Genomic DNA, 72089 nt, shown 5'->3' with positions numbered 1-72089 from the left:
CATCATGCGACACCCCAACTTTGCGGGCGGGGGGGGGGGGGGGGGGTCAAGGAAGATGCTACGGAGATTGTAACACTACCGTCCGCTACTGCTATACCATAACCTTAAAGTTGGAAGCAGGTCGTGAAATAAAACTATCTTGTTAAAGCAATTGTGGTATAAAGTAACAGAGCAGTGTTACCCTCTGAGAGGAATTTTGTTATGTTGACCGTGTTGTACCTAACGAAGGTGGCTTATCGGAAATGAAAGTCAGAATTACGTAAATATTTGAACAGTAAATAACAAAATTTTGCCTATCTGCACTGTTTAACGGATAAAGAATACGGTCGCCAGCCTAACTAGGCAAGGTAAGACTGAAACTAACAGTTAGAGCAGCACAAACTATTTGCAAAATTATAACAGATACCAAAACACACTATTACTTTCAGGGCTTTTACAAACTGAATAGTCTTTATAACGTTATTATTGCTATTCACTGCAGAATCATTAATTGGATATAGGTTAAGACTCTCTCAGTTAAATACTTTACTATTTAAAATGAATGTTAATTGGAATCCACGAACAGGTTGCTTCTCGCTATCATTTGAATAAAGAAATTATGGTTTTCATAATTAATGGTTTTTCCGTTACATGTTACCGAGCATTAACACAATAGACAAACGGTGAATCTTGTTATACTATTCCTATGCACTTCTAATACACAAGAGAGACAAACACTCAGCAAACATGAGTATATAACGTTTCACAACTCCAGTTTTCCACTTTTACTACAGTGAGAGACAAAATTAACATATATTTAAGATACTGACTCACCTTCTGCGATTCACAACAGGCAGTAATGTGATCATTTACTAAGCAAAACTTTATAAGCCTCTGTCTTAAAAACCTTTAATTTTTCTAGGAAAATTATTTTCAGCAAGCATCATTAACTTTAACTCACTCTCTTGCCACATTAACTTTAACTTTGTTTCTACTATGTTCAAGAGGCATTAATTAGCAAAACACTTGTCTTTGATGTTCTTTCAGTAGGGACACTCGGAAATCACTTTAGTTCAAACGGATAGGAACCTGGGAGGTGTTATGATAAGGAGAAAAATCAAGGTAGGTACATAAATTCAGTTGTAAATTACCCTATATTTGAGCACACTAACACATCCATTAAGCTGATCCTTCACTGTACATTGCTATAGTGCTCCATTACAGTGATTGCGCAATGTGGTGGCGATTGCATGTCGGTAGGTGGAATAGCAGGTAGAATTGATGGACTCTGTCATTTCTTGGTGGCGTTGATAGATACGAATTCCAGAATAGTTCCAGCTATTTATCCATCCATCCGAGGCATTGGAAAGTAGCAGAAAAAAATCCTCTCTCGGGACCAGCACAATATGCAACTATTACATGGCAGTTCACAGTTTGGTAGCTCGTCCCCGACTCGTAGCTCGTCCCCGACTGACTCTCAGTTCCACCTTTTCTACTTAGGCCAACCACAATTTTGCACGCGCTACACAGTTCGGTTCCCGAGGGGAACCACAACACCTTTTACATACAAACTAAAAACCCTAAGTGAGGATCAGTAGTTTACATAACAGCAAACAAACACATTAAATAAAACAGAACATTTGTACATATTGACTTTTATATCAAAAACTAGTCACACAAAATTACAATTATATACAGTAAGTTTTGTTCCCTCCAAATGGGACAAAGAATTTAAATGACAGATACACTACTTTGCATAGAACCAAACCATGACATCAAAGTTTGTACAAAGAAAGGAGTATACAATTCAGTGTTATCTATTCAAACAAACACATTTACAGAAGCTCAATGATGTAGCATTAAATAAAACAAAAGCAAGCTAAATCAGTAAAGCACGAGAGTTATGGTGTTACAAGATAAGCGGGAAAAGTTTGTCAGTAAGATGGTTTTCGGGTGAGGGTGCTATGCGCGGTCACAACTTTCTACCAGAAGGCGAGGACTGTATGCGGACCACTCTGAAAGAGATATTCTAAAGCCTGTCCTCGAAACCAGATGCGTCTATGGTGCTTGGCAAGTGGGTCGTGAAATCGCTGGGACAACAACAAGAAGTCTCTGGTTACCGTCGTTGGCTGGGCACGGAGGTAAAAGCCCACGATTCGACGGATGAGGAGCCAAACGTTTCGTTTTAGGGGGAACGTAAGACGGTGCTCGTCAGTGTCTTCGAGCTGAGAGTCAGAACAGAGTGGGGAGGTAACCAATCCTATGCGATGAAGTCGACCACTAGTCGGGAATTTGCCATAGACTAAAACATACCAGGGTGCAGACACAGACGACGGGAAAACAGGGTGCATCCACAAACCCCCAAACGGTTCGCCAGATAATGTCAAGGTGCTGTAGCACCATAGGGTCATAGGGTCGCAAGGGTTGGACAGCAAAAACAAACGATAATAGTCTTTTGTACGGGGGGGGGGCGACGGGTGACTGGAAGATCGGCCGTAATGTAGCTGAGTTCTATGAAACAATTGGCGACGTGGTACAATAATGGAGATATAGGTGCCACATTAATCGGTGGATCGAGAGAAGCTGGTCGGAGGATGTCTAAGAGACTGCGTGTTAAGGACGGGACCGGCCCCCGCCAGTGACGCAACATATAGTGGACAAAGAGTGCAGAAGATCGTGCCCGCACGTTACCGAGCCGAGGTCACCTTTTGCAGGAGGCAGTGTTAGAATGTTGTAGCGGTCTTTGACTTTGTCGCTCCAATGAATCGTCCTATAGCAGATCTCTCACCGCTAGGACAGACTTTCAAACACTGATCTAAATGGTTCAGGACTGGGATGTGCCAAGACTGTTTGTAAACACAGTTATACGCACACTCAATGTACGACTGCATACTGATGTACGGAAACTAGCGTATTGTCACGTTATTAACGATTTACTTCCAAATATCGTATATCTTCACCCTCAGAAAACTAATTATACAAGAGGAAGTCCAATCACAGCAAAAATATCTAAAATGCAAAAAAAAATCCAAAGAGTCAGTTTTTGTAACACAGTCTGTAGCATTGATGTAATATCCAGTCTCTCCACTGTCAAAATAAAGCGGTTAGTTGTTCAGCAAACAGTCAGACTTCATTCATAGTATTCTTTCGTTTTCGTGATGAAACCTGTTGCGGTTCTCTTCTTCCCTGCTGCTTCGCTCCCGTTTCTTCTGCACTGATTTGTTGACTAACCTTCTCTCTTAAAAATCTTGTTTCTTGAATTCTTCTTACTTTCTGTCTTCCCCTCTCGCACCTTCTTTGCTTCACTGAATTTTTGATTTAGATCTCATCTCGAAAATTTAGTGTTTTACTGCAACAATGCTGATACAATAGTCTTCTCGAAACTCCTACGTTCCGCTAGTTTCCACATACTCATGCAGTGTCCTGCTTCAAATCACACTAACTCTCTTCTTCTCTTTATATCTCCTGACTCCCAAGACAACGAAAGCTACCTCTCCTTTCGCTAAATGACCACTATTTCTACTGATTAGCACCACTTTCCTGGCCAGCCGTCGTTAAGACGAAGTACCAGCACAGATTAATTATACACACATCAAAAAACGTTTTGCATCACCCCAGTTCCCAGAACTCCTGAAGGTAGACGTTGACTGTGGATATTGTCACACAGACAAATTCGCTTTGACTGTTCAGAGATATCACTAAACACGCCCAAAGACGTTAACAACCATGCATGAGCAGCGCCTGTCAGACGGAGGGGGTGCGACAGCCGATCAGTTCCAGTCATTCCACCAGCAAGGAAGTACACGGCTAGTGTGTCTGCAGTCCAACCATGCCTAGACGGTCAATACCTCGATACGATCGTGTCCGAATTGTTACCTTGTGCCAGGAAGGGCTCTCAAGAAAGTAAGTGTCCAGGCGTCTCGGAGTGAACCAAAGCGATGTTGTTCGGACATGGATGAGATGCAGAGAGACAGGAACTGTCGACGACATGCCGCACTCAGGTCGCCCAAGGGCTACTACTGCAGCGGATGACCACTACCTACGGATAATGGCTCGGAGCAACCCTGACAGCAATGCCACCATGTTGAATAATGCTTTTCGTGCAGCCACAGGGCGTCGTGTTACGACTCAAACTGTGCGCAACAGGCTGCATGATGTGCAGGTACACTCCCGACGTCCATGGCCAGGTCCATCTTTGCAACCGGCCGCTTTGCCCGAGCGGTTCTAGGCGCTTCAGTCCGGAACCCCGCTGCTGCTACGGTCGTAGATTCGAACCCTGCCTAGGGCATAGATGTGTGTGATGTCTTTAGGTTAGTTAGGTTTAATTAGTTCTAAGTCTAGAGGACTGATGACCTCAGACCCATAGTGCTTAGAGCTATTTCAACCATTTTTGCCATATTTGCAACCACGACACTATGCAGCGCGGTAAAGATGGACCCAAGAACATGCCGAATGGATCCCTCAGGATTGGCATCACATTCTCTTCACCGATGAGTGTCGAATATGCCGTCAACCAGAAAATCGTCGGAGACATGTTTGGAAGCAACCCGGTCAGGCTGAAAGCCTGAGACACACTGTCCAGCGAGTGCAGGAAGGTGGAGGTTCCCTCCTGTTCTGGGGTGGCACTATGTGGGAGCGACGTACTCCCCTGGTGGTCATGGAAGGCGCCGTAACGACTGTACGATACGTGAATGCCATCCTACGACCGATAGTACAACCAGACTTTTATTCAATAAATACGTCGCGAAAGATTTCGTAGCCATGATAGTGCAACCATATTGGCAAAGCATTCGTCTTCATGGACGAAAATTCGCGTCCCCATCGTGCACATCTTGTGAATGACTTCCTTCAGGATAACGACATCACTCGACTAGAGTGACCAGTATGTTCTCCAGACATGAACCCTATCGAACATGCCTGGGATAGATTGAAAAGGGCTTTTTATGGACGACGTGACCCGCCGACCACTCTGAAGAAACTAATCCAAATCGCCGTTGAAGAGTGGGACAATCTGGACCAACAGTGCCTTGATGAACTTGTGGACAGTATGCCACGACGAATACAGGCATGCATCAATGCAAGAGGACGTGCTACTGGGTATTATAGGTACCTGTGTGTACAGAAATCTGAACCACCACCTCTGAAGGTGTCGCTGTATGGTGGTACAACATGCAATGTGTGGTTTTCATGAGCATTAAAAAGGGTATGAATGACGTTTATGTTGCTCTCTATTCAAATTTCTGTCAGGTTCTGGAACTCTTGGAACCGATATACGCCATACACAATAGCCAAAGCCTCTTTCTCTGATTCTGAATAGTTACACTAAGCTTTGGACAACACTTCTGATCCGAAAGCAATAGGTCTGTCTTTATCACCAACTCTGTGCGAAAGCACTGCACCGATTCCGTAAGAAAAAGTGTTAACTTGCAACACAACTGGTTGTCAGGATCAAGGTGAACCAAGCATCGATTGCTGAGCAAAGTTTTCGAAAACCTTCTTGGCACTCATATGTCCTCACAAAGGGGACATTCTTTCGACGCAAGCGGGTAATGGAGTCGCGATTTGTGCAGCATTCGGTATGAACCGGATATAACAGTTTATTTTCTCTAAGAGTGAATGCAATTCTGTGACATTGCCAGGAACTGGCAGGTCACATATTGCTAACAAATGTGACTGAAGATGATGTACACCTCGACTATTAATAACATGACCAAGATAATGCAACTCAGGTTTAAAAAAATCACACTTGACCAGTCTACGCTTTAGTCCAGCATCAGATAAAATACGAAACAAAGTAGGCAAATTTTCAGTGTGTGCTTCAGGGGTACGACCTGCTACCACAATATCGTCCAAATAGTTTGAACAGTTTTTTACTTGAGCAGTCAGTTGTTCCAAATACCGCTGGAAAATGGCGGGTGCGGAAGCACTGCCAAATCGACCAACGCAAATATTTAAACAAGCCCAAATGATTGTTCACAACACACACGGTTTGAGAGTCTTCATCGAGTGGTATTTGAAGAGATGCGTCACGCAAATCAGTTTTTGAAAAGAAGTAACAAGCGCCAAATTTGTCAATGAGATCCTCTGGACGTAGCAGTGGGTAAGTATCAATCACAGTTTGTGGGTTTAATGTAGACTGATAGCCAACACAGAGGCGAATGCGTTCTGAAGATTTGGGGAGCAAAATCTCTGGACTTCCCCATCGGCTAGTTTGTATGAGGGCAATAGGTCAGCAGCCGCATTGTCCCGTAATGCAATGGGAACAGTTCTGGCCTGGCAAAATTTCGGCTGACCATTGTCGTTCATAGTAATATGTGCAACAAAGTTGTTAGTCTTTCCTAATGTTTCAGAAAAGAGTCAGGGAATTCGTTCGGCAAGCTAGTTACACTGTCATTGGCATTGAATGCAGGCTGGCAACAAATTGTCCTCAATTTGAAAACCAAATAAATCAAACGAATCAAGGCCAAATATGCTCTCAGAATCGCGTGATTGCAGCACTCTGAAAGTCACAGTTTGTATATGCAAACCATACATTTTCCGAGAATAGGAATGTCTTGTCCTTTATAAGCCGTCAGATGCGTGCTAGTTTTAGACAGGCGTGAGGAGTCTGACAGTTCATATGTGTTACGATTCAGCAATTTAACAGAGGAACGCGTGTCCAACTGAAATTTCACACGTTTTCCACTACGATGCAAAGGAAAAAAAGTTTGTTGGACTGGCGTAGCACTGAAGAAACTGTTTGCTTGCTAGTTTTGCTAATGCCTGCATCAGGCTTTGGATACATTGCATTGATTACATGGGCCTTGTGTCTAGATTTTTGTGAGTGAGCAGAATTCCGGTTTGTACATCTCGCCACAAGCGTAACACTGTGCTTGTCTGAGAGGGCATTCTTGGCGTTTGTGCCACGAAAAGCATCAAGGGCATGACTTAATTCTATTCACCGATGTTGCTGCCCGCGTAGAGCATTGTTTACGTGGCTTGGCGCTTGTGCTGTTGCTTCCGACTGAACTGGTCGTGAGCAAGGAATAACTCAACCAGAAAAATTAGTGGCTGCTCAAATTTATCGGCTGCTATGACACCTGAATATACTGATCTATAATTTGCACTACGTGATGAAATGACAGATCTGATTGTTTTGAAATCTGTTCTCTAAGTTTGACATTAGTTACAGTGTACACGATTTCATCACCCAACATAACATCTGCGTATAAAGCACCACAAGCACTTTGGAATTTAAATTTCCTCGTCATACCCTCCAAATGTGTGACCCATTCGCGATAAATTTGTTCTGACCTTTTCTTGCAACAAACTAATCGGTACCTAGCTGCCACCACATTCACTTGTTGCTCATAATAGTTAGAGAATCCACTACCTAAACACAGTAAAGTTCACTCGGAGTGGCGTTAGGGAACAATTTCTGAATAAGGTGAAAGACTGCACTTTCCATCATTGACAAAAAGTAGTGTAGGTTCACAGTACCTGATTCATTGTGAGCAATGATGTGGGCTTCATACTGTTGCAACCACTCGAGCGATTCATCTGCCTTTTCGTTAAACTGGTGGAAAGGTGGTATGGCACTCGGAGCTACCGTTATTGCATGTTGGTCTATCGGTAGCACTGTGTTTGTTGCTTGGCTGGCCAGTAACTGCTGCACCATGTTCAGAACGGTTTCAATCTGCTGAGTCGGAAACTGAAACATCTGTGTTATCTGTATTGCATCTATCGCTTGCAGCTGAGGCGCCCGAGCAGGGCGTGGGAGAGGTGGGTTGCTGATTATGAAACAGGAAAATGCAATAAACAGACAATGCAACCAATAAAAATTAGCACACAAGCAAAGGAAATTTCTGCAACGCCTACCGAAAAATAATGAATAGGGAAAAAAAACAGTAAGAGACACTCTTAAAACATGTAAACACTCCCGTGCAGTGAAAAGACAAGATAGAATTAAGGCCCCAGCAAAACACAAAGCCCCATGACAAAACAAAACAGAGAGAATTTGTGGCAGCTGTTGGCTCTTGGTTAGAAATGTTAACAGGCTGTCGCTGTGTTATAGCTCCTATATCATCAGCACCATGTTATTCGGACATGTCCGCCATGTTGTTGTGTCTAGGAATCCTCTATACTCGGTTCGCTAGACAAACAATCAAACAACTCGTATTAATGAGTTTTATTACAACTAGACAACTTTATAATAGTCCTTAGGTCCACACTGTAATGATTTTACACTACTCAAGATTTCTACTTCTCAGTAATGAGATAAATTTACCACACATTTGTTGTACAAAGTAATTCCAAATAGGTGCCAAATTTGTTAAATCCCGCTGGAGGGTTGTGAAAGGAGTCCACTGGAGCACACTTGAATGTAGCACCCCAAAACGATATAAAGATGTATGTCTCTGATAGGCTTTATAATGCGGATCACTGACTGTGCATAACTGCACAGCCAAAGATACTGTTTGTTTTCTGAGATTGTAGTGCTGGAGTAAGAGAGCGCATGGCACAGCACAAAACCTATTTTTTCCGATCTTTTTGACTTTGTGTCCAGTTTTTACATATGTTGCAACTCTACACGAAAGTGAAGCAAGTCTACAATCTCCTCCATCCCTGTGGTTGTAAGGTGTTCGAAGAGGCACAGAATTTTCCACATCTTACAGTCATACGATAAGCTCATATATATTTCTTCGGCTCTCGAATTTTCTGACGAAGGAATAGTTTTATTTTTCTGGAAACTGTTACACATATACGGTTACACATATACTGTTACACATATTACGGTCTCTCCACCATGGAGGTGGAAAATCACTCGCGCAAGCGGCCTGCCGACGCGAGTGCTGCCACCACCTGCAAGAGGTCTGCCACTAGCTCGAACAGCAGCGCACCCACGCTCCGCACACAGCGGAAAGCATCGAGGAAGGGTAACAAGACCCTTCCCCCGGCCGCTGACGATGAGGGCTTCACACAGCCCTCCCGCAAGCACACAGCCAGAGCTGTCGTGCTCGCCCAACAGTCGGCCATCAACACCGGCAACCGGTACTCCGGCCTCTCAAATGACGCTGGAGAGCCCATGGAGAGCCAACAGCAGAGGAAGTCGCCCCCACCGCCCCCTGTGGTCATCAAGTGGACCGGCGGCTTCAAAGAGTTCCGAGAGAAAATCAAAGCGGTTGTTAAGGGGAACGTGACGTTTCGAGTCGCAGGGCGCGACTTACATCGCGTCATCACCAAAACAGCTGAGGACTACCGTGGGGTCATGGACCTCACCGAAAAGGAGGGGCTTCACAGCTTCACCTACTCCTCGGAGCCGGTGAAGACGCTGAAGGTCGTCTTTCGCAAGCTCCCGTTCAGCATGGACCCAGGGTACCTGCGGGAGCTACTTGAAGATCTGGGCTTTCCCATCCGCGCCACAGCGCGCATGAAGTCGCCCAGGGACCACTCCGACATGCCGCTGTTTATGGCAGTTCTCGATGACACCATCGAGAACCGCAAAATCTTCCAGCTGACGCACGTGGCCGATGTCGGCGTCACCGTAGAGAAGCTACGCAGGAGACGAGGCCCGCCGCAGTGCTTCAACTGCCAGGCCCTCGACCACGTAGCGAAGTACTGTAAGATGCCTCCTCGCTGCGTCAAATGCGCGGGGGACCACGCCACTAAAGATTGTAAGATTCCGAGAAAGGACGCGCCCACTTGCTGCCATTGCGGCGAGAAACACGTGGCGTGCTACCGCGGCTGCACTGCCTTCCGGCGTGCCACCGCAAAACAACGAGGACAACCGGCGCACTCCGCGCGGGTGCAGTCCGGGAGAAGTTACGCAAACGCTGCCACTGACAAGGCACCCGCCAAGTCAACTGAGCAGCGTCCTGCCGACGCCGCCGTCGAACGGGGGCGTGGCAACCAGTCCGAGCCTGCTCCAGAGGCGGTAGTCGCTCACGGGCGCGGACCGCCGAGAGAGCAGCCTGCAACAGCGAGGGGCGGCCGCCGGCGCGGACGGCGGAGGGAGCGTCCTGCCCGCGAGACGCCAGCTCCACAGCCTGCTGTTCGAGACCAGGCAGCGGCACCACCCCCAGGCACTGACAGGACTTCTGCAGCGAGTGTCGCGGAAGAAGTCAGGGCCATGAGGGAGGACTTCAAGCTGTTCCTGACACAACTTCCGCAGATGATTGCGTCTGCAGTGCAGTCGGCCGTTCAGGCCATCGCCACACCAGCTGTCCCCACACCCAAACATGGATAGGCACATCCAGGGCCTGACCGTTTGTGTGTGGAATGCGAACAGCATCAGAACCCAAGCGGGAGAATTCCGCCAGTTCCTGCGTGATGAGCACGTGGACGTTTGCCTCGTCACCGAGACCTGGATGAAGCCAGGCGTGGACGTGAGGGCTGCAAATTTCCGCTGCTATCGCACGGACCGGGCAACCTATGGAGGCGGAACGGCGGTGTACGTCAAAACGTCGTTGCGCCATCACCAGGTTCCACTCCCAGAGACGCCGACTCTGGAAACCACGGGCGTCGTCGTCTGCACTTCCGCAGGCCACGTCACGTTCGTGGCAGCGTACCGACAACCGTCGGGACACCTGCAATCCAGGGACATCGAGACGCTGCTGTCGATGCGCGGGCACCTCTTCATCGGCGGCGATCTCAATGCTAAACACCCGGAGTGGAACTCCAGGGTCACCACCATCAGCGGCAGACGACTACTCCGGGCCGCAAACCACCACGACGCCATAGTGCTGGGTCCCTTCGACCCCACGCACTACCCGAAGCGTGGCCGTCCCGATGTTCTAGACATCGCGATCGTGAAAGGGGCAGCTCACAACGCGATCGCGACCACCCGCTGTGCCCTGTCCTCGGATCACCTGCCAGTGATCTTTGACATGGACACAGACGGGATGGCCCCACCTGAGCACCGCAGCGCCCGCCTCAACACCAATTGGGCGCACTTCCAACAGCACCTAGCAGAGACGGTCACCGCCACACCCGATCCGGACGTGGAGGGGGTGGACGCCGCGCTAGCTGCGTTCACCCACTACACACTCGCGGCGGCAGATGCGGCGGCGCCACAGCGACCAAGGAAGCCGATGGATAAATCCAAGCAGCTTCCGCCGGATATCTTGTTGTCCATCCGTGAGAAGAACCGGGTCTTCCGTGAGTGGCAGATCACGAGAAGCCCCGCCACCAAACGCCTGCTAAATCGCCTGCGCCGCGAGATATCGGCGGCCGTCAGCCACCACCGAAATCGGGACTGGGCTGGCAAAATAGCCACGCTCAGAATCGATGACGGAAGCGCCTGGGCCGTAACTAAGAGCTTCCTGAGGAAGGGCCAACGCATCCCGCCGCTGCAAGTTGGTAGAGACGTCGTCGCGGAACCAGATGCCAAGGCGAGCGTCCTTGCGGACGCCTTCGCGGAAAACTTTACACCGGTGGACGACGTCGTCGATGACGACATGATCCGCGAGGTGGACGAGCGCCTCCCACTGTACCTGACCCAGCAGGAAGAGGACGACATCCTCACAGAGACAACAGAAGAAGAGGTCCAACATCACCTCAACTTCCTGCAGCCCAGGAAGGCAGGGGGATGTGACAAGATGGGTAACGCACTGCTGAAGAAGCTGCCGCCGGAAGCAGTGCGTGTCGTCACAGCGATATTCAACGCCATCCTTCGCACTGGCGTCTACCCTGCTGCGTGGAAACACGCAGAGGTGGTCGCCATCCCGAAGGCTGGTAAAGATCCTAGGCTGGCGCAAAGCTATCGCCCAATAAGCCTCCTGCCTTCCCTCTCGAAAACCTTCGAGAGGATTTACTCGATCCGACTGCAGCGCCACGTCAGTGAAGAAGGCCTGCTTCCTGACGAGCAGTTCGGATTCCGCCGCGGTCATGCTACGCAGCATCAGCTACTACGACTGGTGGAGCAGGCAATGGGGGCCCTGGAACATCGCGAGTACCTCGGGGCGGTCTTCCTTGATGTTTCTAGGGCCTTCGATAGCGTGTGGCACGACGGCCTCCTGTACAAGCTGCTGGTACAGGGGGTTCCTGTGTCGCACGTCCGCCTTCTCCAGTCGTACCTGCGCGGGCGCACCTTCCATGTGCGCGCTGACGGTGGCGTCTCAACGGCGCGCCACATCCGAGCAGGAGTACCGCAGGGGTCCGTGCTTGGCCCACTGCTGTACTCTCTGTACACCGCCGACGTGCCAAAGTCGACGCCGAGGGTGCACCTGGCGCTCTACGCGGACGACACCGCCATCTACACTCGCAGCAAGGACGCGCAGCTAATGCGCCGCCGGCTGCAGCTCTCCTGCAACGAGATTGGAGCCTGGGCCACCAAATGGCGGCTCAAGTTCAACGCCGGGAAAAGCCAGGCGGTGATATTCACGCGCCGCCGCATTCCCGACGCGCTGCTGCAAGTGCGGATCATGGGAGGCCCCATCCCGTGGTCGCGCACAGGAAAATACCTCGGCGTCACCCTCGATCGACGCCTGACGTGGGGTCCACACATCCGGGAGCTGAGGGGCCGAGCGCTCGGCAGGTTGCGCCTGCTGTACCCGCTCCTCAACCCAACGACGACACTGCCCCCCCACTGCGGCCTCTCGCTGTACCTAGCACTCATCAGGCCAGTGCTAGAGTACGCGGCCGTGGTGTGGGGAAACGCGGCAGAAACGCACATCCAGACGCTGCAGCGTGTGCAGAATAAAGCCATTCGGCTGGCTCTACACCTGCCGAGGGACTACGGCACACGCAGGCTGCACGACGCCGCTGGAGTCCAGATGTTGGAGCGCCGCTTCCGCGCGCTCGCTATACCATTTTATGAGTTGACGAGGACCTCCGAAAACCCGCTGGTCAGGGGGCTGGGAAACCAACCCCACTGGCGCCCAGCGACCAGATGGCCAGACCTGCTGCTGGAGTAATCCAAGTAGCAAGAGAAGAAAAATTTACGAAGCGTGAAGACGTGAAGACGAACAAAACGTGAGGACCACAACGACAAATTGCGATCTCTGACGCAGGAACAGCAGGCCCTGCTTAACCTGCCCAAAACGTGCAGTGAATGCACGAGATTTCACGCACGACGACGACGACGGTCTCGCACTGCTCTAATTTCTTTCAACCTGCCCCTAACCAAAAACTTGTGCCCCTTCGATTTCAGTGTTCACAGGAATTTTTTTTGTGTGCTTGTGTTTTGCCCCCCCCCCCCCCCCACCTCCCCGCCATCCCTTTCACTTTCTGCAAGATGTTCAGTTAATCTTTCCGTCCCCCTCCTAATTCAGTTCGTCATAGAACAGTTTTGATTCTGTTTCCTTTCCATCTTCAGGTGCATATACAGCTATGATGACTAAATGTCATTTTTTCATTGATAGAGATGCATTCTACTATTTTTCTTTTCCATTTGTTATTTATTAGGATTGCCACGCCACATCTTGCACATGGGTTTTACGGTACTCCGCTGTATGTCACTGTATAGTAATCAAGATCTGTTGTGCCTTTTAACTTATTTCTTTTATTTCTGTTATCACATCTGTAAGCATTTGTTTGTCCTTAATTTATGGTGTAGCTCGATTTCTTTGTTTCCAATCCCTCTTAAGTTCCACATAGCAATTGTCATCCCATCTGTGGTACCTAGAAGTTTATCCTTGACTTGATTAGGCTTCAAGTCTTTTACCTTGCAGACCTGTGAAGAGAGCCAGTATGTATCAAATACCCTGCCTGCCTTACGACTGCTGTGCAGGCTAAACTTGGTAATGGGACTGCAACCTCACAGCTGAGTAGTATTTCGGATTACCGTTACTAGGCAGACCCCCATTCCTCCGCCGTATGAACCATTGCCATTCTTCAATCGAAAATCAAAATGAACGACACCCTCGGGCTTATTAAATTTCTTGGTTAAACCTCCAGCTGTCCTTTATTTTGCACAATTCACTACTGCTTTCGGTCAATGACCATTATGATGGTTAGCCTAAAAGGAATAAATGAAATGATTAAAGATTACACAGTTTACTGTGAAGGATAAGGTTAAATAGTACATCACTTACTGGCAAAAATCGGATAGAAAGTTGAACCATAATTTGAACAAAAGTAGTTTGCTGTTTTGAGGGCACCATTACTTTTTACAGTAATAACTGTGCACAACAGTTTTCGTCAAGAAGCAAGTCCACATCGACAGCTAGTAAGAAAATGATAGATGTAATTAGGCCGAACAGTCAAGAATACAGTCAAAGAGATAAAAACTATAGTACAAGCTAAAATGTAAACACTGTACAATCAGCAAACATCCTGGGTCCCGTGTTAAAAACCCACCACCGCTTAAATTCTGATTAATAATCTGCATTGCCGGCAGAAGGCTTCCGGAATGAGAAGTCACCCTGATTTTGCCAACGGCCTTGTCAAAGAGAGTGGATGAGCAGACAGAGGTTCAGGGCACTCTCTTGTCCTTGAGGTGGCAGAATGCCCCTAAGGAGGAAGAATCAGCAAAGGGGGGTGCAGAAAGCAATGGAAATCACTGCATTAAAGACACATAACGTGTATCCACTGACATGTGGCCCGGAATTGAAAAAGTGTGTTGATGATCCCTCCACTGGCAAAAGATTCCGGAACGCATCCCCATTCGGATCTCCGGTAGAAGACTGCCGAGGGGGAGACGACCATGAGAAAAAGACTGAATAACTGACGAAAGTATAACGCTCTACCAGTCGTGGCGTAAAATGTCAGAAGCTAGAAGTGGTAGGGGAAGTTAGAAAATCTAAAAGGGAAATGAAAAAGGCTCAATCTGGGTGTAACAGGAGTCAGTAAAGTCAGATAGAGAGGAGACAAGCATTGCTGGTCAGATGAGTATACTGATAGCGTAATATCAACAGCAGCAGAAAATGATATAACTGGAGCAGTATTCCTTATAAGTAGCAAGATAGGACAGAGACTGTGTTACTGTGAACAGTTCAATCTTAGGGCTCTTCTTATCAGAATCGACAGCAAACCAACACCGACGACGATAGTTCAGTTTTACGTGCTGACATCGTAAGCTAAAGATGAAGAGGTAGAGAAAGTATATGAGGATATTGAAAGGGAAATACAGTACGTAAAGGCAGATGAATATCTAATAGTCATGAGGGACTGGAACGCAGCTGTAGGGGAAGCAGCGTAAGAAACGGTTGCAGTTGAGTATGGACTTGGGACAAGGATTGAGAGAGGTAAAACACAAATTGAGTTCTGTAATAAATTTCAACTAGTAACAGCGAATGATCCGTTCAATAACCAAAAGAGGAGCTATATTTGGAAAAGGCCGGATGATGCGGTAAGATTTCAGTCAGATTACGTCAAGGTCAGACAGAGACTCCGAAATCAGATACTGGATTGTATGGCGTAACGAGGAGGTGATATTGACTCAGATCACAATGTAATAGTGAAGAATAGTTGTATGAAATTTAAGAGATTAATCGGGAAGAATCAATACTCAAAGAAGTGGGATACGGAAGTACTAAGGAATGACGAGATACACTTGAGGCTCTCTAAGGCTATAGACACAGCAATAAGGTACAGTTCAGTAGACAGTGCATTTGAAAAGGAATGAACATCTCTAAAAAAGGCAATCAGGGAAGTTCGAAAGAAAAACGTAGAGACGAAGAAGGTAACTGCGAAGAAACCATGGGTAACAGAAGATATATTTCAGTTGATCCGATGAAACAAAGGAGTACAAAAATGTTCAGGGAAATGTAGGAATACAGAAATACAAGTCGCTGAGGAATGAAATCAGTAGGAAGTGCAGGGAAGCTAAGACTAAACTGCTGCAAGAAAAATGTAAAGAAATAGAAAAACAAATGATTATCGGAAGGACTGACTCAGCATATAGGAAAGTCAAAACAACCTTCGGTGAAAATTAAAGCAAAGGTGATAACATTAGTAATGCAACGGGAATTCTATTGGTAAATGCAGAGGAGTGAGTGGGTAGGTGGAAAGAGTACATTGAAGGCTCTATGAGAGGGAAGATTTGTCTGACGTTATAGAAGAAGAAATAGGAGTCGATTTAAGAGAGATAGGAAATTCAGTATTAGAATCAGAATTTAAGAGAGCTTTGGAGGACTGAAGATCAAATAAGGCAGAACGCATATATATATATTCCATCAGAATTTCCAAAATCATTGGAGGAAGTGGGAACAAGACTACTCACGATGGTGAGTAAATTGTCTGAGTCTGACGACATACCATCTGACTTTTGGAAAAAATATCACCCACACAATTCCGAAGACTACAAGAGCTGGTTAAGTGCGAGAATTATCGCACAATCAGCTTAAAAACAGCTCATGCATCCAAATTGCTGACAAGAATAATATACAGAGGAGTGAAAAAAAAACTTGAGGGCGTGTTTCATACGATCAGTTTGGCTTTAGGAAACGTTGAGGCACCAGAGAGGCCATTCTCACTTTGCAGTTGATAAGGAAAGCAAGACTAAAAAATAAAAATAAAAACTGAGATACGTTCGTAGGTTTTATCTACCTGGAAAAAGCGATCAAAAATGTAAAGTGGTGCAAAATGTTAGAAATTCTGAGAAAAATAGTAGTGTAATATACAATATTTACAAGAGCCAAGAAGGAACAATAAGTGGACGACCAAGAACAAAGTGCTATTATTAAAAAGGGTATAAGACAGGAGTGGAGTGAGGAAAACCATTGCACAGCTGGAAAGTGAAGCATTTTTTCTTTTGTAGATCCAATAGTAACGAATGTGGAAGTACAAAATTACAAGTGTGATGTTGTAGATCCTTTTGTAATATTGTAACTTGGGTTTATTTTAGTTCACCAACTCATTGCTGATATGATTTTATGTGATGATGTGTATTCCAGGTGCAACGAGCCTCTGTGTGTGTGTTTGTGTGTGTGTGTGTGTGTGTGTGTGTGTGTGTGTGTGTGTGTACATCTCTTCTGTAAGTATAGAAGTTATTGGAGACTGATAATCTCTGTATGGACACCTTCACTGAATATACGCTTCTTTGTACATATAAATACCTCTCAGTTATTTCTAGAAATTATCATGTATTTTTTTATAAATTCTAGGCTTTTGTAATTATCTTTTTACTTTAAATGCATTATCCTCTAGTGGTGATGCCTGCCCCTTCTAGTATACCCCAAAGTGTGACAATAAAAACAGAAAGTTCAAATAGGGTATGTTGTAGATTCTTCTGTAATACTGTAATACAGTCTCTAATGTACCAAACCATTTCTGATACGGGTTGATGATATTATTTATGAGAATTGTATTCTATGTGAAAGTTACGTAATTACAGACATGTTAGATTTTTTACTGTAATTATGGAGATGTTTGGAGATCGGGGCTTCTCTTATTGTACTCTTATTTAGTATATATATATATATATATATATATATATATATATATATATATATATATATATTTCTCATGTTAGCCTTGTTTTACACTCCTTGAGAAAAACTGTGTTTAAACTTTTTTGAACACAACTGTGGTTTCTAATATAAATAGGCTGACTTCCTTTTTGAAAAAAATATTTGTTACCAGGAAATATTCTAAGCGTTAAATGCAACATTTTGACTAATTCCTGTAAATGATACTTTATGATTTATTTCTTGAACATAACAAATACTGGTTATGGTATGTTGTTTCAAAAGATGTGTAAAGTTAGGTATTTTGTGATTTTTTATGACACACATCTGGTCTGTATCTTACTGAGTAGCATAGGTCCTATGCCAATTTTTTATTTTCTTCTTCACATCCAATATTTCTGATGGTGAGGCATGAGCCCTCAGATCCATTCCCGACCCAGCACACCCCCTGATTTCCTATGTCTTGTATGATTTCATTTGTTTAGGTCTTCGGCCACAGATCCTAGCGGTGACCTATAATTTTTATAAAAAAAATATTAGCACTGCTTCCTCCTGCTTTCTCTGTAGTATGTTCTATACTTACATTAAAAACCTAAAAAATAAAAATTTCTACTGTTAAGAAAGGACTGCCCCCCTCCCGTATTTTCTATTGGGTAAGTGGAAGTAGAAGTGTGATAAAGTTTTAATCTCTATGTCCAAGAGGAATGCGTATTACTGTTATAATACATTTTGGTATAGGATACTGTGTGAGGTTTGCTTTTTTGTTATTCGCACAGTACACGACATTTTACTATGCACCATTTTGTGAGCTTATGTTTACTTCCTCGTAAATGTTATTGTGGTTTTTATCTTCTAACACAGCAACATCCTAGCCTAGTAATATGTTCTAGCGGACTTATTTTTCGGCAGTGATGATGTTTTGTAATATATAAAATTTCGCCAGTGCTGCTTTTCTTAATGTACTGATGTCAATGAAAGGTTTTCTAATGTTTAAGCCGATTTATTTCGGGCAATTACGTTGTATTTTAGGTTACAAAGGTCGTTAGTGTGGCATTTCTCGATGTATTACGTTTTCATATATGGAATTTCACGATCTAGCTCAGTAATGTACAGAGTTTACATGGAACCAAAGATTATAATGTACCTCTTACTAAATTGATACAGCTATTGCTAGTGTGTAGTTTAGTTTTATCCCTGACATGGCGTTCTCTTTGACTGTATCATTGACTGTTTGGCCTAATTACATCTCTCAGTGTGTTACTAGCAGTCTACGTGACATGCTTCTTGACGGGAACTATAGCACACAGTTATTATTGTGAAAAAATGTTACATTCTACGGTGGGATCAAAGGAGCAAAATTACTTTTGTTCAAATTATGGTATAGCTTTCCTGCCTTTTATGCTAGTAAGTGATATACTGTTTGACCCTATATTTTCTTTTAAACCGTGATTTGGTTTAATCGTTTTAGGCTACGCTTCATAATGGCCACTGACCGAAATTAGTTGTGCATTATGCAAAATAAAGGACAGATGTTGGTTTCACCATGAATTTTAACGATTATTTGGCACCTGAACACTCACTTGCAAACATTCCCTCGGGCGTTGCAACGTAATACCGTCACGCTCGGGAAAGCAAGTGCTGGCCCAGAGAGACCCATAGGAAAGTAAACAGATGTCTGACACAGTTAAGTGGAAGAAATGTCAGACGTAGCTAAGGGCCCATATGGTTGCCGCCCACATGCTCCCTCAAAGGGAGCCCCCTAGGGGGACAATGTTTGTTCCAAGCAGAGGACCCCTCCAGCAGCGTAGCTCTCGCCAGCATAGCTCTATGGATCACTAAGACAAACACACGACCCCACTAACGTTAAGGTGGTAGTCCAGGAGGACGATATATACACAGGGTGTTCATTTTAACTGAAGACACTGAAATGTCTCGGAAACTACACATCGGATCAAAGAAAGTTATAATTCCAATTTGTTTGTCTCTGAGGGGGACATTCAACGATACCACACTCGACCCCGCACCCGACCCCATGTGTGGAAGGTGGGGTGCAACTTTGAAATATTCAGTAGTTTTTTATTGCAGATTCTACGGCAAAATCTACATATGTTTTCTCTGAAGCACTTGCTTCGTTTAACCAGAGATGGCGCTGTAATCGGAGGAATAGAAGTGGGTACATAATTGTGATTTACGATATGCTGTTCAATGGTCCTTGAATATCCTACGGCACGTGGGACCCCACCTCCATGCTGCAAGGATAGGACAGGTCAGTATAATTAATTGGAAACCCGATCCGCGACGTTGTATTCCTCCGACATATCTAACATCGGACTACCCGAACCTACATCGTAGTCGTGTAGCGAACTACGACATACCGTAACGGGCAGTACACTGCGACCGGAGCTCACGTATCTTGCAGACGTAGAACAGACAACGGCTCTAAACATTGCAATGCTTTCGATTTATTACCTGCACACCTAGTTATCATTTTGAGAGCAGACGTGCAAGTGGTCGATGAATGTTGCAACTACAGAAGAAAATAATTGAAATGATCCTGATTTACGTAGACTGCATGAGAAATGTTGAGGCTTGTAGAGCGAGGGTTCTCAGGAGAAAGCTCGCTCTCGTTCGTTCTTTTACAAGATTGCGAATGACTTAACGTCTGATGACAGCGTACAGACCGGCAAATGGAAAAGATGTAAACGTGTTATAGGAGAAGCTAATTAAACAACTGTACAAGTGGCAGCGCACCACAACCCGCGGATAAGCGCCCGGCAATTATACCACGTTACGGTATGTTCAACATGGTTCAAATGGCTCTACGCACTATGGGACTTAACATCTGAGGCCACAGCTGCCGGCGTTCCGGTATGTCGATAGTAAGTATGACCGATACCACGTGTTATTGCATCAAGAACTTCATGACGCCGATTCCCATTACAGGGTAGTGTTTTGTGAATGGGCACGTCAACAAATGCAAACAATCCCAACCTTCTTTATTGAGGTACTACATTCAGCGATTAAGCATAATTGCAGAATGTGGTGCCACACTAAGTGGCATTACACAAAGCTAATAGCATAGGCACATAGGGAACACACACTACACAGATCTCTAAGTCCGCAGTATTGGTGATAAGTTGAGGAAACCGCCCCGAAAAACATGTGCTACAAAACGCCGCTGTTTCCTGCGCATGTATCCCGACTTCAGTATATGTTCACCATGCACACATACACAGGCCGCACAACGGGGTGGCATAATCTGGATCAATTGGTCGAACAGCTACTGGATATAGCCTCCCATTCTGCACCAGTGCCTGTCGGAGCTCGTGAAGTGTACATGGGGTTGAAGAGGTATAGCGATACGCCGACCGAGAACATCCCAGACGTGCTCCATCGGGTTTAGGTCTGGAGAACAGGCAGGCCACTCCATTCGCCTGATATATTCTGTTTCAGGGTACTTCTTTACGATGGCAGATCGGTGGGACCGTGCGTTATCATCCATCAGGAGGAAGGTGGCACCCACTGCACCCCTGAAAAGGCGGACATATTGGTGCAAAATGACGTCCCGATACACCTGGCCTGTTACAGTTCCTCTCTCAATGGCATGCAGGGGTTTACGTGCACCAATCATAATCCCACCCCAAACCATCAACCCACGACCTCCATACAGGTCCCTTTCAAGGACATTAAGGGGTTGGTATCTGGTTCCTGGTTCACGCCAAATGAAAACTCGGCGAGAATCACTGTTCAGACTATACATGGACTCGTCCATGAACATGACCTGGGACCACTGTTCCGATGACGATGTACTGTGTAGTTGTCACCAGCCTTTACGGGCTCTCCTGTGACCAGGTGTCAGTGGAGTGCACCTTGCAGGTCTCTGGACGAATAACCCATGTCTGTTCAGTCGTCTGCAGGATGTGTGTCTGGAGACAACTGTTCCAGTGGCTGAGGTAAGGTCCTGAGCAAGGCTATCTGGAATACTCCGTGGCCGTCTACGGGCACTGATGGTGTCTTCTTGTGGTGTTGAACACTGTGGACGTCCCGCACTGTAGCGCCTGGACACGTTACCTGTCTGCTGGAATTGTTGCCATAATCTTGAGATCACACTTTGTGCCACACGGAGAGCCCGTGCTACAACCTGCTGTGTTTGGCCAGCCTCTAGTATTCTGTCTCTCATAACGTCATCAGTATGTGTTCTGTGAGCCATTTTCAACACACCGTCACCATTAGCACGTCTGATAGCGTCTGCACACTTACTCGCTGCACCGTACTCTAACATGCACCAACACACATCTGCGTATGTGGACTGCTGCCAGCGCCACTGCGCGACGACCGCAGGTCAAATGCACCGCATGGTCATATCTTGAGGTGATTTATACTCACAAACCGCCCACCAGAGCGTTGTTTCACCATCTAATCAGCATTATCCTTAATTTATGAGCATGGGTATATTTTGCGAAGTCTACATTCACAAATCATGTTAGCGTTAGCCAACATAACATGCATTGCTGGAGTGTAGACAATTCCCATTTGTTACGACAACTTGACTATCGAACGTCCTTGGTCGGTTAACGTGTGGTGCGGCAACATGGGCAAAAAACTCATTGGGCCGTATTTTATCGGTGGCACGTTGAATGGAGGCAAATAACCAACGCTATTGGAACAGGAACTACCGGTACTACCCCAGGATGATGCCCTGGTCGCTCGACAACGTATGTGGTGTCAGCATGAGGGTTGCACACTGCAGTACGCAACTGAGGCACGGTAGATGTTAGACGTGTTGATACTGGTCGGAGGCCGGACAAAATTGGTTCTGTTAATTGGCCAGCTAGGTCGCCGGATTTGACGTCGCCGGATTTCTTTCTCTGGGGATATTTAAAAGGTAGGTGTAACGGTAAGTGCCAAGAAACCGTGAAGAGATGATAGACCGCATTAGGAAAACGTGTGCTGACGTGTAGCTTTCGCCTCGAACCACAGCCACAGTGGCGCGACGTGTGGTCCCTATTCGATATGTCGGAGGAATACAACGTTGCGAATGGGGGCTGCAATTAGAATTTATGAAATACTGGCCTGTCCTGCCCTCGCACCACGGAGGTGGGGTCCCACGTGCCTTTTTATAATCAAATGCCACTGAGTAGCATGTCGTAAATTACGATAGTGTCCGCATTTCTATTCCTTCGATTACAGCGCCATCTGTGACGAAAAGAAGAAAATGCTTAAGACAAAACGGATGTAGATTTTGCCGTAGAATTGTAATCAGCAATAAAAAACGGAGGTTCCTATTGACGATTTCAAAGTTGCTCCCCCCCCACCCCCCCACCCCCCCACCCCCCACCCCTACTCGTGCAAGAGTGGTGCGCGGCGTCAAGTGAGCTATCATTGGATGTCCCCCTCCGAGTCAAACAAATTGGAACTGTAGCTTTTTTGATACGACGTGTAGTTTTCGAGGTATTCCAATGCATTCAGTGAAAATGAATGCCCTATATAAGATGCAACAATAAGAATGAAGACCAATAGGGAGCTGCTCCGGGTAAAAAGGGCATTAAGCAACGTTTCCCCATCTACTGCTAAACCTGTACGTCAAGGAAGTAATGATGAAAATAAAAGAAATATTCAAGAGTGTGATTAAAATTGTGAGTGGTAGGATACTTTTGATAAGCTTCGATAATGACATTGCTACCCTCAGTGAATACGAAAAAGAGTTACAGGACAAGTTGAATGGAATGAACAGCCTAATGAACACAGAATATGAACGCAGAGTTTAACCGAAGGAAGATGAAAATAATGGTTGAAATGGCTCTGAGCACTATGGGACTTAACAAAAAAAATGGCTCTGAGCACTATGGGACTTAACATCTGAGGTCATCAGTCGCCTAGAACTTAGAACTACTTAAACCTAACTAACCTAAGGACATTACACACATCCATGCCAGAGGCAGGATTCGAACCTGAGACCGTAGCGGTCGCGCTGTTCCAGACTGAAGCGCCTAGAACCGCTAGGCCACACCGCCCGGCGATGAAAATAATGAACAGTATCAGAAATGAGATTTAGCGCTGGGCTTAATATCATAACAGGAGTTTTTCACTGCAATGGCGGATTAACTGCAGTGTCTTAAAACGGAACAACATAAAATAAGAATGTTAATTTTAATATAAAAGTGGCTGAACGTTTAAACTCAGGTTCTCACTTTGCTGGAACGGGTATCAGAGACCTGTATAACTCGTTCTGTGCGAGAACCGTTCTGTGCCAGATCCGTTGGCTTAGAGGTTGAAAAGGCCAAGTAGGTGTCTGTGTGATCAATTGTGTCGAGAGCTGTAAGTTTCCTCATTGTGGTGTACGAGAAGCACGGCCACTAGAGGTGAAATTGACAAAGAAGAAATTAGATACATAATTATAACGTAACGACAGTGCCTCGTTCGTTGCCTCATTTCTTAGTCATTGTATTATTGTGTTGACAACGCCTTACGCAAAGACTTTATGTACAATTACTACTCAACTGATGTTGCGTAGGTCATGTATGTATAAAACTTGGTTTTTCAAGTAGTTTTAATTGTTGTAAAGAAAAGAGTGTAGACTATGTGACAGCTTGAAAATGTGAATGTAAATAACTGATCTTTTCTTGAGAGACGTTAATACTATTTCTGATCGTGTCTTCCACCACTGAAGTAGGGAAAGTACAACGCCTTTTACTTTGGTGGCTCCTCTTGTCTTGGTACACAGTGTTGCGGGAGAACTTTTTAATCAGTCGTGAACTGAATTTAACGGATTAAATAACAGGCATTCGTCCGTTAATAGCAACAGCAATGTCAAGTGATCTGCACTGCAGTATTTAATGAAGGGTTCAAATGTGTATAATTATAATATGAAGTAGTCTCTTTTATATTGCTGCCTCGATGAAAGATTTTTGAGGTTCAAAAAAGTTACAGTGCGCGACATGTTCCAAGTTCGGCCGGCATGATGGTTATAGGAACGAAGTATGGCGTGCTGTATTTATAGTAAGAGACTTGAAGGTGCTGCAGTGTGCTGGCTGATTACTGCTCATAGGTCTGTGTATTATTTGAAAGGCAAGAACGTTTTCATTTCAGTGGAACTGTGACAATAAGGTCAGTTATAGCCCTAGATTCTACTTCTGAGCACTACATTAGTTCTATAAACAGTAATAAAACTGAGTAATAGGCTGCAAATAAGAGGTTTCTGAAAGCGTATGGAGTGTGGCGTTGTACGGCTGTGAGATCTGAACCCTAAGAGCTGAGGACAGGGAAAAACTCAATTCTTTTGAAATGGTCGTTAACGGCGCATCTTCAAAAGCAAATGGACTAATAAGGCCACAGATTACGAAAACTTTAGAAGGATATGAAAAGAAGTGGAGTTTAAGAAGCAATACTGAGAAAGAAGGAAGACCTTACATTATTGCTCATCTACTGACACATGAGAAACTCCTAGAGAATCTAACAGAGGGATATCTGTATTTGTTAATGGAAAATGATGTAGAGGAAGACTAAGACTCAAGTACAGTACGTAGACTAAACTATCAAAGGTATCTGTTGTGACTCCTGTACAGAAATTAAGAAGACGGCAGAAAGACGTGAAGATTGGATATGCCCTGACAACCATACTGCTGCCAAGCAATCGTCGGACTGAAGAACGTCTGTGTTTTCTAAGCTTCTGGGTTTCTAGTGAGACAAGAACGCCTGCGTGAGTAGCTGGTCTCACGAGATAAGACAATGCAAGTCAGTTGTACCCGTATCTCAGCAGTACGCACAAGTACTTGAGCTTCCTAACAAACAAAACACTTCCACTCTTATCACTCTGTATTTTCACTTTCATTGGTTCCTGATACGAGGAACAGGTATTTTCGACAAAAACTGGAAAACAGTTTTTAGCGAAGACGCGCTTCATCTGCATAGACTTCAGTGCTCTGATGATTGTAATTTCAACTGACTGATGAAGACCACGCTCAGGGCTAGTTAGGATGGCCTCATTTGAAGCATCACTATGAATATGTCACAGAATATACTTAATTTATGTTCGTCAGACTTTGAGATTCTTTCTCGCGTGTAGCTCCGGATTATCTCCCAAAATTGCATTCAAATCCCGTAGACTGTACACTTACAGTCGGCAGTAGGAAAGACTTTCTATTCGATCTGTGTTGCTCTCATTAGAAACTAGAGTGTTACAGTCTCGTAGCTACTTCAACTGTAGAAATTTCTCTCTTTCTATAGATCATAGCTTCACTAGCTGTAATTTTGTATTTGTATTTTGCAGTTCGATGTGAGGAAGACTTAGGAAACCTGTTGAACGGAATGTTGATACGGAAATGGAGATGATATTCCTGAACTCTATGTATGGAGAGTTGTGTTGTGTGTAAGTGAAACGTGGACCACCGGAAATCCACAGGAGAAGGAAATGCAGTCGTTGGAAATGTAGCTCCCTCGAAAAATGTCGATTAAGTTGACAGATGAAGTTGAAAAAGGCGAAGTACTAACAAGTTTAAGTGTGAGGAAAGAAAACTGTGGAAGAAACGTGAGGTGGTGTAAGTTGTGCGTGGCATTATGGTTTTTAAATGCTGTTGCTGTGTTGTGCTTCTGGGTGCAGATTCCGTAACGTGTGGAACCTAGCGAATTGAGATACGCTTTGTGCAGCCCAAGTGCAACCGCCCATACCTTCACCTCCGTGCCCTGTGGCACAGTAGATACACCAAGCAGCCCCATACGCAGCAGAATCAGCAACAGCTAATATAAACGCCAAGGTCACCACCGGGCTCTCTTCCTGAAACAAACAAACTCAGGATTTTATTTTTTCCCGTATCTCACTGCCCAACATCTACAGATTACCGATTTGTGTTTAGGAAGCACTCACTGTATGCTATGCTAATTATTTACACTGAAACATTCAGGCCTCGCATTGTTCCTGGCTATGGACAACCAATGACAAGGTCTCTATGTAACGGATCCGCAACATCTCATCAGTGTTGTGGACCACTATGCTCAAAGCCTGACCGCTCGCTGACGAGTTGTCAACGAAACAGACCTGGGGTTCACCGCTCGTGACTGTTCCAGAAAGTCTCTTTCGAGCGGAATCATTTACAGACTGGCTCTTATAACGACTATTTGTACAAGCCAGTCAGAGGATAGTACCTCCCTCCACCCTTGATTACCTTTTAATACCCGTTTATAAGGACTATAGCTTTGAAAAAGCAAACATCCCAGGTGATGCGCCTCTGAGTCTTGAATTTAGGAATTACTTTTTATAGTAAACAGGACATACACAATTGAAATGTCGTGTGACGAGTGACTCCCGTCGGGTAGACCGTTCGCCTGGTGCAAGTCTTCCGATTTGACGCCACTTCGGCGACTTGCGCGTCGATGGGGATGAGATGATGATGATGAGGACAACACAACACCCAGTCCCTGAGCGGAGAAAATCTCCGACCCAGCCGGGAATCGAACCCGGGCCCTTTGGATTGACAGTCTGTCGCGCTGACCACTCAGCTACCGGGGGCGGACATACACAATTGAAATGCAAGACTATGATTTTTTGACTCTGTGTTTTGGTGGACTGCAGTATGTTTCAGGTGCGCAAGGCTGAATGTACAGTTGCCTCGCGTCCCCCCTCCCCCCGCCCCCCCCCCTTCCCACCAAGTGGTCAACGGTTTGTAGCCTAGAGCCATCCCGTCGGTGGAATCCGACGTGCTTCATTCCATCTGTTTCACAAACTACTGTTGTGTCTCTTCAGACACCTTACACCGTGCGTATGCATTAAGTGAACAGCGTATATTGTATCTTTTCCAACAATGAAAGACACTCTCTGTGGCCACACATTCACCAGCCGTGCTGCTATTGCCTCAGCGATTTTCCAGTGGTCAAACCAGACTCCTAAAGAAGCCTTCGCCGCTGCCATGGAATCATGGCGTCAGCGTTGAGAAAAATGTGTGCGTCTGCAGGGCGATTGCGTAGAGAAGTAACGCCAGTTTCATCGATTTCGGGAGAGTAGTTAGTTAGAAAAAAAAAAATCGGAGGCCTTAGAACTTGAATGCACCTCGTACAAACTCGTGAATAATACATTATATCTCACCAAGCTTGACTGGCTACTTCCTACTCCGGCATCTGCCTCATGCCAGCTTTCATCGCAACTACAGTACCTGGTAGTAAACTGGCCGTTCCGTATTTATTTGCTCTGTTCCGTTACGACTGTGCCAGAAGGAGGGACAGGTTAGTGGGACCGGCCGCTGTGGCCGAGCGCTTCTAGGCGCTACAGTCTGGAACAGCGCGACCGCTACTGTCGCAGGTTCGAATCCTGTCTCGGGCATGGATGTGTGTGATGTCCTTAGGTTAATTAGGTTTAAATAGTTCTACGCTCTAGGGGACTGATGACCTCGTATGTTAAGTCGCATAGTGCTCAGAGCCATTTGAACCAGGTTAGTGGGACTTCTGAAGTATAATCCAGGAATAGCTAACTGAGCGCTAGAAGGAGCAGTAGGGGGAAGAAACAGTAGAGGGAGGCAAAGATTACAAAATGCAAAACATGTAACTGAGCATGTAGTGTGTAGTAGTAAAGTAAAGATAAAACGTCTGTTTACTCGTAATTTATTTTTATAGAAAATCAGTCATTGCTAAACACGAAACTGACAAGAAGTGAATGTTACCAATATTCCTGAGCCACCCTCCTAATCAATGCTGTAGAATTCATCAAAGCTCCGTGCGCTGTAGTTGTTAGTCCTTTCGCATTTTGCACAAAATTTACATTTGTTCTCCTAGCGTCACATAGCACGAATCTTTTACCCAGCCAAGAGCCGTACATAGATCATTAGCTATCTCTACCACAGAATTTCTCGCCCTTAGTTTCCGACAGGGTATTTTGCGGCCAGATGAGCCAGCCCTTTAGCCCGCAACAGAGCAGTGTTCTGATAGGCAGGACAACATGCGCCGACAGCTACATGAGTATTCTTACCAGATTAACAGAGGATATGTGGGTACCAGAAGTACTAGATAAGCCACCAAATGTAGGCTACATGGTGTGCCAGAATCCATATAACCCCTTCTGTTCAAATGGTTGATGGCCTGGGGGAAGAGTGTTTATTAGGGCTGTTGCATATACACTGCTGTGCACGAACTAGCTAAACTATCGTAAAATTAACTACGTAATCGTGATGAATGAAAGTACAGGAGCATGTTACCGGAGGTCTTCCAGTCGTGCAAACAAATTTGAACGTCACATGGCTTGAGGCCTGACTGAATATAGCGTCAAATGGGGCTGGCTCCGCAACACGAGTCAGCTGAAGGAAGAAGGAAAGAGAGTGTCTCAATCAGTGGGCAGTTAGGGTGCATTGTGTTGGGCCTCTTCATTACAATTTGGCCAGCAGGGCTTCTTCATTACAACTCGGCCCGCAGATGACACACAGATGACATTACACGGGGAGGATCATAGGGGAACTATGCGAACGAATTGTGAAAAGTGTAGCCCAGGAGTTTGGCATTTCTCACGGCGTTGATACACGTGGTTGGCGAGTGTTCCTGCCTAAAGGAGATCGGATGATCGACCATGGTCAAGTACAGCAGCGGAGGCAAGAAAGGACCCACCTAAAACAATGCAATTACAAGCACTTTTAACATAACAGCAAGGCACGCAATCTCGCTCTCCACAGTGGCACAACGATTGCGTCGGGGTGGTCTCTTTCCCCAACGACCAATACGTTGTGTTATATTGATGGCCTCACATCGGTGGCACCTTTTGCGATGGTGCCAAGAGCTTAGGGACTGGACGAACAAGAAACATCGTCTTGTGCTCTTCTCGGATGAGAGTATATTCATTCTGAGTAGTGATTCAGGACATACCCTCACGTGGCGAAAGTTGAGGAGACGTAATGCACGCAGGATAATGTCGAAGAGGACTGTTTTGGTAGTCCAGGTGCTATGGCATGGGGAGGCATAATGTTGCATGAGTGAACGTAATGACTTTCAGATCTTTGAACAAGATATACTCGCAGTTCAAAATGGCTCTGAGCACTATGGAACTTAACATCTTAGGTCATCAGTCCCCTAGAACTTAGAACTACTTAAACCTAACTAACCTAAGGAAAGCACACCAACACCCAGCCATCACGAGGCAGAGAAAATCCCTGAACCCTCCGGGAATCGAACCCGGGAACCCGGGCGTGGGAAGCGAGAACGCTACCGCACGACCACGAGATGCGGGCACACTCGCAGTTCAACGTTGTTGTGATACTTCCCGATGTACGTCTTTTCAGGGATGCGTTCGGATCTGACTTCATGTTTACGGATGGCAGTGCGCAACCGCATCAAACTGCCTACTTTGAGGGGCTCTTGGAAGGGGAGGATGTTCGCCGAAGGTTCAAAATAGTTCAAATGTCTCTGAACACTATAGGACTTAACTTCTGAGGTCATCAGTCGCCTAGAACTTAGAACTACTTAAACCTAACTGACCTAAGGACATAACACACATTCATGCCCGAGGCAGGATTCGAACCTGCGACCGTAGTGGTCCCGCGGTTCGAGACTGTAGCGCCTAGAACCGCTTGGCCACACCGGCCGGCTTCGCCGAAGGGACTGGCCTGTCCGTCCGCCCTCTTCCCCCTCCACCCAATTAAATCACATCAAGAACGTGTGGAATGCGTTGGGGAAGCGAACTGCAGGACGTCCACATGCACAAAGAAACACTCAGCCGTTGTCAGTTGCCCTGCTGGAGGAATGGAAGGTAATACTACAAGAACTCCATACCGATCTAGTATCCAGTATGGGAGCACGGTTAAGAGCATGCATTGCCGTCCGAAGTAATTACTCACCTGCTAAGAACCACATGGCGCCTTTTGTAATGTTCAGGAGATCATCACAAATAACAGTTACTTCAGACTTGTATTTTGTATGTTACCCGGGGACCTAGAAACGACGGAGAGTCTCCATCCCCACCGCAGCCGCATTGGTCCACAACCCCACGACGACTACCGCAGTCCACTTCACCCCACGCGTACTGTGGCGCGGCACGTTACTTTTTACCGCCCTGCCAGCGTCCAGCAATGTTCATTTGTCTAGCTAAAAGCTGTAGTAGAAAATACTAGACCACTACTGTCTATTACAGGTCGCAACATACATAGAATTGTCCGGTAAACGGGATGTGGCTAGCTACTGAAATAAAAGCTTTAACTCGGCAAAGTAAATTTTCAGGTGTATTTTTACGATAAAGATCACAGTTAATACTGCCAAGTCCGTGCTAGGTGGCAACACAATGTAAAGATCACGTGCACACCACAATCACACACGTAGCCAGTTTATGGTATTTACACCCGTTACCGAAGTTAATAGAGTTCGCAGGATCGTTTAGTTATGAAAATGCTTGCTCAAATGTTGTGCACTCTGCTCCACACGTAATAGCTGTTCCAATCTTAGATCGCACAACACGCCACGCGGATTTAACTAACAGTCAAAGGCAATAATTTTGATATTCCGTCCGAAATACCACACGACTTCCACTATACTGTTCACTTAAATACACTTTGTACTTCTTTGCGAACACGTAATTAGCATTTTTCCGCGATTTTACAGTACTTTCGTCGGAGCTGCTTTCAATGAGATGTTACTAGTTCGAACCCTCAGCCCCGACCCCCCTAGATCGCACCAAAGGCTTTGTTCCCAGCATAGATTGGCGCGAGCCTGCATTTTTCTGATTGGCTGAAATCACAAACAGAAAATCAGGTTGTAGTATTATCCCGCGCTAACCCGCTCTTTACTTCAATGACCAATCGTAGTAAAACATTTCTTTCTATGGCAATTGCTAAATAAATAAATTTAGACAAGTATCAAATATAAAATTACTCCTTCTGAAATTACCGATTAATTTGTGTTCTACTCCCGATTTATTAGTACCATAAACTGACTGCACATTTAATTATAGTAAATCCCCTGTATAGTTTAACTGGTACTTCATGAATAAACAAAACAGTTTTCATTTGCTTCTGTTCTTCTTCACTCATACAACATTCACACTGCTAATTGCTACACATATAAAACAATTACAATTATACAAATACATTAAATATTAATCAAACATAACTTTACAACATTGTTTTGACTACGACTGCTACCACTGTCCGTCAACTGCTGACCTCTGCCGCCTACTAGTACAACTACGTGCAGCTCTGTAACTCAGGTCCATGTTAGCTGGTGACATCTGTTGATGACTCATACCTTTAACGATATCGTCGTGACAAGTGACAGGAGCGATGCGAAGGCGCTGCGCCTCAGTACGTGGAGAATTTGTTTACGCAGCAATCGCCGACATAGTGTAGCTGAGGTTGAATAAGGGGAACCAGCCCGCATTTGCCGAGGCAGATGAAAAACCGCCTAAAAACGATCCAAAGACTGGTCGACTCACCGGACCTGGACACAAGTCCGCCGGGCGGATTCGTGCCGCGGACCAGGCGCTCACTTCCGCTCCGGAAAGCCGTGCGTTCGGCCATTATTTTTTTTGTGGGGGGGGGGGGGGGGCAGGTAGTGGGCTGGCGGAGGCGAGGTGGGCAGGGGTCGCAGTTGGTGTATTATTGTGATTTCTTTAAATTTTATTTATTCATTTATTTATTTTAAATCTTTTAATTTTTTTCATTGTTCTTTATTTTTTTATTTTTTTAACAGTAAGGAACTGAAAACTAGTAAGTGCACTCGTTGCGTCGAGTTGCGGATGCAAATAACTAAAACCATGCTAATAGTTGTAGAAAAAGGTATAAAGAAGGAGAGCAAAGTGCGGGGCGAAGGAAACCATGAAACAAAACTGAAGGGTGGAATCCATACCACCATTAATCAGTGCTACATCTTGCACCGGATGTGAAAACGAAAACTGTGAAGACCTTTTCGCACCGGGGACAAAAAGAGGAAATGGAGAAAATACTGCTACAGAATGTGAGGGTTCACAACGAAGCTCTCCATATGCTGTATCATCCAGATATGACTTCTCGTAATGATGAAAGTAGATTCCACGTTGTACCGTGTTGTGTTCTATCATCGTCTTGTAATTTCAGCTTCTCTTACCCGTGATGTTCCAGCTACGTGGAGGCTCGTGGAAAGCACTCCACAAAAAATTGGAAAAATATTGTCGATACTTTGGGTTACGGAGGATCTTGCAATGTCGTTCCTGCAAATAGTTCCAAAAGTCTAAAGTGTGCTTAGTGCCGTTTTGAAACAAATAATGCACTGCATGTCCACGAAGCCACGTCATTACATTAGTTTTAGTGCGTGAGTAATACGTTTCATCCGGGAATAAGATAGTCTTGGGGTCGATATGATTCGGCGTTACCCGAAGGAAGTATGCTGACATTTGCCTCACTAAGTGCCACAGCTAAGACGGTGTTCGTCGTTGTCTTGAACGCCACAGCTCGTGCACGTGGGTGAGTCTACCATGTGGATCGCATGTAGCCTTGATCTGGTCACCTGCTTACCGTTGACAGTGATATACCACATCGCCGTGACGTCAGTGTCCAGTGTTACGTGATGAATTGTCCTCCACACTACTCCCCAGTTGACGTTCGGGTGCTTCCTCTCCACGACGTTATCGGGTCGTCCACGATGCAGGACCCTATAAACCGTCTTTGCCGTCGCCAGTTGACTCGCTGGTAAGGCATGTCGAACGTAACTGAGTTCGAGGTAAAAGACACCGATGTAGAAGAGCGAAGAGGGGACGTGGTGTATCGGCACAGGCGGCAACAGGGAGGGCGGTGCTAGTTCTTCTATTAACAAACTGGTCAGACTGTCCGGACGGCGGTGCCATAGTTTGACTAATGTGCTCACAAATAGGGCGACCGCTCTGTTAGAAACGTGATAAAGGCCAAGCCCTCCCCGATCGGGGGGAAGGGTGAGAGTCTCATATTTGATCTTGAAAAGCATTCCAGAACTCACGAAGGACCCAAAAGCCGCAAGTATACGGCAAGCTAACATCACCGGTATAGGTAATAACTGGGCTACGTGCGGAACGCTAAATGCGTGTTAACATACTGGGTCTGTTGGACGATGTCCAGGGCTCGTAGGCGGTAGTTGGCAATTCCAGTCCGAACATTTCGTAAAAGCCGTCGAAAGTTGTGAGCAGCGGTCCGTCGTATATCGTCTGAAAAATCAATGCCGAGACATTTCAAACTATCACTGAGCTGTAAGGGGGTGACACTGTTCTCAGACAATCCGATCCCGATGTTCATCGCCACCGATTTTGCGACATTGATACGACTACCAGTGGCCATGCCATATTTCTCTATCCAATTTAGTGCGCTAGCGGTGTCGTCACCGTTGCGGATGACAATCACCAGGTCGTCAGCGTACGCTTTACATCGGAAAGTGTGGCCTCGTAACGTCATACCCGTCAGTCGTTGGCTCAGGCCGCAGAAGAGAGGTTCCATGGCCACAGCGTAAAGTAAAGTGGACAGAGGGCAGCCTTGGCGTATCGATCGAGAAATGGTGAGGGGCTGCGAAGGTCGGCCGTTGACGATCACCTTGGACATCGCGCCACGGAGTAGTCGCATGACGACAGTGACGAATGGCTGTGGGTACCGCATATGTTGGAGGACCGCTTCCAATTAGTTGTGGTCCACTCGGTCGAAAGCTTGACTAAAATCGATGGTCGCCAGTGCACCCTTCAGACGACATGCCCTCGCCAGTGAAATCAAGTCACGATATTTACTGAGTGCTGTTTGAATATTATTGCGCCTCCTAATGACGTTTGATCGGGTGAGATATCATTTCGTAGAGTCTATCGTATCCGCGCTACCAACAGCCGAGAAAAGATCTTAAAGTCGCAGTTCAATAGCGTCAACGGGCGGTAGTCCTGCAGTCGTGAGCCACCGGACGGTTTGTGAATAGGAATAATCATCCCTTCCACAAGGGCTGCAGGGAGTGGCACGTCCGGGGATAGTAGTTTTCGACAGATGTCCGTCCATCGGGAGGCTAATAAATATTGAAAAGTCTGGTAAATTTCCAAGGGGAGGCCATCAGGACCCGGAGACTTGTTGACAGTTCCTTTTCTAATGGCGTCGATCACTTCTTCTTATGTAATTTCTTCCATCAAGCCCGCTTCAATTGCAGGGGTGACGGTGCCGTAAATCGTCTGAGAGACGTCGTCCAGTGCTGTCGAATCAGGGGTCTGAGCGGAATAGAGTTGGAAATAATGATTGTAGAACGCTGTGTTTATGTCATGTTGCGATGACCGTCCTTCGTGTCGATGAAGCGTATCAGCCCTCGTTGGCGTCGTTTACGTTCACAAAAGACGTGGAACATTGACGGGCGTTCGTTCGGTATCCGATCCTGCGTCCTCGAGAGGATGACTGCCCCCTCTAGGTGGCGTCGCATATGAACGAAGATCTGAGCCTTAGCACGGTGGACCGCCGTTTGTCGTTCCGGAAACGGCGCCATAGCATCGCAGTCGCAAAGGACCCGGAAGTAAAAGCCGAGTGTATGTCTTCGCCAAGTAGCGTGGTCGCGACCGTAGGTTATCAACGTTCGCCTCAGTGCCGGTTTGGCGTAGTCCAACCACCAGCGGATCGTTGTGGGATATGCACGGAGGCGATTTTCACACGAATGCCACGTATACTCAATGGCTTGGCGGCAATCCGGGTACGACAGTTGAGCGATGTTTAATTTCCACGGGCTGCGGCTTCTCCACAATTGTTAACGCCGCAGGGTGATGGCACAACTGTAAGCTGAGTGGTCCGAGAATGCTGCAGGCCACAGTTCCGCATCCTGTGTTCCAGCGGCGAGAGAGCGTGAAACATAAATCCGATCGATACGACTGGAAGAGTGACTCATGAAGTGCGCGAATCCCGGTCGGTGGCCATGAAGATGTTCCCAAGTGTGCACCATCTGCAGGTCTCGAATTAGCGTCTCGAGTTCCGGGCATGGATTATATCGTGGGAGTTGGTCTCTGGGCGCCAGTACGCAATTGTAGTCACCTCCAAAGACCAGATGGTCGTAGCGGCCTTGGAAGAGTGGGGCGACGTCTTCCGCAAAGAATCGTGAACGTTCGCGACGTTTGTCTGTCCCGGAAGGTGGGTAGATATTGATAAGGCGGTCACCCAGTACTGTGAGTGCCATTCCTCTTGCCCCAGGCAGAAACAGGATATCATTCGCCACTATCCCTTCCCCAAGAAGTACAGCGACACCGCTGCCTGTTGGGGAAGCTGGAGTGACGCAAGCATCGTAACCGTACATGCCTGGGAAGCCGTCGACGTACACTTCCTGGAGAAAGGCTATGTCGATGGAAGCAGAGTTCAACATACCCTGAAGCAAGGATAACTTAGCGCGCGTCCGTATAGTGTTGATGTTTACAGTTGCAACGCGATAAGTTTGTGGTCTATCCACAGCATCCGTGTTGGCCATCAATACCCTTGTAAAGCTGTCTCGTCACTGTAACTGATGGCGGGAAAGGATCAACACTGGTGGGGTAAATTTCCCCCCGTGTCGTCCGACACGATGGGCAAAGAGTGTTCCTCTCAGACGTCCGCCCAGTCGCCATGAAATACCATCGGCTGTTTGTGGCTGTAAGTGGCTGCTGCGACACTCGGCGCTGACTCCATCGACTCTGCTGGCTGGGAATCGGCAGCGGCTGTCTGCTTGTGATCTTGCTGTTCTGTGGGGTCGGAGGAGTTGAAGCCGTCACCACGGCGATCTTTTGAGTTTGAAGTTACAGCGGCCTCTGTACCGCCCGTACTGTCGTCGGAATTTCCACAGTCCATGTCAGACGATCGCTGCAAACACTCGTCTGATGGAGCCCGCCACCGTCTCTTGTGTTTTTGCGGCGTACGCTGTTTACGGACGTGTGTTTCAGTATCTGAATGTGGGTGGATTTCTTCAGCTGCTCCGGTGTCTGGAAGAAACGCCGTTGTCGGCACAACCCGTGGGTCAATGTCCATCCTGGCATCCACGCCTTCTTGCAAGGTCGGTCGGTGATTATCTTCAGGTGGGGGCGCCGTTGGAGAGGCCGGATCCTGTACTGCAGAAGCCATTATGGTCTCGCCATCGGGGGCGGCTATCGGACTAATGTCGTCAGCATCGGAAAAGATTGCTGCCCGTGTAACTTCGGCATAATTGAGAGGAAGGGTCGTCACCGTAGAAGGAGTCATAAATTCACCTGTCGGGATTTGAGTAATCCGTCGTCGGAGACAATCCGACCGGACGTGCCCTACTTGGCCACAACCAGAGAAAGTGCGTGGCTCACCGTCATACATAATGATTGCCCTACATCCGCCGATGACAGGATATGACGAAACATGTTTGGTCAGTTCAATTTTAATCTGTCGTACCCCGTTAAGAACGGGGTACGTTGTAAAGGTGGTCCATTTTTCGGCCATATGGCTGATCACTCTGCCGTAGGGCTGGAAAAGTCGCGGTAACTACGTCCGGTGGTACTTCAAAGGGAGTTCGAAGACGCGTATCGTACGGAGGCCAAGCCCCGCGTGATCGATAGAGACCCCCCCAATATGGCCATCAGAATGTTTGAATTTAAGATCGTTCGCATGTGCGCTCACGATTCTGTTGCACACCTCGTCACTTACTAGCTTGACGTAGACAACACTGCTCGTGATAGAGATATGGATACCAGTTATGTCTCGCGGGTCAATTTTAACGACGTCACGTAGACAACGTTCCACTTCAAAAGCTCGCGGTCGTGCATGATCGGGTTGAAAACTGATATTGATGGTGGTTTGTCTGTATGAATACGCCATGTTGCGTCGTTAGTGATGGACTCTATAAACTAGCGACAACGCAGTAGTAAACAACTACGGGCAGTCGCGACCGCGCGGACGGGACGTAAACAAGACGCCCTCGCCGCAGCGCTGCGGAAAGCAGACTGCCGCTCGGCTAACCGGGCAGGTTTACATCAGGTTAGATATTGTCTTTGAATAAATGTGTCAATTCTGTTCGTCTCACTGCGTATTTCTCTCACAAGGCGAGGTCACGACGTTACTTTACTTCAAACTTTGTACACCTTTAGTACGCCACTGAAACAACATAATGTGTAATTAGTAAGGTGCGTTACTCTGACAATTCAGGCAAAGTGGCAGGAGACGTTTCGTACATCTATTATGAGGTTTAGGTGTCTGTGCATAGGTACCGTACGTTATGTTTCATAGTGGTCAATTGATCAGCGTTTAAGCTTCGTAGGACGAACGTGTATGAGTCGACGGTTTGATTACCGCCTGAACTTAATAATTAATCTTTTTTTTTCATCACTGGTCATATTCAATTTATATGACGTTTGACAGGTAATATAATAAAAAAGCCACTTGTATTTTCATGAAGTTTTAGTTTATGTATTCCATGTCTGTATGACAAATAACATCCTCCAAACGTCTGAAATCGAGAGCACATCCGACAACCTAACCGTACATTACTCTTGTGGTCACGCACACTGTGACTTACTATATTGCTGATTGTGAATAACGTCATTCGCATAATTGTTCATCGAGGTTTGCCTTGGGCTTTCCATGTCTCCTCGTCCTCGGAAATTTAATTGCAAGTAGTTAATAGTCAAATAATATATGAAATTTACTCCAACTTCATGAAAATGCACGTGGTTTTTTTATTACATTATTTCTCAAATGTCATATAAATTAAATAATGTGACCAATTATGAAAACAATATAGATTAAAAAATAAGTTTCAGCGAGATTCGAACTATTGCCTCGTCTGCGACTTTCTCGCAAACAGTAAACGCTAACGCGTTGAGCAAAATGGCTCCGCACGGGCGGTACCTTCGCACACTTACATCAGTTGTAATATATGCGTAAAGCTTCTCTTGCACATTTCTCGGAACTGCCAGAGTAGTGCACGTTACTGCTTCTGCATTATGTTCTTTTAATGGCCTTCTAAAGGCGCAGAAAGTTTGAGGTAAATCTGTGATCCTAACGTCGGGGCCTCCCCTGTCAGTTACCTTCTATACCATACTGTAGCAGTTCTTTCTACGTGTGGTCCAAGTTTCGTCGAGCTATGTTGCTTGGCAGGGACTCATCACGTGAAAGTAACTTCCACCCTTACGTTTTGCACACCCGTGCAGTATCTACTCGTTACAGGGTAACGAGTATTGCACGATACTCGAAGTACCATTCCGTTACTGCCTGAAACGTGTCGGTATTCACATGTTTTCTTTCCGGCACTCGGTTCGCCCCTGACTCGGGCCAAGTCGGTAGTTCTCATATTTCTCCAATTTCTTAATTGGCTATACAAGTCGTCAATGACATAGAGAACCGAATACATTTTGTCACTCACTCAATGGCAGAGGAGAAAAAGTGCCTGGGCAGGCGCCAAGGAAAAAAAAAGTTGTTAGCTTGGGGTATCCTGCAAATCTCAGTATCATTGTCACAGCTTAGGTCGTCATAAAGAGTGTCACTTCTCTCGAGGAGAGGTACTGCTGGGCTGGCCACCTGCGAAGTCTCCTGAGCCAGCTGCAGCGTCTGCACCTGTAACATGCCAAGATTCTTACACAAGAGGTCGATTGGTCATAAATCGATCACTGTGTTAGAGTTTTAACTGGCTTTGTTTCCGTTTAGTGTGCAATACGGCTCCCCTACATTGCCAGTGTTATCCATAGGTGGTTAATTGTAACTAAGAGCGACTGTGTTTTCACCTATGGTTGTGATCGCAGCTACCCATGTTAAGGATGAAAGGCTTTTTCGAGTGTGTCCTTTTCTTGTACAGTCGTGTGACAAGTTTTTTTTAATATCTCCGATATAGTCTCAAGCCGGTATTGTCTGTGAAGGGCCGCGGTACGGGTGTATCGTTGCTTATGATACGTAGCGCTTCGTTCTGTATGATCCGCTGGCGGCGCAGACGTGTTGGAGCTGCGTATCCCCAAACTGCAACTGCACACGTCATCGGTCGTCTAAATGATGTCGTGTATAATACCGAATACGTACGTTACAAAATATATCGTTACCCATTCAGCCTTCTTTAGACTGGCTACCCCTCATTTATTGTGCAAAATACACTGACTTAAAAAATCGCTACACCAAAAAGTAATTGACGTAGAATAATAAAATTTTGCGAATACATAACATATGTGAGTAACATTGTGTAACTTTCCTTTACAAAGGAAAGTTTACGATCACGTTGGAATGAATGTCTGAACTGTGGCATGATTACTAAACTCTAATTATCGTGTAGCGTGCTGTAAGTGCAAATGGTGTGCTTACTCTGTGTTATTGTTAGCAGAAGCTTTATATGACCAGTTTGGACAATGTAACTCCTAATACCAATAAAGAAATACAATCACTACAAAATACGTTCAGCCCCTTAGGCTCTGAATTCTCTGGCCCTGTTCAGCATCGATAACTTTGGTCCCTGTACATATGACAAATAAATTTAATTGTCTTGCCGCTAAAGCAGCAATGGTGGAACGCATTATATTCTGGTATCTCTCAAAAATTATCAATATGCTAGCTACAGGCTCAGCAGTATGCAATGCTGGCCATAATACTTTGAAATGCACATGAAATTCTTTTGGCTGATAAATGTAAACATTTAGGAAAAATCCAACTTCTTTGAAAAACATATGACCTGGACAGAGAAGCGGTACTGATTGTGGTGAATTACTAACACTCATTTTTTTATTAAAAATTATATTGCAACTTAAGTTTAGCTTTTCAAAAACATTTGACAACTGAAGTTACATTGGTCGAAACAAAGTATATCATATTTACTAAATAACCCATAAACAATGAGATTTTTATAGAAAGTATTACCTAACCTAATCCAGCATAAATGCAAAGTATCAAATTACGTATAGCTCTATTAACAAATCTTAGAAACATTAACAAAGTGAGATATCTAACTACCCTTTTTATCAGTCAGTTTATGTAGATTATGGGATTACTCAACAATTACAAATTATCAGTCAACTCATGTATACTAACGTTCCGACTAAACGAAAATCATAATTATTTAACATCTTTACCTTGCTTGCATGACGACTTCTGCTTCCATGTTCTCGTAATACCTACATTAATCTAACACTTGGTGGCTTCACACAGCACACCACAAAAACTGCCTACTCCACCGTCTTTCACTCACAGCTACCTACAACTGAGCATGAAGTTTCCCTGAGGATAACTATGTCATTACCGAATCTTATCATTGATATCCCGTCACCTATAATTTTAATTCCACTATTGAACCTTTCTTTTAATTCATTCACTGGTTCTTCGATGTATAGACTGAACAGTAGGGGCGAAAAGCTACATCCTTGTCTTACACCCTTCTTAATCCGAGCACTTCGTTCTTGGTCTCCCACTCTTATTATTTCCTCTTGGCTACTGGACATGTTGTAAATTACCCGTCTATCCTTACAGCTTACATCTGTTTTCCTCAAAATTTCCAATATCTTGCACCATTTGACATTGTCAAAAAAATGGTTCAAATGGCTCTGAGCACTATGGGTCTAAACATCTGAGGTCATCAGTCCCCTAGAACTACTCAAACCTATCTAACCTAAGGACATCACACACATCCATGGCCGAGGCAAGATTCGAACCTGCGACCGTAGCGGGCACGCGGTTCCAGACTGAAGCGCCTAGAACCGCACGGCCACAGCGGCCGGCTTGACATTGTCAAACGCTTTTTCCAAGTCGTCAAATCCCATGAAGGTGTCTCAATTTGTCTCTCTGGTGGCTTTACCTTTCCTAAAGGCAACCTGATCGTCATCTAACATACCCACAAGTTTCTTCTGCATTATTCTTGTAAGCAACTTTGTTGCATGAGCTGTTAAGCTGATTGTGAAATAATTCTCGCATTTGTCGACTCTTGCCATCTACGGAATTGTGAAGACAATATTTTTCCGGAAGTCATATGATATATCGCCAGACTCATATAGTCTATACACCAACGTGAATAGTCGTTTTATTGCCGCTTCCACCAGTGTTTTTAGAAATCCTGATGGAATGTTATCTATCCATTCTGGCCTAATTGATCCAAGCCTTCCAAATCTCTTCTAAATTCTCCTTCTAATACTATTCCCTACCTCTTCTATATAGACAGCTGTTATGTCTTCTGTCACATCAGACTATTGTTCCACCACATGGAGGTCTTCACTGCACTCTTTACACCTATCCGCTCTCTCCTCTCCTCTCAACAGTGGGGTGCCCATTACCCTCTTATAAAGTTACCGCCCTTGCTTTTAATTTCGTCAAAGGTTCTTTTGACTTTTCTATACGTCAGTCAATCCTTCCGACAATCATTTATTTTTCGATTTCTTCACATTTTCCACGCATACAATTCGCCTGAGCATCACTGCACTTCCTATTTATTTCATTCTTCAGCAATTTGTGTTTCTGTATTCCCGAGCTTCCCTGAACATCTTTTTTTTTTACTTCCTTCTTTCATCGACCAACTGAAGTATTTCATCTGTCGCCCATGGTTTCTTCGTAGTTACCTTTTTGTACTCATGTTTTTCTTGCCAACTTCTGTGATTGACCTGCTTAGAGATGTCCATTCCTCTTCAACTGAACCATGTATTGAGCTATCCGTTATTGCAGTATCTACAGCCTTAGAGAACATCAAGCGTATCTCTTCATTCCTTAGTACTTCCGTATCCTATTCCAGAAAAGAATTTAATTTTTTAAAGGTAACATCTTTATACTTAATTTTACAAATACAAATATTAACTTATTTATTCTTTAAGACATAAGCTTTCAAGTTATTAACCTATAATTTACTTATTTTTATAATATAATAGTGAGCTTCAAACCAGCTATTGATCCTTCCTGAGTAATATCTTGAACTGCAGCCTACTTTTCATCACTACTAAATTGTGATTTGAGTCTGTATCTGCCCCTGATTATGCCTTACAATCCCGTATCTGACTTCGGAATATCTACCTGACCATAATGTAATCTAACTGAAGACGTCCTTAATCTCCTAGCCTTTTCCAAGTATACCTTGTCCTCTTGTGATTCTTTAACAGTGTTCTCTGTTACTAGCCGAAATTTCTCCTCTCCTAGTATCTCTAATATCAAGCGCATTTTCTCCCGTGCCCTTTACTTCTACTACTTACCTTACAACTGAATTCCAGTCACCCATGACTACTAGATTTTCATCTCCCTTTACGTACTGAATTACCCGTTCAGTATCCTCATACACTTCCTCTTCTCTTCATATGTAGCTGAACTATCGTTGTGGGTTTTGGTTTGCTGTCGATTCTGATGAGAACAACCCTGTCACATGACTAATACAGTCTCTACACTCCCTGCCTACTCCCGTTATACCTTTTTCTGCTGCTGTTGATATTACCTTACACTGATATGACCAAAAGTCCTTTTCTTGTTTCCATTTCACTTCATTGACACTTACTACATCTATATTGAGCCTTTGCATTTCCCTACCACGTTCAAATTTCTGACATTCCACGTCCTGACTCGGGGAACGTTATCCTTTCGTTGGTTCTTCAAGCTTCTTCTCATTGTCACCTCCCCTTTGACATCTCTTCCCGAAGATCAGAATGGAGGCTATTCCGGAATCTTTGGCCAGTAGAGAAATCATCATGAAACTTTTTTTTCAATTACAGGCCACATGTCCTGTGGATACACATGGTGTGTCTTTAATACAATGGTTTCCATTGCCATTGATGATTCTTTCCGCTGGAAAAGTGAAGACCTTCCGTGACTTCAGTCACCATCTGTCCCCGCAATATTCCAGCACTGGTAAGTAAAACACGGTTTAATTGTCAACTTGTTTTTCTGTAAGTGACAGAGTTATTTCGCTTCTCTACCTACCACCGTTTCAGCTTTTATTCAGTTTCACTAAGAAGTCTGAACGTACTTATTTAGATTGATTCAATTAAGTTTATTGTCCTTCTCGACTTACTTGTACTTTGTAAGTGGTCAGACCTCACACAAGAGTAATATAAATTCCTTTTGTGACTTTACGTCAAATTACAATATTTACACATTTACAATTTTCTTTTCTGGTGTTCTGGGAAAGTCTGATTAACAAAAAAGTGATATCTCGTGTTTTTATGTTATTCAGAATGAAAGACAGTTCTTATAAACTGTTCTTGTGCGGTTCTAAGAACATGTGCCCGGAAATGCATTGTTGCCACGGCAGACGACGATGACGAATCTTTACCGACAAAGCAACGTTTACCTATACTGACATCAGTCTGCATAATCGCGATCTGTGGGCTACAGATAATCCTCTGGAAACGGCTGAGGCGTCTCCTCGTCATCAATTTAGCATCAATGTATGAGCAGACATTCTTGGCGACAACATACTTGGAGCGGTAAAAATGAAATGACGGTATGGCATCGTTGGAGAGGAGGCCCCATTCGAGGAAGTTTGGTCGCCAAGTGCAAGTTTCATTTCATTCGGCGCCGCATTGCACAACTTGCGCGCCGGTGATGAGGGTGAAATGATGATGAGGACAACACAACACGGAGCCCACGAGCGGAGAAAATCTCCAACCCGGCTGGCAATCGAACCAGGGCCCTCCTGCATGCGAGGAGAGCACGTTGCCACATAGCTAAGCATGCGGACACTTGGGACCGGTTATTACTCCATAACACCTCGACGGAGGAACGTATCTGGACTTCCTGCGGAATACTCTGCTTGGGCTGTTTGAGAATGTCCCTTTGGCAACACGACAGGTTATGTAGTTACTGCATGGAGAAGATCCATTCCACTTTCGCATTACAGTTTGTCGATAGCTCACCAGGTCCTAACGTGCGGACCCTTCAACTGATTGTTCACAATGCCTGTGACACTATTCGGACAGAGGAGAAACGGAAAGAGTGCGGAAATCCATGATGTGACGTCTGAACAAGTGCATTGCATCCCACGGAAGATACTTTGAATAGCTGTCGTGACGCGGATGCGATGCCTCTCAGTACTGTATTACGGGACTATGTGTTGTTGCTCGCACACTGTCCGTTTCCGGACACATGTTCATTGCACCTTTCTTCCTTCATTTCCAATCAGGAATCTGTCACTACAGTTTGTCAGTTTTATTGATATTCACCCTGCATAAGCAAGGCAATGCCATTCATTTACTTACTAAGGAGTAATTCAACAGCTTTCAATAGGCAAAGCACCACATCACAAGCAGCAACACGTGCAGATTCTAGTCTCAACCAAAGGAAACAGAAACAAAAAGTTTCCACCGCGAAATTTACCAGGCAAAATCCACCTATCTGAGACCCGTACAAGAAATCACAGAATGTCTTGTTTGGATTTAATTAAGAATACTTTAATTGCCAATTACTAGCTGGTGTTTCAAAGCCACAACGTTTTCCTTTTGCTCGCTAAGATAGAAAATGATAAATCAGTAACTGATCAGATGTAATATTGTTCTATTATTCACTTACTACCTATACATGTGTGAGAAATTAAATAACCTTTCTTTCTCTAACCCTTCATATCCTTTAAATTTTTGGAATCATTGTTATCAGGACTCAGTTTATTACGTGGGTCCCAAAAGTTGCAGCTAGATGAATGTCTTTTGTACGTAAATAATAATGTTGACACTTGGTAATTAACACTAACGAATAAAATCGTTTTTAACTATTATTTACAGGGTTACATGCTAGATCAGTCAGTCAGTTAGTGTAAATATTGCTATAACAGATCATTACAGACTGATGATTTTCTGTTAATATATTGTCAGTTGAGGTTTTTACTGCATCCTTACAGTTTTCGTCCACTGAATAGAGAATAGCTCATTGTCAGTGATCACAGTGATTTAGATTCATGAGCTATGAACGAACGACACGATACTTCATGTTCTACCCACAACGCTTCAGGCCCAATTACACATACTTATCTCAGTATTCAGCACAGTTAAGCTTCTTCTTCATAACTGTTTGCTACAACATTACTAATCCATCCAATTCTGTGAGTCTGCTAAAATTTAGCCTTAAGTTCATGTGAACAAATTACCTACTTCTAAGTGCGATAGTATTTGTCTTGTCTCTTAACATATCCCATAAAAAATCTTATACAGCTGTTTACTTATCTATCATTCAAATTCTACACCTGATGTAAGATTGATTCATGAGTCTCTTCCTACTTTCGATCTTACCGAACAAACTGCATTTAACTACTCATCAGGATTGTGGCAGTTGACTCCGATTACCTTTAACAAACCCAAAAGTGGTTGTAATACATTTCTGCACTAACCAAAGCAAATGCATTATTATTGATGAACGTCAGCTAGTTTCATACAACATTCACACAGGAAAACAAAACTAAAGCATCTCAGATGCAGAAATAGGCTGTCGCTCATTCCATGAAAGCAGCTGTTTGCTGTTCCTTCATTTTAGTTCAATTATGCTTTGAAAGTACTCAGTGGTACCTGACTGTACAAGTAATAATTAAGACATGACATAAATAATTATGGTGCCTTAGCCTTGGGTGGACCTTCTGCCTTGGTTAATTACTTGTAAGCACTAGTGAAAGTATTTTTAATGTCCCTGTGGAAATACAGTCCTTTAATTCTCTTATTAGAGGGATATGCTAATAAGTAACTCCCCTCACGAAGTCTCACTATTTTGAAAGGACCTGTACACATCAAGTGTCATTTCTTGTTTCTCTTTAATAATAACGAAGGTTTATAATGAGTCTTGAGTAATACTTTTTCACTAACGGAGTAGCTTTGTGTTCTCTCTTATTTCCTATCATAGTGTACTTCCCCTAAATTTGCACTTTCTGTAATGGAGGTTAACACCTGTTTTATCTGTTTTACCTTCTCTTCTCAACATTTTCCCATTCGAGACACACGTGCGATCAGATCTACCTATTCTTTCCTTTCCTTTTCCTTAATTATTAAATTAGCTGGGATATATGGTGTACAATACAGGGGAAGATTATTGCTGTTTACTCTAAGACTTCCTTGGTTTGTTTACTAGCTACGTATATCCTCATAAACCTGTTACATTCATGAAAAATCCTTTTAATAGGATCAGCTTGAGGATTAATTTCCAGGTTATATCTGTTGAATTTGTTGATCCTTCTAAAATTCTTTCCATTTCTTGCAAGTAAAATTTGACGTATTGTCGGATAATATTGCTGCAGGCTTACGCATCAAGGGGATTTAGTCATTCACTATACGTTCTGTTTTTGGTGTAACTTCACTGTATATAATTTCACAACTTGGAAAAGACATGATTTGCACCTACTACATATTTAACCCTTCATGAGCAGAGCGTAAAGGTCTGGCTAGCTCAATGCAGACAATGTTTAGAGGTTTTATGAGTACTACTGCGTGTAGGTTCGTCTCACTACTTTTATATGATGGTTTAGCTTTTTCACAAATCAGGTAAGAATTTAATTTTGCCCTGCGCTCTGTAATATGTTCGTAAAGTATGAGTATAAGTTAAGTTTCTTGCAACATTTCTTCGTACCATGGTACCCACATGCATATTGCATATGTGGATCTAGTTGTCTTGATACGCAGCAAGTATAGTGGTACACAGAATATCGGTAAGGACATTTCTTGTGTGAAACAAAACGTCTTCATTAGGGTTACATTGCTGCTGTACTTTATTGTTGCTGAGGAGCAACTTTACGCTTTTCCAACTGGGAGCGCTTTCTTCTAATTTCTTCTAATTTTTACACATGTCCAAAAAGATTTACCTGTAGTGACTATCTCTCATTTAGAGAGATTTGCTCCACAACGTCTTTAAATTCTTGCAAACCTTGCGGCAGTCCAGATAAGGCATCGGCGAAACTATTGCCTTTTCCCTTCACACGTCTTATTTCAGAATCATGACTGTAAAAACATGGTGCAGAGAGCTAGACGATTATGTAACAGTTTACAAGACAATACGAAACCTAACACTTGGTGACTGCAATAAGCTTTCAGATGCATTTGGAACAAATATTAATGGAACCTCTTGAATCCGCAGATTACAGCAAAGGTTTCCAATTCGGTAGCCAAATACCTTCATTCACGTTCCAATAGAGTCCGACTAGCTAAATTTATTCTCCTTACTTCACTTTCAACTCCTTCATCACCCCAGAAAATCAGGATGGTATTATATCTCGGAACGTTTCAAAGCATATTTTGTAGCTCCTTACATTTTTTTGTCCAAGACCACTATGACTTTTTCTTTCTGATATAAATACTTGTAATTTTCTGTGCTTAAGAAGACTCTCTACTAACAGAACACAAGAAAAAGTAGGCTCTGCCCCCATGCTCCCAGACACTGGACTCACATTCGGCCATCCTGATTTCGGTTTTCGTTGATTTCCCTAAATCTCTCCAGGCAAATACCGGGATGGTTCCTTTCAAAGGGCACAACCGACTTCCTTCCCCATACTTCCCTAATCCGATGAGACCGATGAACTCGCTGTCTGGCCACCTTCCCCAAAACAACCTTACCCCAACCCATGCTCCTCGTTGCAAGGTTTTGTGGAAACTGGTGACTGCGTACTTCCACTGTATACGAGTTTTAATGGACACTGGACTGCATCAAACGTCAGTAGCTTCAGCTCCAGGGGATTCACTTTTCCTTATTTCCATTCATTTTACATACTGTTTGATCACTAAGTTGAGATTTTACGTCATCTTGTCAATGTACACACTCAAGTGCTTTGTTTGGTATATATTTCAGTAATTTCACCGACTTCTATAATTCTGACTAAACTTTGTGTAATCTGATCATTTTTCTCTCTTAAAAATTCATCTGCCTTCTTTTCGTGTTTAGTAGAAACATGCGATTGTTATTAATGGGTGCATCTACTGGCAAATTACGATCCTATTCTGCGAGAGCATTTAGTAACACAAAAAATGGACAAAACAATTTCACTTACTTATACATCGCAAGAAGCTCAAGACGAGTTTAATGGTATTTAGGGAACAAAGTTCACTAAAACATTATGACTCAGGTTCATAAGGCCAGGTACCATTTTATGATATTAGACAGTACCCTGAATATTTCCACAATATGTTAGTAGTGCAACTTTATTTGAATCTGTTGTTCTCTGTTCGACAAGATACCTATGACTTCAAGGGCGATCGAATCAAAAACGTAGTGAAGTTATGACGTCCGTGAGAATGTCCGCTGCCTTCGTCCCTGTGCTCCAGGTGACATAAGATGCTGTCTTATTTCGTTACGCAAAATAATCTTTCGTACATCACGATCACTAAAGAAAACGTTAGTTAAATATTTATCGACGGTTCTAAAAATGCAGGGTGAGTCAAAAAGATCTTTACAGCTTTGAAATGATATAGAAATTTCTTGAGATAACTTACAAAACCGGCAGATGTGTCACTCTGTAACAAAAACTTTAAGTTTTACACAAAACCGTAAAGCACTATGTTGGATCGACGTGTGATGCGGCAAACATCCCGTCAGTAATCAGTTTCTTCCCAGCCTCGCAGTAAATCGGGCGTAACTTGTGGAATGGCAGCATGGATTCGATAGTTCGGGTCGCCTAAATTAACTGATAGATGAGGAGAACCCGTAGCTTTGGGGCAGTGGCTTTTATAAGTAATGAACACGTCCACTGTTTAAATTTTGAAAATCATCAGCATTGGAGGCCGAAGACTTCGGGCATGAGAAATTACCGCCATTATGCCAATGGCGTTGTCAAAGAGGGCGGAGGAGCAGACTGAGGTTCTGGGCACTGCCTTACCATTGTGGTGGGAAACTGCATCTGAAAGGCGGCAGAATCAGCAATGATTAACGGCATGAGGACGCAGAAGACAATGGAAACCACTACGTTACAGTCACACAACGTGCTTCCACAGAACATATAGACTGTAACTCTACATCCACATCTATATCTTGTTATCTTTTCTTATCACTTTTACTTACGTGCATAAGTAAATATGAAACGGGTTCTTGAAGGGCCGCTGTTATTCATGTACCAACTTTAGATTTTGAACGTGATGACTAAATTATAGTTGCCCTTAACTGAATTGAATGTAATTTTGTTAATCTTTATTTATTGATTGCAAAGCAAGGCTCGAGAGAATTTCGATTGTTGCCATGGAGCGGCCAAGATAAAACTTACTGAACTCATGGAATCTGTATACTTTAAAAAAATGAACTTTAACGTTAAATTAATTATCTGTTGCAATTCAGAAAGGTTCTTACAACGAAATCTCTAACATTTACAGTTACTGTTAACATTTTGAAAAATAAATTAATACTTCGGCGCGTTATGGCCGACCAGAGGCTGCATCGGAAGATGAGCTTCACGCAGCGCAAAGTTCTTTAAAAAAATGCTTATTAAAAGTAATTGGCCGCTGCGACCATTTGAGGTGACAACTATTAGAAAGAAATTCATTTTGTGATAACAATAATTAGTTTATTTTAGCTGAATACAGAATAACTTAAATAAAATATGTGTAACCGCAAAAAGTGTGTGTACCATAAAGTACGTCCGTCCTCCTCGGCCGTACAATCGCGTCTCTTTGCAATCTCACTGCTATCAGTTTCATGTTTCAACTATATTTCTGCACCTATTACAGTAGTGGCCATTAAAATCCCTACACCACGAAGATGATGTGCTACAAACGTGAAATTTAACCGACAGGAAGAAGATGCTGTGATATGCAAATGATTAGCTTTTCAGAGCATACACACAAGGTTGGCGCCGGTGGCGAAACCTACAACATGCTGACATGAGGAAAGTTTCCAACCGATTTCTCATACATAAACAGCAGTTGACCGGCGTTGCCTCGTGAAACGTTGTTGTGATGCCTCGTGTAAGGAGGAGAAGTGCGGAACATCACGTTTCCGACTTTGATAAAGGTCGGATTGTAGCCTATCGCGATTGCGGTTTATCGTATCGCGACATTCCTGATCGCGTTGGTCGGGATCCAATGACTATTAGCAAAATATGGAATCGGTGGGTTCAGGAGGGTAATACCGAACGCCGTGCTGTACCCCAACGGCCTCGTATCACTTGCAGTCGAGATGATAGGCATCTTATCCGCATGGCTGTAGCGGATCGTGCAGCCCGTCTCGATCCCTGAGTCAACAGATGGGGACGTTTGCAAGACAACCACCATCTGCACGAACAGTTCGACAACGTTTGCAGCAGCATGGACTATCAGCTCGGAGACCTTGGCTGGGGTTACCCTTGACATCTGCGATGGTGTACTCAACGACGAAACTGGGTGCACGAATGGCAAAACGACAATTTTTAGGATGAATCCAGGTTCTGTTTACAGCATTATGATGATTGCATCCGTGTTTGTCGTCATTGTTGTGAGCGCACTTGGGAAGGGTGTATTCATCATCGCTATACTGGCGTATCACCCGACGTGATGGTATGGGGTGCCATTGGTTACACGTCTCGGTCATCTCTTGTTCGCAGTGACGGCACTTTGAACAGTGGACGTTACATTTCAGATGTGTTACGACCCGTGGCTCTACCCTTCATTCGATCCCTGCGAAACCCTACAGTTCAGCAGGGTAATGCACGACTGCATGCTGCAACTCCAGTACGGGCTTTTATGCATACAGAAAATGTTCGACTGCTGCCCTGGCTAGCACATTCTCCAGATCGCTCACCAATTGAAAACGTCTGGTCAATGGCGGCCGAACGACTGGCTCGTCACAATAAGCCAGTCACTACTCTTGATGAAGTGTGGTATCGTGTTGAAGCTGTATGGGCAACTGTACCTGTACACGCCATCCAAGCTCTGTTTGACTCAATGCCCAGGCGTATCAAGCCCGTCATTACGGCCAGAGGTGGTTGTTCTGGGTACTGATTTCTCAGGATCTATGCACCCAAATTGCCTGAAAACGTAATCACATGTCAGTTCTAGTATAATATAATTGTCCATTGAATACCCGTTAATCATCTGCATTTCTTCTTGTTGTAGCAATTTTAATGGCCAGTAGTGTGGTATGTGAGCTTCACGGCTGTTCATGACCCCTTCAAAAACTAGCACTTTGTTGCAAATACTTCGTCAGTTTACCATTAGGATTTTAATTCACATGTGGGAGGTATTTCTTTCGATACTATCCGATACTTCCGCATTTCCTACAGTTGTCGTTATCTGGATTGGACGGAGAGTCGCCTAAACTAGAAAAACCTTGTGTGCACACCACACACTGTCAGCTACCAGGGAATCAGTCTGTGACGTAATAGTGCACACCTGATTCATTTAGCGGGACCCTACAAATGTCAACCCTATTTCGCAAGCTCTGGACGTCACAGCCTAGCTTGTCACAGAACCTTCAAAGTCTCTGATACAGTCCTTCCACTCCACTCAGAACCAAAGGGCCACAGTCAGTTCTGGGGATAAGCTGCAAGCTGTGAGATTCGTTGAAACGCCATGCATAAGACTGGTCTTCTCCAAATTCTCTGCCAGTCGCTGGAATGTAGCAAGTATGACCTCGGAGCCGAGACATCATATTTTACAACGTGCCCTACAATCTGCATTTGCTTGTACTTATTCCCTCATTGGCTACTGGAATAGAATGTTCAAATGTGTGTGAAATCTTACTGGACTTATCTGATAAGGTCATCAGTCCCTAAGCTTGCACACTACTTAACCTAAATTATCCTAAAGACAAACACACACACCCATGCCCGAGGGAGGACTCGAACCTCCGCCGGGACCAGCTGCACAGTACATGACTGCAGCGCCTCAGACCGCTCGGCTAATAACGCGTGGTTACCGGAACAGACTCTGCAACAAGTTGAATGAAGTCCCCAGGCATACACACTGAGTGCCCCTGGTTTCCTTTCCTGTCCCTTGCTGCCATTTCCCAAAAGGGTACCATCATTCACCATACGCTTAAACTGTCAAAGATTAATAGACACCGTCCCCTTCGGGCTTACCTCCTCTTGACAGGACTCCCCAAAACAGGTGAAGTGAGACCCACTGGCTCAGTTTCAGTTTCAGTGAAACTAAGGAATGAAGAAATACTCTTGAACTTCTCTGATGCTATACAAGCTGGGGTAATAAACATCGGAGAAGAGGAATGTACATGTCTGAAAACGGCAATCACAAAAGCTGAGGAGAAAGCGTTGATACAAGGAGGGTAACTGCTAAGAAACCATGGGTAACACAAGAAATACTTCAGTTTATCGACTAGAGAAGGAAGTACAAAAACGTTCAGGGAAATTCAGGAATACAGAAATACAAGTGTCACAGGAATGAAATAAATAGAATGTGCAGGGAAGGTGGGATGAAACGGCTACGTGAAAAATGAGAAGAATTCGAAAAAGAGATGATTGTCAGATCGATGTCGGTGAAATTAAAAACAAGGGCGGTAAGTGTGCAATGATAATTCCACTGTTAAATACAGAGGAGAGAGCGAAGAGGTGGAAAGAGTGCATTGAGGGTCTCAGTGAAAGCGAAGACTTATCAGTTAACCTGAAAGAATAAGAAGCAGTTGTCTGGGAAGACATATGGGAACCAGCATTAGAATTGCCTGACCGAAACCGGCGCTAGCAGCGTGTATCAATATATCCCCTCTCGTAATATCTTTGCTCGACTGCTATTACTTCCCGGTCGTTGTCTGTCGTAAACTAGTACGTGTCGCGTGTTCGGTCTATCAGTCAGCTGGAACGCGTCAGGAGCGCAGTCCGGACTTGCCAGTTGGGAAGTTGCAATGCGGCACTAGTGCAATCGGGCTGGAGCAGCAGTGAGGTCTACATCGACATGGCTCGCCCGACCATTGCCGCCACGCGTCGTTTGAGCCGCGCCGTGGTCTTGATGGATCGTCGGACAGTCGTCCTACCGGAGGACTCGTTTTGGCTCGCCGATAATTCATGAGTCGGTTGTGTGTGCACATCGAATCCCGATTTGTCTTCGTGCGTGCTTAGTTACTGTTGAGTATCGTTCAGGTCTTCGTGCAAGTGTTTGTCAGGTTGTGTGTGTAGTTGGCGTTATTTCCACTGACGACTATTTTAGATGTTGTCGGTATTCTGAGAGGAGTCGGTCGGTTGGCGCGTGCGAGGGAGGATAACTCCCCGCGGTGCAGTCGGCTGGGTCCTCTGGCGGTCCCTGCGCAGTGTAGGAGCTTGTGTGGAGTTGTCCGATCGCTACGAGCTTCGTGGCTCACCGACCCAGGACGTCAAAGTTGAGTGGTGTTTTAAATACCCAAGCCACGTCCATTCATGTTGGGTGGTTTGTTTCGGTGGTTCGCTGTTCGGGAGGTTTTCCTGTGAGTGTCTGTATTGCTGAAATTTAGCCGCCATGCGGTGGAATTAACTATATTGGTTGACTACAATTCAAGTGCACCAGTGGAATTTTCTTCCTTCTGGTTACCTGCTCTGGCCACTAACGTAATTTCAGGCAGTGTCCTTTCCTCACCTGTTGTCGCTTTCCAACACAGTGGGAAGTTTTGACAGCTTAATACATACACATATTTGATTGTGGATAACAACGTCTGTAATATTTTGTGTTTGAGTGCTCATGTACCGACTGGTGGCAAGCAAGTCGGTTTGTCGATCGGTCTGTGGCTGTCCCTTGGTTCTGTTCCGACAGATCAAGTGAGTTGGGCTCACCACCTGTCTCACCTAAGTGAACGAGGGCAGACCGACCCCCTGGAAGCTTATGCGTGCCGTTGTCTTTACTGTCTTTCTCACCGGTGTTTAATTGTCTGTTTACAATCTATCATAGCCCATGATTTAAAAAGATTCATGGTTTTACCTTGTTTTATGTAAATTAAAGGTCTTCACCCATGTATAAGTAAGTTTGAATTCTGGCAAGTGGGTGTTTGCTGAAAGGTTATTGGCGTTGTGTTGTCTTTTCTTTTAGTGCGATTTCAGCTACTCAAAACTTAAGGCTTATTGTTATGTTTGTTTAAAATTTTGGAAAATTAATTGTGGGCCTTCAGATGCTTAAAACCTTATTCTTAAAATTACCCTTTAAGCAGAAACATTGCGGGCTTCTGCCTTTGAAAGGTTTTGGTAATTTATTTTAACATCTTGAAACTTTTATTGTAAGCCTTTAGTCGTTTGTATTGCAGTTCGTTTATGTTTGTCCAGCCCCTTTTTCCTTGAGGCTTTCAGCCTAGCTGTGGTATATTTATATTTGAATTATTTTATTTTTAATTGTAACTGCATGTCTTTAGTCAACTGAAAATTTTTGATTTTTAAGATTTCTTTTTAGAGGCCTTCAGCCGTGAAAGATTTGGAGTTTGAAACTCGTAGTTGTAAAAGTTCGGCTATGTGCCGCTTTGGTTGTAAATGTGTTATTAAATTACAATAAATTACAATTTTGATGTGAAGCTGACCGACACCTTACTTGGCCCTTTCCACAATCCTAATCACCTGTTCTGTCCAGCTGGTTACGCGGGCGTCTCAAAAAACTTTGGAAGACTTCAAACCAATAAGGCAGAAAGGATAGAACATTCCACCGGAATTTTTAAAAAACAGTGGTGGAAGTGGCAACGAATCGGAATTTTTAAAAACACTGCGGGAGGAGGCAACAAATTGATTATTCACGCTGGTGTGTAGAATGTATGAGACTCGCGAACTATACCATTTGATTTCCGGAAAAAAATCACCCACACATTTCCCAAGATTGCAAGAGCCGTCTAGTGAAAGAATTACCTCACAATCATCTTAACAGTTCATACATTCAAGTAAGAATAATATTGAAGAATTGAAAAGAAAATTGATGATCTGTTAGTGACGATGTTTGGCTTTAGAAAAGATAAAGGTGCCACATAGACACTTCTGACATTGCGGTTGATAATGGAAGCAAGAGTAAAGAAAAATCAAAACACGTTCATAGGACCTGTCTACCTGGAAAAAGTGTTCGACAATATAACATGGCGCAAGATTTTCGGAATCCTCAGAAGGATATGGTTAAGCTAAAGAGAAAGACTGGTGACATATAACGTGTAATAGAACCAACAGCACGGGTGGAAGATCAAGAACGAGGTGAAAAAGGGTGTAAGACATGAATGTAGTCTTTTGCCCTGCTGTTGAATCTATATGTCGAAGAAGCAACGAAGGAAATACGAGAAAGGTTCAACAGAGAGACTAAAATTCAAAGTGAAATGATATCACCGTTGAGATTCGCTGATTAGACTGCCATCCTCCGTGAAAGTGAAGAATTATTACAAGATCAACGGAATGGAATGAACAGTCTAATGAGCACAGAATATGTACTGCAAAGAAATCGAAGAAAGACGAAAGTAATGAGAAATAGCAGAAATGAGATATGCAGATAGAATAGCTTAGTGTCAGGATAAAATTAAAACCATATGGTCAATCATAAAGGAAGTGGCTGGTCTGCAGAGACAGGTCGAGGATATAGAATCAGTGCGTAGTGGGAATGTCCGTGTTACTGATAAGTCGCATATATGTACACTATTTAATAATCACTTTCTGAATATAGCAGGTGTACTAAATAGAACCCTAGTCCCAACAGGGAATCATATAGCGCTCGTAGAAAAAAGTGTCCCGACACTGTTACCTGAAATGCTCCTCCATGATACTGACAAGAAGGAGACTGAGTTAATAATTAAATCACTAAAGACCAAGAACTCTCATTGATATGACGGGGTATCTAGCAGAATACTGAAGTATTGTTCTATGTATGTTAGCCCAGTACTTAGCAATATTTGTAACTTTTCCTTTAGGAGTGGTCGATTTCCTGACTGATTAAAGTACTCAGTAGTGAAGCCACTTTATGAAAAGGGAGACAGGGGTAATGTTGACAATTATAGACCTATTTCTATGCCATCGGTGTTTGCTTAAGTTATCGGGAAGGTTGTATATACAAGGTTACTGGAGCATTTAAATTCACATAATTTGCTCTCAAATGTACAGTTTGGTTTTAGAAAAGGTTTAACAACTGAAAATGCCAGATTCTCTTTTCTCTGTGAGGTTTTGGACGGATTAAATAAAAGGTTGCGAACGCTAGGTGTTTTCTTTGATTTAACAAAGGCTTTTGACTGTATTAACCACAAAATATTACTGCAGAAGTTGGACCACATTGAGTAAGGGGAGTAGCTTACAATTGGTTCACCTCTTACTTTAAGAACAGAAAGCAGAAAGTAGTTCTCCGCAATATTGAGAGTAGTAGTGATGTTCAGTCCCAATGGGGCACTGTTAAGTGGGGCGTTCCCCAAGGGTCGGTGCTTCTTATTTATATAAATGATATGCCTTCTAGTATTACAGGTTATTCAAAAATATTTCTGTTTGCTGATGACACCAGCTTGGTAGTGAAGGATCTTGTGTGTAATACTGAAACATTATCAAATAATATAGTTCATGAAATAAGTTCGTGGCTTGTGGAAAATAATTTGATGCTAAATCACAGTAAGACTAAGTTTTTAGAGTTTCTAATTCACAATTCAGCAAGAACTGATATTTTGATCAGACAGAATGCGCATATTATAAGCGAGACGGAACAGTTCAAGTTCCTAGGCGTTCGGATAGATAGTAAGCTGTTGTGGAAAGCCCATGTTCAGCATCTTGTTCAGAAACTAAATATTGCTTTATTTACTATGAGAACAGTATCTGAAATAAGTGACACTTCAACACGAAAAGTGGTCTACTTCGCATATTTTCATACGCTTATGTCATATGGTATTATGTTTTGGGGTAATTCTTCTGATTCAAAAAGGGTATTTTTGGCTCAAAAACGGGCTGTTCGATCTATATGTGGTGTAAGTTCTTGTCAACCGCTATTCAATAGTCTGGGAATTCTGACATTGCTCTCACAGTACATATTTTGTTTAATGTCGTTTGTTGTTAGCAATATTAGCTTATTCCCAAGAGTTAGCAGCTTACATTCAGTTAAAACTAGGCAGAAATCAAATCTGCATGTAGAATGCACTTCCTTAACTCTTGTGCAGAAAGGAGTGCACTATTCTGCTGCATCCATTTTCAATAAGCTACCACAAGAACTCAAAAATCTTAGCAGTAGCCCAAACGCTTTTAAGTCTAAACTGAAGAGTTTCCTCATGGCTCACCCTTCTATTCTGTCGAGGAGCTCCTGGAAGAGCTGCAAAATTAAGCGAATTCCAGTGTTACATTGTTGATTTTCTTTATTTAAACTTACGAATTGTCGCCTGAATACGTTTCTTGTATTTCATTTTATCTGTTTCTACTATCGTGTTATAATTTCATGTATTGACTCGTTCCATGACCATGGAGACGTATCCTTAGTTTGCCCCACGGAACAATAAATAAATAATAAAGTTGTTGATCGCAAAGTACATGAAGTTAACGAATTCTGCTAACTAGGCAGAAAAATAACCCGTGACGGACAGAGCAAGAAGGACATCAAAAGCAGACTTGCATTGGCAAAAAGGGCACTCCTTGCCAAGAGAAATCTACTAGTATCTGACAAAGGCTTTAACGCGAGGAAGAAATTTCTGAGAATGTACGTTTGGAGCACAACATTGTATGGTAGTCAGACACGGACTGTGAGAAAACCGCAACAGAAGAGAATCGGAGTATTTGAGATTTTGTGCTACAAAAGAATGTTGAAAATTAGGTGGACTGATAAAGTAAAGAAAGAGGAGCTGCTCTGCAGGAAAAGATTATATGGCAGATTTCTGAAAAGAACAGAATGGTAAGACATTAGCTAAGTTATTACGGAATAACTTACATGGCACTAGATGGTAAAAACTGTGGAGGAAGGAAAGACTGGGATACTTCCAGTAAATAAGGACGGACGGAGGTTTCAAGAGCTACTCTGAGATGAGAAGATCGGTACAGAAGAGGTATTCGTGGTAGGCCGCATCAAACTAGTCTTATGACTTGTGACTCAAAAGACAGGAGGAGCATAAACATGGTATTTAACGAAACCCCAGGAAAAAGGGGAAGCTGGTGTCAAGTCTGGGGAGCGAGGTGGCCATCCAATGGTCCTTCATGGCCAGTCCAGCTAAATAGGAAGCGATTATTAAGGAAACTTAGAAGTTCCGGGAGGAAATGAGGTAGCGCATCGTCTTGCCTGTAGCAAAACAATCCATCTCTATCAACTTTCTCGATCTGTGGAATTAAAATTGTTCAAGCATATCCAAGTCTTTTTTGACTCACCCTATACTTAAAGATTCGCTTTAAATCGCTAGATGAATGTCACTATTTTTAGCTTTCAACCAATAGCCTTATTCAACTAACTAGATTAGATGAGATCAGTTTTTCGTTCCATAGATCCGTGCTGAGAAGATCCTCGTGGATGTAGAACATGTCATTATTTTAAAGGTGAAATAACAGTACTAGTAGTATGGATATATACAATACATCATTTGTTTCTATTAAAAAATTCGTCAGTGGAATAGAAGGAGTTGCCCACTAGTAAGTTTTTCAGGCTTTTTTATAACTGATCTTTATTTGTAACTAAATTTTTTGTTCCTGGCAAATTATTGAAGATGAGCGTTCCTGAGTAGTGGACCCTTTTTTTCAACCAAAGTAAGTGCTTTTAAGTCCTTGTGCAGATCATTTTTGTTCCTGGTATTGTATGTATGAACTGAGCTGTTTGTTGGAATAAGAGATATGTTATTTAGGACAAATTTCATTAAGGAGTAAATGTACTGAGAGGCAGTAGTTAGTATACCCAGTTCTTTGAAGAGGTTTCTACAGGACGTCTGTGAATTTACTCCACAAATAATACATATTACACGCTTTTGGACGCTGATAACTTTTGTTTCACTTGAAGAGTTACCCCAAAATATTATACCATATGACATTATGGAATGAATGCAGGCAAAGAATGCAAGCTTTTTCATTTTTATGTCGCCTATGTCTGCTAACACTCGAATTGCAAATATACATTTGTTAAGTTTCTGCAGTTCTGTGGTCTGCTCCTCCCAACTGAATTTATTATCAAGTTGTAATCCCAGGAATTTAAGACTGTCAACCTCTTCTATCTGCTCTTCTTCATACTTTATGCATATGCTGGGTGCAGCCCTCTTGCAGGTTCTGAATTGCTTATAGTGAGTCTTTTCGAAGTTTAATGTCAGTGAGTTGGCTTTAAACCATTTATTAATATCCATGAAAATATCATTAGCAGATCTTTCTAGAACTACACTTGACATACTATTTATTGCAATACTTGTGCCATCTTCAAACAAAACGAACTCTGCCTCTGTCAGTGTAACTGATGAGAGATCATTAATGTACACAAGAAAAAGAAACGTCTGCTGATATTAACTCCACAACCAAACACATGGCTGCCACCAGAGGACAACGACATGCTTAAGTTAATACATAGGCATTCATCCTCTAAAATCGGTGCTGCCAAAAAATTTAAACGCCGACGACCATGCCTTAGCAGCAATACTGGTTCCCGTCACATTGCCGAAGATAAACGCTCTTGGGCTTGTCTAGCACTTGGGTGGGTGACCATCTGTATAGAGCTATTGGCAAGTGGGGTGCACTCAACCCTTGTGAGGCCAATTCAGAAGCTACTAGACTGAGAAGCAGCGGCTCCGATCACGTAAACTGACAACGTCCGAGAGAGCGGTGTAATGGCCGCATGCCCTTCCATATCCACATCCAGTGACGCCTGTCGGGTGAGTATGACACAGCTGTCGGTCTGTAATGTTGGGCTTTCCGATGCCTGTTCGGAAAGTATTTTTCCCAATACCCTGCAGGATGTCTAACAGTGCTCTAGACTCCGCAAGGATGCCTTATTATTTCCTATACATCTACATTATCTACGTGATTATTCCGCAGTTCATAATTAAAACTGGCAGAGGGTCCATCAAACCTCCTTTAAACTAGTTCTCTATCGTTCTGCTCTTGAACAGCTCAAGGGAAAAACTAACAGTTACATCTTTCCTGAGAGCCTTGATTTCTCTTCTTTTATTATGGGATCATTGCTTCCAATGCAGATGGGCGCCCATTTCTTCCTATACATGAAGGCACCAACAGAATATTTTGTCACTCTGAGGAGCAAGTTAGTAATTGAAATTTGATGAGAAGGTCCTGCCGCAGCGAGAAACGCCTTTGTTCAAATGTTTGGAATTCCAATTCGTGTATCATATCCGTGGCACTCTCTCCCTTATTTCGCGATAATACAAAGTTCTTCGAACTTTCTCGATGTCCTCCGTCAGTCCTATCTGATGCGGATCTCACACCACACACCAATATTCCAGAAGACAGCGGACAAGCACAGTGTAAGCAGTCTCTTTAGTAGACCTGCAACATTTTCTAAGTGTCCTACCAATAAATGGCAGACTTTGATTTCCTTCCTTTCACAACATTATCTATGTGATCGCTCCAATGTAAGTTATTTGTAATTGTAATCCCGAAATATGTAGTTGAGTTGACGGCGTTTAGATTTGTGTGATTTATCGTGCAACTGAGATTTAGCGGATTCCTTTCAGTACTCTTGTGGATGACTTCATACTTTTCTTTATTTACAGTCAGCTGCCACCTTTTGTGCCACACAGATATCTTGTCTAAATCATTTTGCAATTCGTTTTGATTATGTGGTGACTTTATAAGACGGCAAATGACAGCATCATTTGCAGGCAATCTAATAGGGCTGCTCAGATTGATTCTGTTTTATTCGATACTTTCCGTCAGTTACTACGAACTGTGACTTTCCCGTCAGAAAATCACGAACATGATCACACAACTGAGATGGTATCCCCTAGGCACGCAGTTTAATTAGAAGTCGGTTCTGAGGATCGGCGTCAAAAGCCTTCTGGAAATCGACATTCTCCGTCGATAGCGCTCATTAAGTCGCGAGAATAAAGAGTTAGTTGTATTTCACAAGAACGATATTTTCTGAATCTTTGTTGGCTATATGTCAGCAAAGCGTTTTCTTCGAGATGATTCATAATGTTCGAACACATTATATCTCCCTCAATCCGTTGGTAGTACCGGTCTGTAATTCAGCCGATTATTCCTACTTCCTTTCTGTGCTTTGGTGTGACTTGTGCAACTTTTCAGCCTTTGGGTACTAATCTTTCGGAACGCGAGTGGAATTAATGTAGATTCAGTCTTCGTTCCACAGACCCAAAAATGAGATGATTAAAGTGGGTGTGTAACCTAACATAAAATATAGCACAAGAAACATAGATCATTTTAATATGATATTCACTTCCCTTATCATTTGCAGCCAATTGTCAAACTATGTGAACACATTACACATTCACTTCCCTGGTCATTTCTCAGGATATTGTCAAGATATGTGAATACATTACAGTATATTTGAACTGTTGATATTTACAGAATTAATGCACTGAGAGAATGAAACATAGTTATGCGCTTTTAATAAATTTGTCGTGAACCAAATATCTCAGCTTCACAGTTGTGATTAAGTCCTATCGTAAATGCAATCTAACAGACATTTTTTCTTCTTAAGCTGATCTAACAGTCCCTGTCAAGATATTCGTCTATTGAGTAGATGCAGTTGTATACAAAAAGTCTTTCAGATTCTGTTTAAACTGTGCTTTATATGAAACTAAGCTTTTAATAGTATTGGTTAAAAACAGTCTTGGTTGCAATTTTAGTTTTCTATTTTTCAACGACGCGTTTCGCATTTTTTAGTCATCTTGAGGTTATCTTTCCTAGATGAACACGAGAGGCACCAAGATCTGCATAACGCGTTCCCGTTCACAGGAGCGAGTAACAGTAAGATGGGGGCTCAGGTAGTAAGCATAATGCATAATGCATCTCTTACATCTGACATCATTCGCATTGCAAATACAGATCTGTTTAGACGCTTCAGCAATTCTGTGGTATGCCCTTCCCAACTGAATTTATTAACAAGTTGTAATCCCAGAAATTTAACGCTATCAATCTCTTCTATCTTCATTACTTCATTTGCTATACACATGCTGGAAGGAAATCTCTTACATGTTCTGAACTGCATATGGTACGTATTTTCAAAGTTTATTGAGAGTGAATTAGCTTAAAGACATTTATTAACGATATTAAAAATCCGATTAGCAGCCATTTATAATTCTGTACTTGACTTTATATTTATTGCAATGTTTCTGTCAATTGCAAACAAAACAAACTTAGCATCTGGCTATGTGACAAACTGGAGTTCATTAATGCACTTAAGAAAAAGCAACGGACCCAATATGGAACATTGAGGAGCACCACATGCAATTAATTCTCAATTAATGAAGACTGATTGTTTAATTCACAGGTATTTTGCAACGACACCCTTTGTTTCCTGTTAGGTATGACTCAAACGATTTTGCAGCACTGCCAGTGACATCATACTATTCTAATTTACTTAAGAGAATGCTGTGGTTCACATTGACAAAGCCTTATTACAGGTCACAGAAAATGGCATTAGTCTCTGATTTGTTATCGAATGAATTAAGTACAGTCTCACTGTGTATGTGAATAGCCTTCTCTATATTGGAACCCTTCGACAACATATTACTTGCAGAAGATGCTTAATAAGACGATTGAACATAACTTTTCAGGTATTTGGAAAAAGGCGGTAAAAGTATAAATGGACAATAATTTGAAAATATATTAATAAACTAGAAACCCGCCTCGATTGCGAAAAATGCACCTAAGATGAACAGCCTGACCAACCGCGCCCATACTTGTAAACCTGATGATCTGGGGATTTTCACATGCGCGCGCTGATTGGCGAGCGTGGTTGATCAGGCTGTTCATCTTTTTTTTTCTCATTTTCCTTTTACGATTAAGGTGATTTTAGCCCGTTGAACACCTCACGCTCTATCCCTATATCTAGATTACGTCCCCTCACCCCCCCCCCCCCCTAACTATTGGCTTTAGGAATAGTGTTTAAAAGTTCCTCCTGTTGTCATAGGTAGCTTCATATATGTTTCTTTCCTAAAATAAGCAACCGTGTGGGGTTAGTTTTAGGTTTCATCTCTTATTTAGCTCGTCACTTATTCTATCCATTCTATTTGATCCACGGTTGGGAATATATGGGCTATTTAGCCACGACCCATGTATAAACTTCCTTGTATTCGTATGCGAATGCGCATTCAAGTAACTTCCCTTGTCTTGTGCATGTGCATAGGTAGCGGGTCGGCGGGTCGGGCGTGTAAGTGAGCGACCATTTGTATCTGCAGTTTATGGCAGGTCATGGCCCATCGAACATAGCCGGTGTGAGGTGGAGCGTAGTAGTGGTTTTGACTTTGTACATATGTACTGTTTGTGTTTTCCTTTTTTTCGTTTATAAATGTATAGCTACGGTGTTCTTTTAATCATTGACAAAGGTCTTCTTAGGCACTTGTGGATTTTATCGTTTTGAAGAAGGTGTAGTTATCAACGCCGAAACCTAGGTTAACATTAGGTGCTTTTTTTCGCAATCTAGGCGGGTTTCTAGTTTTTTTAATATATTAACCAACGATTATTGACGCGCTGCGATGTTGAAGGTTTTTAAGTTTGAGAGTATCTCTTTAATCCCCTTCTTGGAAAGAGTCTTAACTTCAGCTTATTTTAGCCAGTTTGGAAATGCTCTACTGATAAGGGACTGATTACAGAAATAACTTAAGACAGAACTCAACACACATGAAAACTGTTTGATTGACTTCGTTAATATGTTATCATAACCAACAGAGTACTTTGATTTTAAGGATTTTATGAAGGATGCTACGTCTTTGGGAAAATATCATTTTCATTTTACTGCAGCTATTTGTAGAGACTGATCTCAGATATTTCATTGCAGTATTTACTTAACCTGATAACATCAAGCTATTAGTGACAGAAATAAAGTACTTGTGTCAGAGCTACATGCTCTTGTAACCAACGTCTCATATATTCTTAGAGCTGTCTGTTCCTCCTCCCTTCTGGCTATACCTATCTCTATCTGCACCATATCATATATAGTTTTTATTTAGCTGCCTGATATAATTATCTCTTTCTCATAATAAAGCTGCTCAGATGTCTGAATTACTAGCTTCAATATTTTACAGTATTCTTTGTAATGCATTACAGTGCTAACGCCGGAGTTGTTCCTAGATAGTAGATACAGTGTCCTTTTTGTCCACTGGGATACCCTTATTCCTTGTGTAATCCATCGTTTATTTTTAGACTTCTGTTTGATTTACATTGCATTTAGGGGAACACAAAATTGAAATAAGAAAGGCACTTTGTTGGTCAATGCTTTGTATTTTCCAATTGAGTCAGTATTATAAGCATCTATCCAGTTCATGTCTTTGACCATTCTCCTAACATTCTCAATTTTTGACCAATTTTTTAACCACCTATACTCAGATTTAATAAATTTTATATGTTGAAAAATTTCAACATTTAATAAAATGTTATGGTCAGATACCCCATTTACTATTGGGTTTGTGATGTTATTTGTGTTTTAGTTAGTGTGGCTTTTTTAACTTTATTAAAGTTAATGGTTTTAGGTTATATTCAAATTCGTAAAGGTCCACATAAAGTAGGGTTTTTCCCCTAGATTTGTTTATAAAAGTATTATCAATAGCAGTCTCCGAGCATTTACATAACCTAGTTGCAAAGTTCACTGTAGGAGTTACATTGAATGACAGTGACATTGGTTGCAATAATTGTTCCCTGACAGAGCTTCTCAATAAATCCGCATCAGTAATCACTATTTTCTGGTTTTTTACCATCAGATGGGACTACAGAGCTTCCAGATTTTTTTATGAAGAAATTGTAGTTTGCTAAAGGTACTGTGTAAATAATTATTATAATAAAGGGCTTGAGAAATACTACTTCTGATGCATAAGCTTCTAAGTGCTGCTCTGAGAAAAATTTATTCATCTCAGTATTTTTGAAATTAAGACAGTTTCTCAGAAGTGTCGCTACTCCTCCTTTCTCCATATTTTCTCTACAGAAAAAAGGCTAATTTAAATCCTGTAACATTTAACATATCTGTACCAATGGTCACGTGATGTTTAGAGAAGCAAATTATATCAATTGGTTTGCTCAACTCTAATTCTCCTACACAAATAAACAACTTAATAGGCTTAGCCCTCAGTCCTCGGATGTTCTGATACAACAAGGACAACTGATTTTGCGCAGCAGCTGAATTACAACACGATGGACCTGATTTTTCTGTCAGTTTCTGAACATCTCCAGTTTAAATTAGGGGATGTTTGCATGAATCGTGTATATTGAAATTTGTTTTCTGGCTGCCTGTTTTATCAATGTGAATGTCAGTTTCAAACTGCCTCTGAAAAACTTTTGATTCTACCCTCCCTACCACTGGCGCTTTAACGTATGTTTTAGTGCCTCCCCTTAAGATTTTTGCTATAACCCCAGACAGTTTTCCTTCGCTTTCCTGTTGAAGTGAATGCCATGCCTATAGTCAACATGAACTGCACCAGTGAGAGACTTATATCTGAGCCAGGCAAACGTACCAACTCTAAATTAACTCACTTAACAGAAGAGCTTAAATGCGGCAGGTCATGGCGCCTCAGAACAGAAAATATTCCAAAACCAGAATGCCTCGTTGCTGAAGCTATCTTCACCAGGTAATCCTCAACCGAATAATTAGGGTCCCTGTCTATGCTGTTGCCTGCCTCACGCCTTCTTACCAAAGAGTCTTCTTTTGTGAAGTCTTTTCCAAATCCATCTACATCTTCAATCACCTGACCCAGATTTACACTAGGTTTAAAAAGACTTGCGACCTGGTAATCTAACCCTAATGCGTCCTGCAACAGTTGGCCAACACCTCTACCATGTGAACTACCTAACAACAAATGTTTCATTTCCTTCACAACTTTTTCTGACTTCTTACTTCTGAAACACTTTTTTGAAAGTTTGTTGTATCTTGTCTGCTCCACGTCTACTTGTAGCTCGTTAGTTTCCAACTGTAACAACAGATCAAACCCGTTTTCCAAATTAACAAGAATAAAAAGTCTGAAAAATCCTATTCCTATTTCCTCCATAATCTTTTGTCACTTTCCATCTGTCTTTTCCCTTCTCACATCTTAACTATTCCAGATATTGTTTTGGCTTATCCAGTTCCTCCTGAAGGGCAGCAGTTTTCTCCTCTACTATTCCACTATCTTCTTATCTCTTCAGCGAATCCTACGAAACTATTGAGCCTTGATTTCCGCAATTCCCAGTCCACTATAGTTACTGCAAATAAAGAAGCTACAACGACCCTCACACCACAACCCAGAAGCAACGGTCCTAGGGCAGCTCATACACTCCTCTCTCATGGCAAAAAAAAATTAGATTTAGTCTAAATTAAACACGAATAACTTCCTAGACTAGTCAGTTAATACACTATGTGATCAAAAGTATCCGGACACCCCCAGAAATATGCATTTTTCAATCAGGTGCATTGTGCTGCCATATACTGCCAGGTACTCCATATCAGCGACCTCGGTAGTCATTAGACATCGTGAGAGAGCAAAATGGGGCGCTCCGCGGAACTCACGGACTTCGAACGTGGTCGGGTGATTGGGTGTAATTTGTGTCTTACGTTTGTACGCGAGATTTACTCACTCCTAAACATCCCTAGATCCACTGTCTCCGATGTGAAGGGACACGTACATCACAAAAGCGTAAAGGCCGACTTCATCTGTTGACTGACAGAGACCGCCGACAGTTGAAGAGGGTCGTAATGTGTAACAGGCAGACATCTATCCAGACCATCACAGAGGAACCCCATACTGCATCAGGATCCACTGCAATTACTATGACAGTTAGACAGGAGGTGAGAAAACCTGGATTTCAAGGTCCAGCGGCTGCTTATAAGCCACACATCGCGCCAGTAAATGCCAAACGACACCTCGCTTGGTGTAAGGAGTGTAAACATTGGACGATTGAACAGAGGAAAAACGTTGTGTGGAGTAACGACTCACGGTACACAACGTGGTGATCCGATGGCAGAGTGTGGGCATGGCGAATGCCCCATAAATGTCATCTGCCAGCGTGTGTAGTGCCACCAGTAAAATTCGGATGCGGTGGTGTTGAGGTGTGGTCGTATTTTTCATGGTGGAGGCTTACACCCCTTGTTGCTTCTGGTGGCACTATCACAGCAGAGGCCTACATTGATGTTTTAAGCACCTTCTTGCTTACAACTGTTGAAGAACAACTCAGGGACAGCGATTGCATCTTTCAACACGATCGAGCACCTGTCCATAATGCGCGGCCTGTGGCGGAGTGGTTACACGACACTAACATCCCTGTAATTGACTGGCCTGCACAGATTCCTGACCTGAACCCTATAGAACACCTTTGGGATTTTTCGGAACGCCGACTTCGTGCCAGGCCTCACCGACTGATTTCGATACCTCTTCACAGTACAGTAGTCCCTGATGAATGAGCTGTAATTCCCCAAGAAACGTATCGGCAACTGACCGAACCTATGCCTGCGAGCGTGGAAGCTGTCATCAAGGCTAAGAGTGGGCCAACACCATTCTGAATTCCAGCATTACCGATGGAGGCCGTCACGGACTTGTAAGTAGTCATTTTCAGCTGGGTACTTTTGATCACATAGGGTATATTGTATTTCTTAGAAAATTAGGCCTAAAGTTTGGATACTAATTCAAGTATGGAGCTATTGTTTCAGCATAATCTGAAAGAAACCTAACTGGCATACAATCTGGACCAGAAGCCTTGCCTTTCTTGTTTTAAGCTCCTTCACTACACCGAGGGTATCTACTTCTAAGTTATAAATGTTGGCAGTAGTTCTCTACTCAAATCCTGGAATATTTACATAGTCTTCTTTTGTGTAGGAATTTCGGAAAAACGTGTTTGGTAACTTTGCGGTTAGTGGCATTTTCGTCAATGGCATCACTATTGTTATTGTGCAGTGAAGGTATTGATTTCGTTGCTTCCGCAACAGTGTTATGACCTGTTTGATGTACCATGGGGATCGATACAATCATTATTTTATTGGTACATATCTCTCAACTGCTGTAGATATTATTGCTCTGAGTTTAAACCACATATGGTCAACGCTTACATAGTTAGACTGGGAGGAATGGAGACCATCTCTTAGGAAGGTGTCAAGTGAATTTTTATCTGCTTTTTGAAATAGATCTGTTTTGCGTTTATTTTTGGTGGGTTTAGTTGTTAGGTACTGGGTCTAGCTACAAACTACCTTGTCGTCATTGTTCCCTGTGTCCATCGTTGTGCTTCCTATTTGGTCAGGATTATTTGTTTCTAAGAAGTCAAGTATGTTTCCGCAACCATTTACACTTTTAGTAGGTTCATCAGTTACTTGCTCAAAATAATTTTCTGAGAAGGCATCCATTGCGATTTCGGACGACGCTTTGTGCGTAGCTCTAACATATCGAGGGTATATGCAGATCACCACCAGCTATAACTGTACTAGTGACTCAAGTCCATGTTTTTTTTTTTGTTTTTTGTTTTTTTTTAACCATCCAGCAACTATATCATCTGAGGCGGGCGGAAGGTCGGTAAAAGGAATCAGTTATTAATTTATGCCGTTTTTCAAGTATAAACTCTACCCATAGTAGCTCACAGGAAATATTTACTTCAATTTCACTACACGGTAAACTACTTTTGACATCAATAAACACTCCACCACCAACTGTATTTAATCTAAAGTTTCTATGTAATCTACACTTTCTGAACACTGTTAGGTCCTTTACAGAAGTTCCAGCTGACATTATTTCCAGCCTTAGCCAGCTTTCCGCACCTATAGCGATTTGAGATTCAGTACTTTCTACCAGCACTTGGAGCTCTGGCTCTTTTCCGACACAGGTATGACAGTTTACTGCTACAATATTGATTGTTGCTGTGCCTACCCTCTTCATGTGTTCGTCCCGCTTCCTTTGAAACTGAAGCCATTTCTGTGCTTTCCTGAGACCCTCTAACCTAAAAATCCTCCCAGACGTCTCCACACAGTCCCCACCTGCCATGCAGCTGCATCCTGCGTGTATTGGACTTCTAGCCTACTTAGCACAACACAGAAACCCGCCACCCTATGAAGCAAGTCAAGGAATACGCAACCTACGCTGTCTGAGCTCCTAATTCAGACCCTCCACTTGGTTCTGTACCAAAGGACCACAATCCGTACCGTCGACGATGCTACAGATGGTGAGCTCTTCCTTGATCTCGCAAGCAAGACTGACAGTCTTTACTACGTCATCTAACTTCCCAAAACCAGAGAGAATATCTCCCAGTCCAAGGCTACACAAATCGTTAGCACTAAATTAGCCACCACCTTCAGTTGCCTGCTCATTGTACTCTTTGTGGCATCTGGAAGCACCCGTTCCACATCAGGAATGATCCCTCCTAGTATGCACACAGAGTACACACGGGACTCCTTCCCTCCTTTGCAGTCATTTTTCTAAGCAACCCCATTACGTACCTAGCGTTGGAACTCCAGTTACCAGTAATCCCACTCTCTGTGAGTGCCTCGACTTTGCGAGCCAAGAGGATTCCTCTCGAACAGGGGGAGCGACTTCATCTGATTCAGGGACTTCATCAGCCACAGACAGCAACCGAAACCTGTTCGTCAGACGAAATGGGGAGTCCCTCTGATCGGTCCCTCAAAAAATCTGTCGTTGCCGACCACACCTTGGAACGGCCTTCCGCTAGACCACGGATGGGGCATCAACATCAGTACGGGCAGTACCTATGGTGGCCACAGTACTGGACCGATCGTGGGACATGTGCGTCGTGCTGGATATCTCTCGCATTTCTCCTTCTGTACCCCCCCTGACATGTGATTACATTTTCACGCAATTTTTGGTGCATAGATCCTGAGAAATCAGTTCCCAGAACAACTACCTCTGACCGTAATAACGGCCTTGATACGCCTGGGCATTGAGTCAAAAAGAGCTTGGATGGCGTGTACAGGTACAGCTACCCATGCAGCTTCAACACTATCCCACAGTTCATCAAGAGTAGTGACTGGCGTGTTGTGACGAGCCAGTTGCTCGGCCACCACTGACCAGACGTTTTCAGTTAGTGAGAGATCTGGAGAATGTGCTGGCCAGGGCGGCAGTGGAACATTTTCTGTATCCAGAAAGGCCCGTACAGGACCTTCAACATGTGGTCGTGCATTATCCAGCTGAAATGTAGGGTTTCGCAGGGTTCGAATGCAGGGTAGAGCCACGGGTCGTAACACATCTGAAATGTAATGTCCATTGTTCAAAGTGCTGTCAGTGACCCAGACGTGTAACCAATGTCACCCCATACCATCACGCCGGGTGATACGCCAATACGGCGATAACAAATATACGCTTCCAATGTGCGTTCACCGACGTCGCCAAACACGGATGCGACCATCATGATGCTGTAAAAAGAACCTGGATTCATCCGAAAAAAATGACGTTTTGCCATTCGTGCACTCAGGTTCGTCGTTTAGTACATCATCGCAGGCGCTCCTGTGTGTGATGCAGCGTCAAGGGTAGCCGCAGCCATGGTCTCCGAGCTGATATTCCATGCTGCTGCAAACGTCGTCGAACTGTTCGTGCAGATGGTTGTTGCTTTGGAAACGTCCCCATTTGTTGACTCAGGGATCGAGACGTGGGTGCGCGATCCGTTACAGCCATGCGGATAATATGCATGTCATCTCTATTGCTAGTGATACGAGGCCGTTGGGATCCAGCACGGAGTTCCGTATTACGCTCCTGAACCCACCGATTCCATATCTGCTAACAGTCATTGGATCTCGAGACCAACGCGAGCAGTAATGTCACGATACGATAAACCGCAATCGCGATAGCCTACAATCCGACCTTTACCAAAGTCGGAAACGTGATGGTACGCATTTCTTCTTCTTTCACGAGGCATCACAACAACGTTTCACCAGGCAACGCCGGTCACCTTCTGTTTGTGTATGAGAAATCGGTTGGAAACTTTCCTCATGTCAGCACGTTGTAGGTGTGAATGCTCTGAAACCTTGTGTGAATGCTCTGAAAAGCTTATCATTTGCATATCACAGCATCTTCTTCTTGTCGATTAAATTTCGTGTTTGTAGCATGTCAACATCGTGGTGTAGCAATTTTAATGGCCAGTAGTGTATTTGTTAGACATAACTGAAAGCTTAGAATAGACCTAAAAATTATGTAGGGCAAATAAATTGCAATGTTAAGCATGTTATTTTAAACTGAGGTCAACCACAACCAAACTTCCACATTTTGAAAGAAATAGTCCTTACTGGTTGTAGAATACCTTTTATTACAAGTCATGACCGTTTTCATGCTACTAGAAAACGGATCGTCAGGTGACAAAGATTCTTTTTAACTGGCCATGGCCGAAAGGTAGCTGCCAGAAGCCACTCCCCATCATTCACAAATACCGAACTACAACGGACAGTCCTTGTTTAAACCGAAGGGGATAGCAGAACCGCTCCACTGGCAGGCAGGTGGATTGGCCGCGCCAGGCAAGGCTGTACCGATCGCTATGCAATAGCTACACATCTTCTAAACATCTTCTCCTTACAACATGACGTGAATGATGGGGAGTGGCTATAGACAGTTAGCTTTGACAATAATCTGCCAAAAAGAATATTTTGTCACCTAAGGATTCGTCTTCTAGTGGTGAGAAACGGTTCTTGACTTGTAATACAAAGTGTTCTACAGCCAGTGCGGATTATTTATTATAGGCCTGAGCGCACGTCTGTGTGATGTCAACAATGTAGTGTTATTGCCGGCCGACAAAAACATTGTGCTCTAAGAGATCTATGTCAAAGATTTCATCGAACTTCTTTGGCCAAACTGGAGCTGTTACACTACCGTAATTTTTTTTACTATACTTATTTGGGAATGGAAGCCGAAAGCCATCGCCTATACAGTATCATATATAGAGTATAACATTTATTTCACATGTGAGTCGTCTTAATGCCAAATTTTTATCTCTTGGTAGCTCCAATGCGATACATATGTGAAAAGGACAACATAAAATCGTAGGTTGATTGAAAAAACATTAAATACACAAACTTGTACACTAATTAGTTGTCAGATACAGAAAAAAAAGGTACAAAAATGTCCTATAAGCTACTGAAGATGCTTAAAA

This window comes from Schistocerca gregaria, chromosome 4 (genome assembly GCF_023897955.1).
Source record: "Schistocerca gregaria isolate iqSchGreg1 chromosome 4, iqSchGreg1.2, whole genome shotgun sequence".
NCBI classification, from domain to species: Eukaryota; Metazoa; Arthropoda; class Insecta; order Orthoptera; family Acrididae; genus Schistocerca; species Schistocerca gregaria.
The sequence above is the reverse complement of the archived record's forward strand: the minus strand, read 5'-3'. Positions refer to the sequence as shown.